At 46.8% G+C, this 72,089-nt stretch overlaps 1 long non-coding RNA gene across 1 annotated transcript; it reads left to right on the top strand.

Annotated features, from left to right (window-relative positions):
- The first annotated feature begins 28,631 nt into the window (after positions 1–28,631).
- LOC140714903 (uncharacterized) lies at positions 28,632–71,318 on the top strand. Its single transcript, XR_012096028.1, has 3 exons — positions 28,632–28,789; positions 40,216–40,308; positions 70,994–71,318. It is a non-coding gene; the product is annotated as an uncharacterized lncRNA (long non-coding RNA).
- The last annotated feature ends 771 nt before the right edge of the window (positions 71,319–72,089 follow it).

Below are 72,089 nucleotides of genomic sequence, written 5' to 3'. Positions count from 1 at the left end.
GTGTGTGTGTGTGTGTGTGTGTGTGTGTGTGTGTGTGTGTGTGTGTGTGTGTGTGTGTGTGTGTGTGTGTGTATGCACGCACGCAGGGGTCGAATAGACAGACCACTCTGTGTAAAATATGTTTCAGTGTAGTCTGATGCCCCACCATTCTGTAAAATGTGTGTGTCCATGTATAAGTGACGACTGAATCAATGTAATTAGATACAGTTCTCAATGGGAATCTAATCGCCACCATTGTAAATGGAGCATAAAATGTTACACAATCATTGCAGGTTTATAAATTAAATGAATAATTTTGATTCCACCAAAACAGATAATTTAATTTTCTTCATTTGTAATGTTGTATCAAGTCATTTATTTGACACTTACAAGTTGTTGCTGTGTACATATTAGTTATGGTGGTTATCAGTGTGACTGTGCTGCCAAAGTACTCTATTGAAATTAAACTATTTCACCCTGTCTGGAGACATAAGGGACTTTATAATTATAAATATTTTCCAGGTTAAGAGGAATCAAACGTTAAAGTGGAGGTGTAATTTATTTACTAAGTACATATATGTTACCATATTCTGCTTTGGGATTCATTTTCTTGCAGGCATATATAGAAAAATAAAGAAATACAATTTAATTTCTGAAGAACTATACATGGAGAAAGACTGACAAACAACCAATGTGCAAAAGAAGACAAATTGTGTAAATAAATGAATAAATTATACCGAGAACAGGAGATGCGAAGCCTTGAAAGTGGGTCTGTTGGTTTTGGAGTAATTTCAGTGTTGAGGTGAGTGAAGTTGTCCACACTGCTCCAGGAGCCTGATGCTTGAAGGATAATAACTGTTCCTGAACCTGGGCATTCTTGTTTCCATACCAGGCTATGATGCAACCCGTCAGGATGTTCTCCACTGTGCACCTATAAAAGTTCATCAAAGTTTAGGGTGATATACCAAGCTTGTGAAAACTTTCAGAGAAAGCAGAGGCGCTTCTTTGTAATGGCAGTTACAGGTTGGACCCAGGACAGATCCTCTGAAATAGTAACACCACAGAATTTGAAGTTGCTGACTCTCTCCACCTCTGAGGACTTCACTCATGGACCTCTGGTTAATAATCAGCTCTTTGGTTTTGCTGACATTGACTGAGAGGTTGTTATTAGGGCACCAATCAGCCAGATTTGTTTTTAAATTTTCCAACTTGAAATCAATGAAATACTTCAAAGGAAGACACGGGAATCCTGAATGTGAGTACGTCTTTGTTTTTAGTTGAAGTGAAGCATGCACATATTGGCTAGTGCCATGACATAACGCAATTCATGTGCTTTTACATATAATCATAACAAATCATATAAACAACAAAGAATGCTTAATCCAACAATATATTCACAAGATTACTGAAACATTACTGAAATATTTAATACGCAATACTTTCAGTCTTCCTCCTATGTGCTGATCTGTCACCACCTTTGATTCGGCCAACAACAGTAGTGTAGGCTGGTCAGTATTAATGGATGTGACTCTGATCTATCATCATCTATTTAACTTCAGTTCAGCCAGAGATATTTATCACAAGTGACTAAAATATTCAAGGGGTCAGTGAACACATTGATCGCTCTCTCACCTGCTTCTCCTCAGAATGAAGGAGGATCCAAGTAAATAACAACCAATTTCTTCACTTGTCATTTTCCCTACGTATTATTTCTGCGGTGTAGCTGCTTTTCAAAAGAATCTGCCAAAAGCCTCAGAGGTGGGCAATGCTTGCAAGAGTCTAATCCATCATTCAGTCCTCAGCTTTGTGAGTGGGTGTGTGGGAGTGCTTAAAGTTCAGAGTAAATTTATTATCAAAGCATGTTTACGTCACCATACCCTGCCCTGAGATTCATTTTCTTGCAGGCATTTGCAGTAGAACAAAGAAGTACAATAGAATCGGTGAAAAACTACACACAGTCAAACCAGACAAGCAACCAGTGTGCAAAGGCAAAATGTGCAAATACATAAAAATCAAATAATAAATAAATAGACAAATAAACAAGCAGACATAAATAAATAATACTGAGAACATGAGTAATAGAGTCACTGAAAGTGAGTCTATAGGTTGTGGGCAATGTGATCAGCATTGCGGTGAGTGAAGTTATCCAAGCTGGTTCAGGAGCCTGATGGTTGAGGGGTGATAACTGTTCGTGAACCTGGTGATGTGGGACCTGATGGTTGAGGGGTGATAACTGTTCCTGAACCTGGTGGTGTGGGACCTGATAGTTGAGGGGTGATAACTGTTCCTGAACCTGGTGGTGTGGGACCTGATGGTTGAGGGGTGATAACTGCTCCTGAACCTGGTGGTGTGGGACCTGATGGTTGAGGAGTGATAACTGTTCCTGAACCTGGTGGTGTGGGACCTGATGGTTGAGGGGTGATAACTGTTCCTGAACCTGGTGGTGTGGGACCTGATGATTGAGGGGTAATACCTGTTCCTGAACCTGGTGGTGTGGGACCTGATGGTTGAGGGGTGATAACTGCTCCTGAACCTGGTGGTGTGGGACCTGATGATTGAGGGGTAATACCTGTTCCTGAACCTGGTGGTGTGGGACCTGATGGTTGAGGGGTGATAACTGTTCCTGAAGCTGGTGGTGTGGGACCTGATGGTTGAGGGTGATAACTGTTCGTGAACCTGGTGGTGTGGGACCTGATGGTTGAGGGGTGATAACTGTTCCTGAACCTGGTGGTGTGGGACCTGATGGTTGAGGGGTAATAACTGTTCCTGAACCTGGTGGTGTGGGACCTGATGGTTGAGGGGTGATAACTGCTCCTGAACCTGGTGGTGTGGGACCTGATGATTGAGGGGTAATACCTGTTCCTGAACCTGGTGGTGTGGGACCTGATGGTTGAGGGGTGATAACTGTTCCTGAACCTGGTGGTGTGGGACCTGATGGTTGAGGGGTGATAACTGTTCCTGAACCTGGTGGTGTGGGACCTGATGATTGAGGGGTAATACCTGTTCCTGAACCTGGTGGTGTGGGACCTGATGGTTGAGGGGTGATAACTGTTCCTGAACCTGGTGGTGTGGGACCTGATGATTGAGGGGTGATAACTGCTCCTGAACCTGGTGGTGTGGGACCTGATGATTGAGGGGTAATACCTGTTCCTGAACCTGGTGGTGTGGGACCTGATGGTTGAGGGGTGATAACTGTTCCTGAACCTGGTGGTGTGGGACCTGATGATTGAGAGGTGATAACTGCTCCTGAACCTGGTGGTGTGGGACCTGATGGTTGAGGGGTGATAACTGTTCCTGAACCTGGTGGTGTGGGACCTGATGGTTGAGGGGTGATAACTGTTCCTGAACCTGGTGGTGTGGGACCTGATGGTTGAGGGGTGATAACTGTTCCTGAACCTGGTGGTGTGGGACCTGATGGTTGAGGGGTAATACCTGTTCCTGAACCTGGTGGTGTGGGACCTGATGGTTGAGGGGTGATACCTGTTCCTGAACCTGGTGGTGTGGGACCTGATGGTTGAGGGGTAATAACTGTTCCTGAACCTGGTGGTGTGGGACCTGATGGTTGAGGGGTGATAACTGTTCCTGAACCTGGTGGTGTGGGACCTGATGATTGAGAGGTGATAACTGTTCCTGAACCTGGTGATGTGGGGCCTGATGGTTGAGGGGTGATAACTGCTCCTGAACCTGGTGGTGTGGGACCTGATGGTTGAGGGGTGATACCTGTTCCTGAACCTGGTGGTGTGGGACCTGATGATTGAGAGGTGATAACTGTTCCTGAACCTGGTGATGTGGGGCCTGATGGTTGAGGGGTGATAACTGTTCCTGAACCTGGTGGTGTGGGACCTGATGGTTGAGGGGTGATAACTGTTCCTGAACCTGGTGGTGTGGGACCTGATGGTTGAGGGGTGATAACTGTTCCTGAACCTGGTGGTGTGGGACCTGATGGTTGAGGGGTGATAACTGTTCCTGAACCTGGTGGTGTGGGACCTGATGATTGAGAGGTGATAACTGTTCCTGAACCTGGTGATGTGGGGCCTGATGGTTGAGGGGTGATAACGGTTCCTGAACCTGGTGGTGTGGGACCTGATGGTTGAGGGGTGATAACTGTTCCTGAACCTGGTGATGTGGGTCCTGATGGTTGAGGGGTGATAACTGTTCCTGAACCTGGTGGTGTTGGACCTGAGGCTCCTGTACCTGCTTCCCATTGGCAGCAGTGAGAAGAGAGCATGGTCTGGGGGCTGAGGGACCCTGATGATGGATGCAGCTTTCGTGTGTGTGTGTGTGGAGGCTGGAGGATATGGCTGTAAATATTCAAACCTTGGCTTTAAAATATTAAACACAATCAAGTTAACGCCATGATGGGCTGAGCACAATTTTAAGATTAACTTTATTGTGACAGGTATAGCGAAACATCGAAACACAGTAAAATGTGTTGTTGGTCTCAACAGCCAACACAGACCGAGGATTGTGCTTCTGGTGCCAATGGGAATTGTGAGGTTTGGGAATTCTGATCATCCAATGACAAGGTGGGTGGGAGAGTAACTGGCCCACAGATAACTTTTTATTTATAATTCATTTTCTCAGATTCCATTTGAAGCTGTATTTTAAGGATATTTCAAACCGAGGCCCACTCTCCACACAGTCAGATCCCTGAACAACTTTCTGTGGAGGTTTCTACGCCGGCTGCTTCTCTCTCAAAGTATAACGTTCTGACAGAAGCATCCACGTGTGGATAATACAGACAACAGTCTTTTGTGTTTCGACAGGTGAATTTAAAATCCATCTCACTGACAGACTGGGACTCTGCTTTTGCTAAAGCGAAAGGTCACGCTGTAAAGAAGTTAGCAAACTGAAAAAGACAAATAAGAGAAAGTCTGCAGATGCTGGAAATCCGAGCAACACACACAAAATGCTGGAGGAACTCATCAGGCCAGGCAGCATCTATGGAAAAATGTACAGTTGATGTTTCTACTGTGGGGGGAAACTGGAGGGCCTGCAGGAAACGCACTTGGTCACAGGGGAACATACAAACTCCTTACAGACAGACAGCAGTGGAAATGAACCCGGCCCGCTGGTACTGTTAACCATTACGTTACCCTGACACTGGGGGGTTTGTCAAGGGTTGCTGTAGCAGCACATCCTGAGGGCTGGAGGGGCCTGCTTCACACCACATCGATAAATAAAATTTAAAGAAATAAAAAAAGAGGTCAAAGTTATGATACTGAAACTAATTATGAGAGTTGGTTCCATGTGATTATTCAGTGGGTGATATAATTAATGTGCTTGAAATCAGTGATGAATTCCACAGGATGGGTGGAGGAAAAGTGTTTCTCGTGCTGAAGACACAATCTCATACAAAAGAGATTCTGCAGATGCAACGAACACAAAGTACATTTATTACCAAAGTATGTATTCTATATACAACCTTGAGATTTGCCTTCTTGCAGGCAGCCACAAAACGAAGAAACACAATAGAACACATTAAAAAGAAGACATTCAAACACCCAGTGTGCAGGGAAAATAAACACATCATGCAAACAATAAAAGTAAGCAAATAACATTCAGAACTGAAGTTCATGAAAGCCGGTCATTATTGCAGCCAGTCCAGGAGCCCGCCAGTTGCAGGCCACAGCCTCGGTTCAGCGCAGAGATGGGTAGATCTCACCAAGCAGTGAGCTGAACCAGTCTGTCCCTCACCTCTGGTCCCAACACTTTGACCTTTTCAATCTGCCCCGCACTTAAATCGTCCGGACTCCATGTTGTTCCTTGCTTTTGGACCCAGGCCCTGTCGCTTCAATTCACACACAAAATGCTGGAGGAACTCTGCAGGTCAGGCAGCATCTACGGAATAGAATAAAAAGCCGACATTTTGACCTGAAAGAAAGGAGAGAGAAACCAGAATAAGGTGGAGGGAGGGTAAGCAGTACAAGCTGGCAAGTGCACCTCATATTGTGTGTGAGCAGCCTCCAACCTGACGAATGAACATCGATTTTTCTAGCTTCTATAAGTTCTTCCCCTTCCCCCTTCTCTCTTTGTCCATTCCCCATTCTGGTTCCTCTCTCAACCCTTCCCTTCTCCTCAGCTGCCCATCACCTTCCCCAATTTCCCCTCGTTCCACAATCCACTCTCCTCTCCTGTCAGATTCCTTCTTCTTCAGATAGATAGATAGACAGATAGATACTTTATTCATCCCCATGGGGAAATTCAACTTTTTTTTCCAATGTCCCATACACTTGTTGTAGCAAAACTAATTACATACAATACTTAACTCAGTAAAAAATATGATATGCATCTAAATCACTATCTCAAAAAGCATTAATAATAGCTTTTAAAAAGTTCTTAAGTCCTGGCGGTTGAATTGTAAAGCCTAATGGCATTGGGGAGTATTGATCTCTTCATCCTGTCTGAGGAGCATTGCATCGATAGTAACCTGTCGCTGAAACTGCTTCTCTGTCTCTGGATGGTGCTATGTAGAGGATGTTCAGAGTTTTCCATAATTGACCGTAGCCTACTCAGCACCCTTCGCTCAGCTACCGATGTTAAACTCTCCAGTACTTTGCCCACGACAGAGCCCGCCTTCCTTACCAGCTTATTAAGACGTGAGGCGTCCCTCTTCTTAATGCTTCCTCCCCAACACGCCACCACAAAGAAGAGGGCGCTCTCCACAACTGACCTATAGAACATCTTCAGCATCTCACTACAGACATTGAATGACGCCAACCTTCTAAGGAAGTACAGTCGACTCTGTGCCTTCCTGCACAAGGCATCTGTGTTGGCAGTCCAGTCTAGCTTCTCGTCTAACTGTACTCCCAGATACTTGTAGGTCTTAACCTGCTCCACACATTCTCCATTAATGAGAATCAGTCCTTTATCTCTTCCACTCATCACCTCCCATCTTCATCCACCTCCCACCCACCACCTCCCCCTCACCTGATTTCACCCATCACCTTCCAGTTTGTACTCCCTCCCCTCCAACACCTTCCTGTCCTGGTTTCTCCTCCTCCCCCCCCTTTCCAGTCCTGATGAAGGGTCTCAACCCGAAAGTCCTCTCCACAGATGCTACCTGACCTGCTGAGTTCCTCCAGCATTTTGTGTGTGTGTTGCTCTGGATTAAAATTAGAATCAAGTGTTCAGGAATTACATGTGCTCCTACAAATTGGCAAGTAACATTGGAAAAAGATGACAAAATTGCTTCCTCTAACAAAATTTTAAACAATGCCTACCTAAGAACGAAGAACAGCTGCAGCCATTTGCTCACGCTAAACTGGACTGTAAACAGTTTTGAATTGGTTTGCCCTCCCCCTCGAACAGACGGTCAGGCAATTTTGAATAGATTTGCCCTCCCCCTCGAACAGACGGTCAGGCAATTTAATAAAGAGTTTATAATAATCATAGATATTCAGCCAAAACTCTGCACGCTGAACCCATAACTGAGCCAAAACACGTTAAATGCGGGTACAATACTCCCCAACAATAAATTCAATAAAAATTCACCACAGAACAGATCTTGACAATGGAAAAATCAATCTTTCTCTGGCAGGGACATTGCCAGTTCTAGAAGGACTTACAGTTCTGTCAGAGGAAAGTGCACGCGCAAACACACAGGCACGCACGCACACGCACACATACACACGTGCACACACACACGCATACACACGCGCACACATACACACATGCACACATACACACACATGCACACACGTGCGCACACATACACACGCACGCAGACACACACACCTGCAGATGATATACAAAATGACTCAGTTTTTAATCCCTGGTGTTTAGTGTTTCTGATACTAAAAGTGACTCAAGTCTCCTGAGCAAGAACAGTCAGAAACTGATCTGCTGAGGCTGCTCACTGTTTTAAAGACAAAACTCTGCTGGTCAGGTCAGCGAAGCCAATCTCCAAACTGCTTTAGAAACATTCCAGAGCTGTTATCTGTACTGATAGGGAAAATGTTCTTGAGGCAGGGGTTGGGTGTCACTTAGGCATATACCATATGACAGACTTCTCAAGTGTGGAAAATGCCTCAATAGTTCTTTCTTTGGTGGGGGGGGGGGAATATTTTAGTGTGGTGTTTAGTACAATGCTTAACAGTACCAGCAACCCGGGTTCAATTCCCGCCGCTGCCTGTAAAGAATTCGTACGTTCTTCCCGTGACGACATAGGTTTGATCTGGGGGCTCCGGTTTCCTCCCACAGTCCAAAGACATACCGGTTGGCAGATTAATCGGTCATTGTATATTGTCCCATGATTAGGCTAGGGTTGCATCGGGGACTGCTGGCTCGCACAGCTCAAAGGGCCAGATAAGCCTATTCTCCACTGTATCTCAATAAATAAATTGAAAAATAATAATTTTTGTTGTCATGGATATTTTCCCCCATGGCACAATACTTTTTGTGTGCATGACTGTAGGAAGACATAGGAAAAGGGCAGATGGGAAGCTGAAGGGTGAAGAAAAACTGAGAAAGGGGTCTCAGCCCAAAACACTGACTGTTCATTGCCCTCCATTGAGTTCCTCCAGCACTCTGTGTGAGTTGCTCTGGAGTTCTGCAGAATCTCTTGTACTTAACAGCAATCTAATCCTTTAGTGACCTGGTTAACATATGGGGAACATTTGATGGCTCACGCTGAAGTTCAGAAGAATGGGGGGTGGGGGGGATTCTCACTGAAACGTATTGAATATTGAAAGGCCAAGATGGAGTGGACGTGGTCTGCAATCAAAGCAACAGGAGTTAAAGAACAGTATGTTATCCACACAAGGAGTGTAAGCTTTGAAGTCTGAGCCAGTGTTTAATTGCCCATCTCTAGTTGCCCTTTAGAAGGGCTGCCAGGGTCCTCGAGGAATTGGTATCTCCAAAGTACTGAGAGAGAGGGAGTTCCAGGTTTTCAACACAGCCACAGCAAAAGAACAACTATGCAACTGGTGTGTCCTCTGCTCCTGTAGCCCATCCATTTCAAGGTGTGATGCGCTTTGTGTGCATAGATGCTCTTTGCGCACCACCGTTGTAACGTGTGGTTATTTGAGTTACTGTCACCTTCCTGTCAGCCTGAACCAGTCTGGCCATTCTCCTCCAGCCTCTCTCATTAACGAGGTGTTTTCACCCTTGAAACTGCCACTCACTGGATTTTTTTTTTGTTTTCACACCATGTTGAAACTACTGTGCATGAAAATCCCAGGAGATCGGCAATTTCAACCCATCTTGCTTGTCACCAACAATTATTCCATAGTCAAAGTCACATAGATCACATATCCTCCCCATTCTGATGTTTGGTCTGAACAACTGAACCTCTTGACCATGTCTTTATGCGTTGAGTCACCGCTATGTGATTGGCTGACTAGATATTTGCATGAATGAAAACAGGACAGCTTTCCCTAATGAAGTGTATTTCTACAGTCAGGATGGAGTGGGCTTGGACGGGATCTTCCAGGTGTTCTTGCTCATCTAACTGGGAGAAGTTGTAGGTTGCAAGGGTGCCGACTAACAAGTTGGTGAGTTGCTGCGGTGCATGCTATAGATGGCGCAAACTGCTGTTCCGTGCATCAGTGGCTGTGCATGGCATACCTATCAGGTGGGCTGCTCGATCAAGGGCAGTATGGTATTGAGACTTGAGTTTTGGTGAAGTTGCAGTAGTCCAGGTAAGTTCAAACCATCAGACATAGAAGCAGAGGTAGGCTATTCAGCTCATCCAGTCTGCTCTGCCGTTCAATCATGGCTGATTTATTTTCCCTCTTGACCACATTTTCCTGCTTTCTCCTCGTAACCTTTGACTTGCTCATTAATCAAGAACCAATCAACCTCCACTTTAAATATACCCGTTGACTTAGCCTCCACAGCCATCTGTGGCAATACATTCCACAGATTCAGCACTCTCTGGCTGAAAAAAGCCCTCCTCATTCTTTTCTGAGGTTGAGACCTTGGTCCTAGACCCTCCCACTGTTTGAAACCTCCACTACAAGTGTATTCTATCATTCCAGAAATGAACGGGTTAACCTATGAGGAGTGTTTGGTATCTTTGGGCCTGTACTCACTGGAATTTAGAATGCAGATCACATTGAAACCTACTGAATGTTGAAAGGACTAGTTAGGGTGGATGTGGAAAAAATGTTTCCTATACCTACAGTGGACTATCCAGAACTTCTGAGCACACCCTGAAAATCGAGGGGTGACCTTTTAGAACAGAGGTAAGGAGGATTTTTTTTTTAGCCAGAGAGTAGTGAGTCTGTGGAACACTCTGTGGTGGAGACAAAGTCTGTGGGTGTACTTATATCGGAAGTTCGTCGTTTCCTGATCAATCAGGGCATCAAAGGATATGGCGAGAAGGCAGGTGTATGGGGTTGAGTGGGATCCGGGATCAGCCATGATGGAATGGCAGAGTAGATTTGATGGGCTGAATGGCCTAATTCTGCTCCTATGTCTTATGGCCTTATAGAACCCCCTCATTCTCCAAAACATTAACACTTTTAAACGTTTAATAGTTCAAAGTAAATTACTATCAAAGTACGTATTATGTCACCATATACCACCCTAAGATTCATTTTCTTGCGGGCATTCACAGTAAATACAAGAAACAAAATCGAATCAATGAAAGACCAACTTAACAGAACAGACACACAACCAGTGGGCAAAATACAACAAACTGTGCAAATACAAAAAGAAGAAAAAAAATAAATAATAATAGCAATAATAAATAAAGAAGCAATAAATATCAAGACCATGAGATAAAGAGTCCTTGAGAGTGAGTCCATCAGTTGTGGGAACAGTTCAGTGATGGGGTGAATGAAGTTGAATGTTGATAAATGTGAGGACATCCACTTTGGAAGGGAAAGTGAAAGAAGAGATCATTATTTAAAAAAATTGCAGCATGCTGCTGTGCAGAGGGACTTGGGAGTGCTTATGCATGAATCCCAAAAGGTTGGTTTGCAGGTGCAGTAGACTAACAAGAAGGAAAATACGATGTTGGCATTCATTGCTGGAGGGATTGAATTTGAGCAGGGAGGTTATGCTGCAACTGTACAGGGTGCTGTTGAGGCTGCAGCTGGAGTACTGCGTGCAGTTCTGGTCTCCTTACTTGAGGAAGGATATACTGGCTTTGGAGACGGTGCAGAGGAGGTTCACCAGGTTGATTCCAGAGATGAAGGGGCTAGATTATGAGGAGAGATTGAGTCGTCAGGGACTGTACTCACTGGAATTCAGAAGAATGAGAGGAGATCTTATAGAAACATATAAAATTACAGAAGGGATAGATAAGATAGAGGCAGGAAAATTGCTTCCACTGGTAGGTTAGAACTAGGAGACATAGCCTCAAGATTCAGGGAGTAGATTTAGGACGGAGATGAGGAGGAACTGCTTTTCCCAGAGGGTGGTGAATCTGTGGAATTCTCTGCCCAAAGAAGCAGTGGAGGCTAGCTCAGTAAATATATTTAAGACAAGGTTGGACACATTTTTGCATAGTAGGGGAATTAAGGGTTATGGGGAAAAGGAAGGTAGGTGGAGATGAGTCCATGGCCAGATCAGCAATGATCTTATTGAATGGCAGAGTAGGCTCAATGTTCCTATTGCTTATGTTCCTATTCCTACTCCTGCTCCTATTGCTTATATTCTCATGTTATGTTCTAATCCCTTCCGGTTCAAGAGTCTCATAGTTTAGGGGCAATAATTGTTCCTGAAACTGGTGGTGTGAGTCCTGAGGCTCCTGAATGTTCTTCCTGATGGCAGCAGTGAGGAGCGAGCAAGAGATGTGTAACAAAAACAACATTCAACAATTATAAATGTAAAGAATCAGATAAAAATAAAGTTAATGGTTAAAGTACAGTTATGGAATAAAGTGTGCATCAATACATAAAGATGTATTTACAATGTTGTAAACAGTGGTTTACAGTGTTTATCATACAGTGCTAGGGGTGGGGTGGTTTTAATAAACCTGTACCACTTTCAGAAGGCAGATTTTGAGTGTGTGTGTCTTTAGACCACTGTACCTCCTCCATGATGGTAGTAACAAGAATTTATTTATTTAGAGCAGGGACTCCCAATCTTTTTAAAGCCATGGACCCCAACCTTTAATTGAGGGGTCCGTGAACCCCAGATTGGGAGCCCATGGTGTAGAGATACAGTATGGAACCGGCCCTTCCAGACCAACAAGCTGCCCCACCCAGCAGCCCACCTAGTAACCCCAGCCTAATCACAGGATCATTTACAATGACCTACTGGCTGGCACGTCCTCAGGCAGTGGCAGGAAGCTGGAGCACCCAGAGGAAACCCACTCACTCACAAGAAGAGCATACAGACTTCCTCACAGAGGGTGCCGGCATTGAACTCTGAACCTTGATGCTCTGCGCTGTAAAGCGTCACGCTGACCGCCACGCTACCATGGTGCCCCGGATGGCGAAGGCCCTTCATGATGGATGCCATCACGTAAGGAAAGGACCAAACATCTGCTGAGCATCGCTCTAAACAGTGTGAATGTGGAACTGGACAAGTGCCAAGCAGCACGGCGTCCTGGAAACGACCCGCTGCTAAGATATTAAGACAACAGGCAAGGACAGAAGGACAACAGCATGGCAACAGATCTACTGGTCTTACAGCAGATCAGAGAATAGCAACAGGCCACTTCATGCATGGCACGCAGCTGCTGTTCTCAAAGAGGTGTGCAGACTGCCTGGCTTGTTCATCTATAAACATGTCTCGTTAATGCCCCGGCTCTCACGTGAGGTGTGAAGAAGCCAACTGCTTTGAATAACATCATTTCCTTGTGTATGAATGTGCAGCCAAGACGAGCCAGTTTTGTGGCAGCAATTCGATGACTGAACACATAGAAAAAAAAGCATCTTTTCTCTAGACAGCTTGCTTTATGAAATTACAATGTAAACTGCCTACAGCAATGTAGAATTCATGAGTAACCTTGGCAAAAGCAGCCACTACCAGAGGGAGAGAATAAAAGTGTAAGCAAGCTTAAACTCAGTGGAATACAGAAGCAACAAGCAGCTTTGAATAATATATCACTGCAGGTACTGTATATGTTTGTCTGTCTCTCCAATTCACCCAGAAAGAACTTCTTTTGCACTGACCAGTGGCCTATATCACCTACTTCTTCATCAATTAGATCACTGTACGGTACCCAGCAAAACACTTTCAATAGGCAGGTACGTTTAATGTCAGAGAAATGTATACAACAGACATTTCTTTTTCTTCGCAAGCATCCATGAAAACAGAGGAGTGTCCCAAAGAATGAATGACAGTGGAGTTTTGGAACCCCAAAGCACCCCCCCCCAGCTCCTCCCTCCCACACACAAGCAACAGCAAGGCAGCAACCCCCCTCCTCCACCACCAAAAAAGCATCAGTGCCCTCCACAGGGCGCTCAAATATGCAGCAAGGATCAATAAAGACACAGACGCAGTACCCCAAAAACTACTCGTTCACCGGGTACCACTGTCTACATCCCCTCCTTGCCCTGCACCGACCATCCACACCTCCATATATATCATTCACCTCCCTTGGCCCCCACCTCCCACCAGTTATCGTGGACTCACCTTCACTGCTGAGCAGGCTTGAAAGGCTCTGGGGGAAACTCAGACACCGCAAAGCATTGGGGCTGAATGGTGGGAACCCCACGATCCTGAAGGAGTGTGCTGAGCAGCTGTGTGGAGTTCTCCAGTGTCTTTTCAATCTTAGTCCCAGCCTGGAAAGGGTCCTTACTGTGTGGAAAACTTCATGTTTCGTTCCAGTACCCAGGAAGGGCCAACCAAAAGTCTTGAATGACTACTGAACAGTAGCCCTGACCTCACACATCATGAAGTTGCTAGAGAGACTGGACCTAGCTCACCTCTAACCCCTGATCAGATCAGTCCTTGATCCCTGCAGTTTGCCTACAGGAACACATTGGAGTCAATGATGTTGTCACCTACCTCCTGAACAGAACCTGTGCCCATTTACAGCACAGGGAAGCACTGTGAAGATCATGCTTTTTGATTTTTCAAGAGCCTTCAATACCATACAGCCCTCATTACTGGGGGAAATCCTCTGAAGGGTCCTGCCGAAGAGTTTCAGCCCAAAATGTCCACTGCATTTTCTTCCTTAGATGCTGCCTGGCCTGCTGAGGTCCTCCAGTATTTTGTGTGTGTTGCTCAGTTTCCAGCATCTGAAGATTTTCTCTTGTTTGAAAGCTCCGTTCAATGCAGGTTAGCATTTCAGAATCAGAATCAGGTTTATTATCACCGAGATGTGACATGAAATTTGTTAACTTAGCAGCAGCCGTTCAATGCAATACGTAATATAGAAAAACAAGAAAAAATAATAAAATAATAATAAATAAATTGCAGTGTACATATATTGAATAGATTAAAAGTCATGCAAACAACAGAAATAATATATATTAAAAAAGTGAGGTAGTGTTCAATGTCCATTTGGGAATCGGATGGCAGAGGGGAAGAAGCTGTTCCTGAATTGCTGAGCGTGTGCATTCAGGTTTCTGTACCTCCTACCTGATGGTAACAGTGAGAAAAGGGCATGACCTGGGTGCTGGAGAACCTTAATGATGGGTGCTGCCTTTCTGAAACACTGCTCCTTGAAGATGTCCTGGGTACTTTGTAGCCTAGTATCCAAGATGGAGCTGACTAAATTTACAACCTTCTGCAGCTTCTTTTGGTCCTGTGCAGTAGCCCCTCCATACCAGACAATGATGTAGTCTGTCAGAATGCTCTCCATGGTACATCTATAGAAGTTTTTGAGGCTATTTGTTGACATACCAACTTCAATACTTCCACTGTATCCTGGTTAATAGACTACCTGACTGGCAGACCAGAGTTTGTGTGGCTTCAGAGCTTGCGTCAGACATGGCTATAGGCAGCACTGGGGCCCCACATGGGACTGTATTGGCTCCCTTCCTGTTTACCCTGTACACCTCGGACTTTAGATACAACACTGAGTCATGTCATCTGCAGAAATTCTCTGACGACTCAGCAATAGTTGGGTGTGTAAAGGGAGGACATGAGGATGATAAAAGAGCCCTGGTGGAGGACTTTGTCGAATAGTGCAAGCTGAATCATCTGCAGCTCAACATCGATAAGAGAAAGGAGATGGTGGTGGACTTTAGGATGACTAAGCCTGCACTGCTCCCTGTTACTATTGATGGTGAGGACGTGGATGTGGTGAGGACCTACAAGTACCTGGGGTGCACCTGGAGCACCAACACAGAGGCTGGGTACAAGACGGGCCAGAGTCGTCTCTACTTCCTGAGCAGACTGGGGTCCTTTGGAGTATGCAGGCCTGTCCTTCACGTTTCCATCGGTCTGTTGTTGCCAGTACAATCTTCTATGCGGTGGTGTACTGGGCAGTGGCATCAACACGGGTGATGCCAACAGGCTCAATAAACTGATTAGGAAGTCTGACTCTGTTATAGGAGTCAAACTGGACACACTGGAGGCTGTGGTAGAACAAAGGACCCTATGGAAAGTCCTGGCAGTTGTGGATAATATTTCTCACCTTCTGCATGCCACCTTGGCTGAAAAAAGGAGCACTTTTAGTAACAGTCTAAGATAACTGTGCTGCTCCTCATATAGCGATATGAAGCAATTCTTATCTTTGGCCATTGGGCTTTTTAGTGAGTCAACCTTTAATGGTGACCCCCTCCTGTTAGACTGTTTGTGGCAACTTATTTTTATTCTTTCTACTTCTCGTCTAATATTTAAATATTTGTATATCTGTGCACTTGTAATGCTACTGTGACCTGTGATTTCCTTGGGGATCAATAAAGTATCTAACTATCTAACTAGTGTCAGTCACGTGCACTTGTGTGGCTGTTACACACTACACCGTGCTAAGAGTGATCAGTTTCTAAATAGTCAGTTGCGTGTGTTTGTGTTCAAAAAGCAGTGATTTTTGTCAGTGACAGCTGGTGAGAAATAAGCAGGAAGTTAATTTGGAACTGTTTTGCTCACTGTGGCTTCAAGCATTCAGGCTTGGAGATGCCTGAAACGACTGGAAGTGAAGTTAGTTTGGATTCATCAGCTGTGTGGAGAGGGGGAAGCTGCTACATGGATAACAGTTTGCTCTCCGTATTGTACTGCCCTGGCTTGTGTGTCACATAGATGGTTGGGACACAGCATCCTCCACCATTATGACAGGGCCTCATAAATGTCACTGTGAATAGAAGAAAGAGGCTTGAGCATGGTGTCAGAGTTACTCTGTGAGGCTGGCGATAAAGTTCAAGGTAACATTTATTATCAGAGTACATACATGTCACCACACACCGCCCTGAGATTCTTTCTCTGCAGGTTCTTGCTGTACAGAGATCAGGTTTATTGTCACTGTCTTACACCATGAGAAATGAGTTTCTGACAGCAGGGCAGCACAAACTCACTTACTATAAAATTAAAAAAATAAAGAGATCAGCAATAGAAAGGAAAGTTGACATTGTGCTCATAGCTTCATAGAGCATTAGGAAATCTGATGGCAGAGGGCAGGAAGCTGTTTTTGAATTGATGAGTGTGGGTCTTCAGGCTCCTGAACCTCCTCCCAGATGGTGCCCATGTTGGAACTGGCTGAGCCTACAGATGGGGAAGCTGCAGAGGGAGGTACAGGGGCCCAGGTTTTGGTGATTAATACTGAGTGAGCTATACGTTGAGCAGGCAGGCTGATGTATGCTTTGCTGTTTTCTATCGCTCCAAAGCAGAGTGGAGAGCCTGCAAGATTGTGTCCAGTGTAGACCTGTTGCAGTGGTAAGCAAATTACAGTGGGTCCAGGATACCGGTTCCACTCAACTTCAGGTGCAGCCTCTCCCTCTTCTACAGATCACCCCTGCCCCAGAAGAGGTTCCGTTTCAGTGATCCAATAACCTGAAACCCTGTCCCCTGCTCCAGTTCCTCAGCCACTCATTCATCTGTCCCTGCCCTGACTAGCACATGGTACTGGAAGTAATCCAAAGATTACAACCTTGCAGGTCCTGCTCTTCTTTTGTTTCCTCACCTCACAATGCAAAAAAGATGGCACTCAATTTGCATACTACATCTGTCGGGAAAAGTGGATGACATTTTGATCGAGGGACACTGAGGAAACGTTCTCAGGTCACAATCATTATATTGACACAGGATTGTTTTCCTTTGCTGAAGAAGATGGAGAGGGTGCTCGTTTAACACCTCATCCGACAGAACATCTGCTATTCTCTAAAATACAACTTCCTATGTAAAATAACCTATAACCATTCAACAGAATAAATGTAGCAGCCTCATTAATTCTGAGTTGATTCAATCAAAAGAATAGAACTTCATTGTCATTGCTCATAACAGCGAGATTGCAAGTTAATCCAATCCCTACAAAACAAGGGTTTGCAATGCCTGCAGCAGGGCTTAATTTTTTAAAAAATCTCATGTTTACATGTAACAAGTGACTTTGATAGTCGATACCACTTAAAGGCCATTGGGAAGCCGGGATGCAGCATTATTGAGCTGCACAACAGCCCTCGAGAAGAGACTGTTTCTCCATCTTACCAAGGTCTCTTGGTTTCAGGCAGCATGGTGGTGCAGTGCTTGCCGTAATGCCTTACAGCGCCAATGATTGTGACTGGGGTTCATTTCCTGCTGCTGTCTGTAAGGAGTTTGTTTGATCTCCCTGTCACTGTGTGGGTTTCCTCCAGGTGCTCCGGTTTCCTCCCACATTCAGGGTTAGTGAGTTGTGGGCTTTCTATGTTGGTGCCGGAAGCATGGCAAGATTTGTGGGCTGCCCCCAGCACATCCTCAAACAAATTTATTGGCACAACCATCATGTTTCCCTGCATGCTTTGAAATTTAGATGTACATCTGATTAATAAAGCTAATCTTTATCTTTGATTTTGAGTCAATCAAAAGACACGTGCTTACCCTGGAGAGTTAACTCAGGCTAAACAAGGACATTCCTCAGGTCTTGGGACAAAAGTGGGGGATGTGGGAATTTGCCAAAAGAACTGCCTTCTTTGACAAGGTCACAGACCACTGAAGATTGACAAAGATTTGCTTCCAACCAGGAATCTGATCCCAGAATGGGGTGGATTGCCAATTCTGATCATTAAAATTTCAGTGACTTTGCATACGAGTTGTGGGCTCTGTGTACAATGGTAACTGAAGTGTTTGACAGTTTTAACCACTTTACCCACAGGCCAATAGTCACTTTGCTGCCACTCCATTCTGGTTGCAGAAAAAGCTCAGAGATATTATTGCTGTGCTGCTCCGTATCCACAGGAAGCTGGCACAAAGTTGACACATTAATGAAAACTTATACAGCTACACCATTCTTCTGCAGCAGCGTGCCCAGCTTGCTCCTCATTCCCATTAGTGATTCTGCAGACGCTGAAAATCTTCAGCAACTCACACAAAATGCTGGAGGAACTTGGCAGGTCGGGCAGCGTCTACAGAGGGGAATAAACAGTCGACGTTTCGGGCTTAGGCTCTACACCTGGAATGGGAGGATTAGCTTTTTTAGAGATTAGCTTTATCTGTGACATGCACATCGAAACATCCAGTGAATTGTGTCGATTGCATCAACGACAACACAGTCCGAGGACTGCGTGGGGGAGCGGAAACCCGCAAGTGTTGCCACGTTGCTAACTCTAACCCGTACATTTTGGAATGTGGGAAACCGAAGCAGCACAAGGGAGCCAATGTGGTCACGGAGAGAACATACAAACTCCTTACAAACAGCAGCAAAAATTGAACCCCAATCTTAAAGCTGGAGCTGTTCACTAACTACCGTGCCAGAAAGAGATTCTAGCTTCTGCCCCTTCCTTTCCTGGTGAAGAGTCTTGTCCCAAAAAGTCAACTGGTTATTCCCCTCCATAATTGCTGCCTGACCTGCTGAGTTCTTTGAGTCCATTAGTTTTCCCAAATACAAAATGATTATAGAAATAAAACATCAAAGTTATGCTGTTATGGTTTGCTCTGTAACTATGACATACCAAGTGGAAAGAAATGCAGTTTGTCAACCTCATTTGTAGAAATTGCATAACATTTAAAAATAGATGATGTACTGGTGCAGTACAGGGAACAGGGTCGGTTTTGATGTGATAACCCAGGAGGGGTGAGAAGTTCATGTGTAAGTGCTCAATTTCCACCAGACTCTGCAGAATCATGTGTGTCATTTCAATATTAGCAGGAAAGACATGAACTTAGCTGCACAATCCCCCACCACAACAGGACCTCTTCCAACACCGGATATTCACAAGGTTTGAGACATTTGTCCCAATCAGAATTTTCAGCTTGGAGGCAGAACCAGTGAGTCAGAGATAGATGTAGGTACAGAGGCTCTCAAAAAGATGAACAGCAGGATGGAAACTGAGATGCCCAGGGAATCACAAGAGCAATTGGCCTAGACCATTGAAGAGAACAGCACAGTACAGACCCTTGGGCCCCCAACGTTGTGCCGATGCTTTAACCTACTCAATATAACCCATCCCTTTTACACAGTCCTGCATTTTTACTATCGTCCACATGCCTAACTAAGAGTCTCTTAAATGTCCCTAATGTATCTGCCTCTACCAACATCCTTGGTGGCATGTTCCACATACCCACCACTCTCTGTGTCAGAAACCTAACCCTACATCACCTCTATGTGTTCCACCAATCACCTTAAAATCATGACCCCTCACTTCAGCCATTTTCGCCCTGAGAAAAGTCTCCGGTTGTCCACTCGATTTATGCCTTTTATCATCTTGTACACCTCTCATCCCCCTTCGGTCCAGCAAGAAAAGCACTCATTCACTCAACTTCAATCAAGGCATGCTCTCCAATCCAGGCAGCATCCTGGTGAATCTCCTCTGCACCCTCTCTAATCTGGAAGCATCCTGGTGAATCTCCTCTGCACCCTCTCCAATCCAGGCAGCATCCTGGTCAATCTCCTCTGCACTCTCTCTAATCCAGACAGCATCCTGGTGAATCTCCTCTGCACCCTCTCTAATCCAGACAGCATCCTGGTGAATCTCCTCTGCAACCTCTCTAATCCAGACAGCATCCTGGTGAATCTCCTCTGCACCCTCTCTAATCCAGGCAGCATCCTGGTGAATCTCCTCTGCACCCTCTCTAATCCAGCCAACATCCTGGTGAATCTCCTCTGCACCCTCTCTAATCCAGGCAGCATCCTGGTCAATCTCCTCTGCACTCTCTCTAATTCAGACAGCATCCTGGTGAATCTCCTCTGCACCCTCTCTAATCCAGACAGCATCCTGGTGAATCTCCTCTGCACCCCCTCTATAATCCAGACAGCATCCTGGTGAATCTCCTCTGCACCCTCTCTAATCCAGACAGCATCCTGGTGAATCTCCTCTGCCCCCTCTCTAATCCAGACAGCATCCTGGTGAATCTCCTCTGCCCCCTCTATAATCCAGACAGCATCCTGGCGAATCTCCTCTGCAGCCTCTCTAATCCAGACAACATCCTGGTGAATCTCCTCTGCACCCTCACTAATCCAGGCAGCATCCTGGTGAATCTCCTCTGCACCCTCTATAATCCAGACAGCATCCTGGTCAATCTCCTCTGCACCCTCTCTAATCCAGACAGCATCCTGGTGAATCTCCTCTGCCCCCTCTCTAATCCAGACAGCATCCTGGTCAATCTCCTCTGCCCCCTCTCTAATCCAGACAGCATCCTGGTGAATCTCCTCTGCCCCCTCTCTAATCCAGACAGCATCCTGGTCAATCTCCTCTGCACCCTGTCTAATCCAGACAGCATCCTGGTCAATCTCCTCTGCACCCTGTCTAATCCAGACAGCATCCTGGTCAATCTCCTCTGCACTCTCTCTAATCCAGACAGCATCCTGGTCAATCTCCTCTGCACCCTGTCTAATCCAGACAGCATCCTGGTGAATCTCCTCTGCCCCCTCTCTAAAGCTTGCACATCTTTCCTATAATGAGGCGACCACAACTGAACACAATGCTCCAAGTGTGGTCTAACCTGGGTTTTATAGAGCTGCAACATTACCTCGTGGCTCTTGAACTCATATTGAATGCCTCAGCATTAAGATCCAGGTGCCCCTTTGACAGCAGAGACATCTGAACGATCGGTGATATTTCAATGGCTGGCTTCAATGACAAATGCCTGGAGCATAGCTCAGGTAGAAGTGGGTCCTTATCTCATTCTTGAGTAGACCTTCAAGCTACCACTAAGAGCTTGTAGTGAAAGTCCCAGCAGTTTCTTCTGCGTGTGTGTGCACATTTCAGTTCTGCAGTGACAGCTGTCATAGGCTGACAACTCCGCTCTGCTCAGTGAGCTTTGTGCATTGGCAGGGCATGTGAATGGATGGCCACCAATTAATTTCCCATCAAGTCCCTACACACACATGCAAATATCATTTGTACCTTTCAAATTTTCCCTTCAGTTTTATCATGTAGCACTTAAAAATCACAGGTCACATGACTGAACATCTGGAGTAAAGATGGAGAGGACCTCTCTCTCTCTAATTCTATCTCTCTCAGTCTCTGAGACTCTGATTCTCTCTCTCTCTCTGATAGTTTTTCTCCCTTGTTGTCATTCTCACTCTCTCGCACTGATAGTTTTTCTCTCCTTTTGTCATTCTCCCGCTCCCTCTCTCTTTGATTCTTTCTCTCGGTCTCTCTCTGAGACTCTGATTCTCACTCTCTCTGTCTCTCTCTACGAGTCTTTCGGACTCTCTCCTTTTCACTCTAAGACTCTGATTCTCATTGTAATTCTTCTCTCTCTGACACTCTCTCTTGCTCTCAACCCTTCCCTCTTTCCCTCTCCCACATAGCACCTTAAGCCCACCAGTCTTTGAATGCCCATACATTGAGCATTAAATCAGCAGTTATAACACTGTGTTGTCCAATGTTCATTGTTTCCAGTATTCTTTCTGCAGAACAGAACTGTGATTTATGCACCAGATGTAGTAAAGATCAAACTGAAAGCAAATTTCTTATCATCCACAGTGGATGTATGTGCTAAGGTAATCATTGAAACAAGGCACCAGGTTTTTCCTGAAGCCTGCTCGAAGCAGGTGGGTACCTCACACTGCCACAGCAACAAGTGGAAGATGTCCATTAAACACTCCTGAAAGGCTGATGGATTTTTGGAAAACCTTTCCATAAACACCAGGAAATTCAGAGCACCATTTTTATCGGCTTAACAAAAATCTTTGGTTCGAAAAGGGTGTTCATTGGTTCAGAAAATCTGAAAAGACACAAAGGAAACAGGCAAATATAACACAACAGACATTTTCTCACAGAATGGAAAATATTGAACAATTCAGTGTGATAATGACTGGTTCGGTGTTTTCCGGTCACCGTACCGACGGCCGGTTCGGTGTTTTCCCATCACTGTACCGACGGGCGGTTCAGTGTTCTACGTTCTATGTGATAACAGCCAGTTTGGTGGTCCACAGGCTGTACATTTACGGTGTTTTGGTGATTTCCATTCTGTGTGATAACAGTCGGTTTGGTGTTCTACGTTCTGTGTGCTAACAGCTGGTTCTGTGATTTCCATTCTGTGTGATAATGGTCAATCCGATGATTTCAGTCTTCTAATGTCTCTCTCAGTAGTTGCAGGCCACAGCTGTAGTCTCAATTCAGTGCTGAGGTAACTTGATCAAGTCACACTAATAAGTCAAAAAAAAAATGTAACATGCTGAAATGAACTGCAGAGTCCGTAAATGTGAGTCCACTGGCATGGAGTCAGCTCAGCGCTGAGGCAAGTGGTCCAGGAGCTCGATGGCTTCAGGCCACAGTCACGGAACTAGTTCAGCACTGAGCCGAGTGAAACTGGTCCAGGAGCCCGATGGTTACAGACCACTGCCTGGGAGCAATTTCAGCACTGAGCCAAGTGAAACTGGTCCAGGAGCCCGATGGTTACAGACCACTGCCTGGGAGCAATTTCAGCACTGAGCCGAGTGAAGTCAGAATAGAACTTAGGAAGTGCATTTAACACTAAATCCTCTCTGTGAGAGAGGGGGCAGTGCCATGGTAGCATGCAGCTAAAAATGATTTTTAACTTTAAGCATGCAGCCTTACCCTGGGTACAAACCGTACATATACCTCCTCTTGATATTAATTATGTCAACAAAAGAATCTGGGATCTTATTGAAATTTAACTTGGAGACCAAATCAGATCAATACACAAAGTCAGGCGAGCACCTGCAGCCTCTAATTCATCCTGTACCAGATTAAAGTAAGTTCTCGTTTTCTTCTGCTTAAATATTAATAAAAATAATTAAGACTGAAATCCCTTTGCACTGAAACATTGATAATCAATTGGAAAACAAATCTGCCGCCTGAAGGTGTAAGTGATAGAAACACAACTGAATTACACTGAGAATAGAGGTTGGATATTTATCCCTCCGAGCAAGTTCACTATGACCCAACTTCATATTCCTTAATACCTTTCGTTAACAAACGTCTCAATTTCAAATTGATAATTTACAACCGAGCAAGTATTGATTGCTATTCAGAACATAGAACAGTAGAGCGCCCTATCAATCTGCACGTCAACTTTGGAGGATCGAAGGGCTTTCACACTTTTCTGGATCGAACTCCATCTGCCACTTCTCAGCCCAGCTCCGCATCCTGTCTCTGTCCCGTAGTAACTTATAATGACCTTTGGCACTATCCACCAACCTACTGCAGTCTGCAAATTTACTAATCTAGCCTTCCACTTCCTCCTGCAAGTGATTTATAAAAGTCACAAAGAGCAGGAGACCCAGAACAGATCCCTGTGGAGCACTACTGGTCACTCCATCTACTATCACCCTCTGCCTTCTGTGAGCAATCCAATTCTGAATCCACGCAGCCAACTTCCCCTGAATGAGCCATGAGGAACTTTGCTGAACACCTTAGTAATTTCCATAAACTGTACATCTGTTGCTCTACCTTAATCAATATGCTTGTCACTTCCTTGAAAAAGTCTTTCGGGCTCATTAGGCACAACATGCCCCTCACAAGTCATGCAACGAATCCTCTCCAAAAGTTTGCCCACTACTGATTTAAAACTTACTGGTCTTTAATTCTCAGGATTATCCCTAATACATTTCTTGAACAAATAAATCTGTGGAACTTGTTCTGTGGTGGTAAATTTGTGGAATTTGTTGCCATGAGTGGCTGTGAAGGCTGAGTCATTGGGTGTATTTAAGGCAGAGATAGATAGGTTCTTGATTAGCCAGGGCACCAAAGGGTATGGGGAGAAGGCAAAGGAGTGGGAATGACTGGAAGAATTGGATCAGCCCATGATTCAATGGTGGAGCAGATTCGATGGGCCAAATGGCCCACTTCTGCTCCTATATCTTATGGTCTTAAAAGAATAACATTTCCCACTCTCCAATACTCCTGTGACTGGTGAGGACACAATAATCATTGCCAACACCACAGCAGTCTCTTTCCTCACCTTCCATAGTAACCTGGAGTATATTCTGTCGGGCCCTGGAGACTTATCCCTTCATATTAGACTCACATTCATCAAGGTGCTACACCTTGCCCAAGGGTGACCTCCAGGCTAGTGGAGAGAAGGAGCACTTTACACCTCCTTTGGTAGAGACGTATTTCCACCCCACCACCTATAAATTACCATCCCCCAATTAAATACTTCCCCATACCATCTGCTCCTATACGCTGTCCAAGGCCATAGTAAAGATCAGGGAATCTGGCCACTATCTCCGAAATGCTCATCCACTGAGAGATCTGACACCTGACCCGTTCATCGCTCAGTTCCAGATCCAGCATGGCCTCAGCTGGCCTGCCCACATATTGTGTCAGGAATCCGTCCCAAATTCTGCCCCACTTAAACCTCGTACCAATCAATGTTAGAGAACTTATGACAACAGCCCTGTTACTTGTGCACCGTTCTGAAATCTGGAGTGTAGGAACAGAGCAAAAGGTGGTGTTAGAAAGAAAAGCACACAGAAAGCATTAGAAAGACTAGCTTTGTCAGATGTACTTAGAAACAAAGTGAAACGTGATGTTTGCGTCAATTCAAATCAACGAGGATCATGCTGAGGCAGCCTGAAGGCATCACTGCACTCCCAGCACAAACAAACCATGCCCACAACTTACTAACCGTAACACATACATCTCTGGAATGTGGGCGGAAACTAGAGCACACAGAGGAAACCCACAGTCAAAGGGAGAACGTACAAGCTCCTGAGTTATTGGGGAAGGTTGAATAGCTTAGGATTTTATTCCTTGGAGCATAAGAAAATGAGAGGAGATTTGATAGGGGTATACAAAATCATGAGGGGTAAATCATGGTAGGGTAAATGCAAGCAGTATTTTCCCACTGAGGTTGGGTGGGACTAGAGCCCGAGGTCATGGCTTAAGGGTGAAAGGTGAAATGTTTAAGGGGAACATGAGGGGTAACTTCTTCACTCAGAGGGTGGTGAGAGCATGGAATGAGCTGCCAGCACAAACAGTGGATGAGAGTTTGATTGCAACGCTTTAAATAAGTTTAGATAGGTACATGGATGGAAGGGGTATGAAGGATTGTGGTCCTGGTGCTGATCATAAAGACTAGGCAGGTTAATGGTTTGGCACAGACTAGATGGGCCAAAGGGCCTGTTTCTAAGCTGTAGTGTTCTATGTCTTTATAACCACTACACTACCATGCCACCCTAGTATCTGTCATCTGCATTGTCAGACATACTTTGATTTGCCCAGTCCATTTGAAAATTTAAGTTCACTACGGTTACAGCATCAGTTCCATTATATCAGTGTTTCCCAGCCTTTTTTAGCCCAACACCACCCCCCCCCCCCACCCTTTATACTTTCCAACGCCCCTCTTAGGCACAATATACTTTCTGATGCCCCCATAGTGTAAAAACATATCTACCATATGCTAACATGAGAAAAAATGATCGTGCTTTAAATTTTTATTTGTTTTTGAACCTAGCTTACACAGTACCTGTGAGCTGTACAGCAGCTTCAATGGGATCCTTTGAGCCTGATGGTTTCAGCAAGAGTCGAAATATCTGGTTCAAGTTATGACAGCAAAATGCTTAAGTCCCCTCGCGTAACAATGTCCAAGCGGTTTCTGTTTTGTGAGGATGTGGTTCATTGCACTGGAGGCTCTTTCAACAAGGAGGATGGAAACGCAATGAAGAACTGTTTGGCTCTTCTCTGAAGACCAGGAAACTTCATATGACAGTATAGACACCTACCACAAAAACTGACATTTTTGAAGAGCATTTTTTCTTCTTAATTATTCTACATTTCAATAATTTCTTCTTGCAATCTCTCTTCCTGTTCTTCCACTTTGCAAGGAAATAGATTAATTACCCAGTCTGGAATTTCCAGATAGTTCAAATCCTTGAATTGATTCTGAAAGTCCTTCTTCAGTGACTGCAGGTGTGAGCAGTACTCTTGCAAATCACTGTCTGTGAGAGAAAGTGTCATACTTTCCATGCAGGGAAATCAGGAGTACATTCTTTTCCCAATGTTTTGCCTATATATTCTGCAATTTTCCAACAAAAGTGGGCACTACAATTTCTACCGGGATTAAATTGAAATTCTGGCCCTGCAGTTTCATATTTAGAATGTTACTTTTGTCATACAGATCGGCTAGGTATACCATACCACATCTCTACGTAGAAGCTCAGTCTGGTTTCCCAAGCGCTTGTTGACTTTGAGTAAAAATTCAACTACAAAAGATCAAAGAAACGTTTTAAGCAGCAGCCTTTTGACAACCAACGCACTTCAGTGTGAAGAAGTAAGCATTCAAACCCTTCATCGTTATCTTGGCACAACTGACAAAATATCTATTTAATGGATGAGCTTTAATTTTGTTGATATCAGATATTACAAAAGTCATGCTTGAGAAAAGTCTCTGGCTGAGGTTTTTGGCTGTGAGATGTTGATGATGAATTACACAAAGGATTGCAAACAGACTTGGAATTTCTTCTTTCATAAGTGCCATTGAACCAGCATGGTGACCTGTCAAATACGGTGCTCCATCAGTTGCACAAGAAATCATCTTCCTAATCGGAATACTTTTACCCTCAATCTGTATTTTGAGCTTGCTGTAGATTGACTCTCCATTGATATTTGTTTTTAACTTTTCACAAAACTTCATAAACTTTTCTATTTTTGATAAACTGTACATATGCCATTAGCAATGCCTCATTCTCTCGCACAGTTGACTCATCCAGTTGTATCCTAAATTCTATTTTTTTGTAGCTCTGTGCATATTGCTACTCGATGTCTCACTTATTTCATCAATACGATGAGCTACAGAGTTATTAGTCAGAGGAATTGATTTTAAAATACTGGTATCCATTTTAAGAACAATGGTGAGCACTTGTGATACAGCAGGCATTATTAATCTTTCACCAATTGTATGAGGGGTTCCACATTTTGCTATCATTTTGGAAAGGTTATAAGGAATAAGACCACTATCAAGGTCATTTTTAGCTTTCTTGGCAAATGACTCTGGTGTGCAACACTTTTCAAATGCTTCTTTCATCTTCTAGAATTGAGTAATACCATAAGTAGCCTTTTCAGGGTGTCTTTTACAGAAGTGTTCCTGCAATCTTGATGATTTCATGGCTTCATTAGGCAGTACGGTATTACAAATAAGACACATGGGATGTCGCTGATCTGACTGGAACAAAATAAAGCCATACTCCAGGTATGTAACATTGTATTGACACACTTCCTGTAGCTTCTGTTTCTTAGCAGGATTAGAATCCAAGGCTTCACTGCCTTCAGACTCATAGAGATCGTGTTGCATGCATTTATCCATTATTAACGGGGCTAAATTAAAATTATAAATTAACACAAACCTGAACACCTATCGGATGTTGACAACGGCAGCGAGTTGACATGGTTGGTCAGTTTACATGCCTCAAGCTAAGGGGCTGCCTATCGCACCCCCCCCCCCCCACCAAGAAAGTTGAACAGCCCCGACGACTTCCATTTCCCCTAAGCACCTACATTGAAAATCACTGTGTTACATACATCTCTGATTTAATTATTTACACCACTCCTGACATCACTACTGCAACTCAGAGGCCCACAAAGGTTTGAAAAAGCAAAGAGCTACAGATACTGGAATCTGAAACGAAACAAGATGCTTTCTGGAGCATTATGGAGAGAGAAACAGAGCTGAAGAGGAGCGGCCAGAAGATGCAGTGTAACCTGATACAACCATGTTTAACACACATTTAGACAGACATTTCAAGAGGCAAAGGTGATGGGTCCTAAAGTGGGAAATTGGGTCAGCATGCACAGGGATGGGCCGAAAGGCCTGTTTAACCACATGGCCAGGTTTTCCACTAATAAATCCTCTGTTCCCCAAACTGATTCACATTCCCCACCGACCTGCTAAACCAGGATCCCCAGTCACTGCCCCTGTCTCTCACGGGCACCCAGCAGCTTTAAAGTCCATTCACTTTAGTTACCACCGAGGGGTGAGTTTTAATCGCGTGGCTGCGGTCAGCTGTCCCGAACTTTAGGCAGAAACACAGCGGTGACCTTCTGCCTCCAACTCCCCTCTCAGCCCAGCCAAAACCCCCTCCCTCTCTCCCTCTTCCCAGGGCTCCCTCACTCTAGCCCATGGCACTCCCCGTCCACGGGCCAGCCCGAGGGTTGGATGGGGCGGAGAGGGCCGACCAGGTTGCCTTGGCAACGGGTGCGCCCCTCCCTGCCGTCCCCGCTGGCCAGTGCACCCGACGTTCTGGTCCCGGAGTTGTCGGACCAGCACAGAGAGATCCGGAGCCGGCCCACCCCGGCTGCAAACAGAGCAACCCTCTCAGCGACCCGCAAGCCCCACGCATTCCTGAACGGGGCAGGAATCTCTCCATTCACCTCAGCGCCCTCGGAGGAAACCCTGGAGCAGTTAATATCTGGGGGGAAGCCCTGTGAGTACAGACACTGAGGTGGAACTTGTTGAAAGCAAGGCAGGAGGATGTACTAACACGACAGAGCTGCGCAGTACAGGCACTTCGGCCCGCAATGTTGTGCCAACCCTTTAAACCAGTCTAAGATCAATCTAATCCTCCTTCCCTCATAACCCTCCAGTCTTCTATCATCCACGGGCCTATCTAAGAGTCTCTTAAATATCCCTAATGTATCTGCCTCTACTACCAACCCTGGCAGGGTGTTCCACACACCCACCACTCTGTATGTAAAAACCTACCTCTGACATTCCCCCCCCCCCCCCCATACTTTCCTCCACTTTCAGACCCTCCATTGTTTGGGGTCGACCATGGATGTTGGGTCCCAGCTGTCTGTGATACACAAGCCAGGGCTGTACAATATGGAGAGCAGGCTGTAGCCCATGAATCAGGCTCCCCCCTCCACACAGCTGACAAATCCAAAGGAACAGCAGAGACCGATACAGTTTGGCACCAGTGGCGTTGAGCTCAATGAATGACTCCTCAGGGACTCCAGCTCCGGATTTTTCCCTCGGGGTACACTCCTGAAGCCTTCCCCATAAGTGGGTATAGCCACAAGGAAGCAAAGGTTTGAGATTAGAGGTTTCCCTCTCCTGGTTGAGCTGCCAACCATCTGAAGCGACTGGGTTTAAGGTGCCAGTAACCTGCCTTTGCCCCTTCTCCTGTCAGTAGAAATGGTTCCACAGAGCTTAGTAGCTGAGCCACACGTGAAGGCCAGGAGCTGGACCTGATTGTCAGAGACTCTTTGAGATGCACTCCACTGGGAGCATTTAACAGGTAGTGGTAACTTATCCTCACCACCTCCCTCAACCATCCTTCGCACCTCTGCTACAACAACCCTAAGGAACCAATAGATCTGCTTCCTCCAATAGACAAAATTATTGGCCATTGCCACGCTAGGGAAAAAGAGCACAGACTGCCCACTCTGTCTCTGCCTCTTATTGTCTTGTAATATCTATTAAGTCACCTCTCATCTTCTTTCACTCCAAAGAGAAAAGTCCTAGCTTACTCAACCTATACTCATAAGACATGCTCTCTGATCCAGGTAGCATCCAGCTAAATCATCTCTGCACCTTCTCTAAGATTTCCACATCCTTCCTATAACTAGAACTGAACACAATACTCCAAGTGGGGTTTTAGTAGGGTTTTATTGAACAGCAACGTTACCTCATGGCTCCTGAGCTCAATCCCCTGACTCATGAAGGCCAAGACACCATGGGCATTCTTAACCACCCTATCAAATTGCATAGCTGCTTGAGAAATCTATGAACATGGACCCAAATGCCCCTCTGTTTTGCCATGTTGCCAATAATCCTGCCATTAACCCTGTATTCTGCCATTACGTTTCACCTTTGAAAGTGAATCACTTCACACATCTCTGAATTGAACTCTGTCTGCCCCTGCTCAGTCCAGCTCTGTATCCTTTCAATGTCTCTTTATAAATCTCAACAACTGTCCATGCTATCCACAACACCATCAATCTGTGAATATAAGGCATAACCATCAACACTGTCCACAACACCACCATCTGTGAACTTCGGGTTCCCCTCCTTCCGCTTCTTCATTCAAGTCATTTATAAAAATACAAAGAGCAGGGGTCCCTGCAGAATACAATTAGGCTCGTAAGGCATAACCATCAACACTGTGTGTCATCACCTGAACTAGATACAGGAACTGGCTGAGTAATTGCTACGAAAGTTGTCAGCTTGTTGAAAGGCAAAACAAGCTCTTGAGTGGCATTTCTCCTTGAATTATTATGATGGAAGAATCTGGGACCCAACGCAACAGAAATTGTGGTCTTCATGAAAACATATTAACAGGCTACAAGGTCACACCAGCTACTGGTGAATGTTCCCATATGGTTTTAGGGAAGAAGCCTTATGTCTGTGAGCCTACGTCCACTGGAAACTGAAGGCCAAAGACAGCCCAGTAACGTAATGTCTGTAAGGAGTTTGTACGTTCTCCCTGTGAGCCCATGGGTTTCGTCCCACATTCCAAAGGCGTATGGGTTAGTAGATCAATTGGTCATATGGATGTAATTGGACGGCATGGGTTCATTGTGCTGGAAGGGCCCATTACTCTGCTGTATTTCTAAACAAAATATTTTTTTAAATGGCCTGCCTCAGGGTTAGAGGTCTGTGTATGTGCATGGGTGGTTGTGAGGGCTCCTTTTGCTGTTGTTGTTTAGTTGCTTGGTGTGTTCCGTGTTGCTCTGCCGAGCATTGTGGGATGCAATGTTGGCAGTGGAATGTGTGGTGACATTTGCGGGCTGCCCCCAGCACAAGCGACACATTTCACTGTGTGGTTCCATGTAGACGTGGCAAATAAATCTGAGTCTGAATCCCTGCAGAGGACAAGACGGACAGGACCCTGCTCCCTGGTTTGATTCCACTGTGTGTTACTCAGGTGCCTTCTGTGAAATCCTCCAGACAACTCGTATCAGACAGACATACCAAGACTGAATGAAAACTGAAGTCCTGATGCCCATTCCATTCCTTTGGAACATAGCGATTCCTTTACTACCCATGATAAATAAACTTGAATGTTGAAGTATGAGTCAGAATCAGATTCAATATCATCAGCAAATGGCATGAAACTTATTGTTATGCGGCAGCAGTTCATTGCAATACATAAGAATAAAATCTAAGCTACAATATATATATATATATTTAAATTTATTTTTTATCAGTAGTGCAGAAAGAGAGGGGAAAATTACTGAGGTAGTGTTCATGGATTCATTGTCCATTCAGAAATCTGATGGCAGAGAGGACGAAGCTCTCCATGAAACATTGAGTGTGTGCCTTCAGGCTCCTGTACCTCCTCCCTGATGGAATCAATGAGAAGAGGGCATGTGCTGGGTGATGGGGGTCCTTAACAATGGATACAGTCTTTTTGAGGTATCGCTATTTGAAGATGTTCTCAGTGCTGGCGAGGCTGGTGCCCATGACGGAGCTGGCTGAGTTTACAACTTGTTGCAGCTTTTTCCGATCCTGCACAGTGGCCCCTCCATACCAGACGGTGATGCAGCCCGTTGGAATGCTCTCTGTGGAACATCTGTAGAAATTTGTGAGCGTCATTACTGACACATTAATTCTCCTGATGAAATATAGCTGCAGTCATGCCTGCTTTGTAATTAGATCAATATGTTGTGCCCAGGAGAGATCCTCGGAGATGGTGACACCCAGGAACTGCTGAAGTGATGCAACATGGTTTGCCAGAAATCCAGTTGTTGTGTTCCTATTCTAAGATTTAGTCCCTGGTGGAAAGGTTGAAGGACTGTATCAGAAGGATTCAGCAATTGAACACTCCTTTGCCAATGACCACCTTTCTCAGTCATTGGGGCAGTTGGGAGTGAGACCCAGAGGACCCATGCCCAAAAGGCACAAGAGCCCTGTTGGATGCCTAACAAACGCACAGCCAGAGCTGCCATACTTGCTTGTGAGTCTTGTGTTTAACTGCTGGAGGTTCTGATTTAGAGACTGGGATGCTAACTGAGCCAAACTCTCGCACCAGCACACTTCTGAGAGCGGTAGGGCATTGTAATTCACGTCAGGCTTACTCTGACAACAATACCAGGTGTTTCACAACTGATTGCCAGATGGACTTGTACTCAGATCCCTGAAGAGAAACTCACACCCACATGTTCCTGCCTCAGAAGTGTTCAGGCAGCCAGCAGAACCAACCTCTCTTGAGTCCCCATTGGATTCAAAGATGCTTCAAAGATGGAGCAAGATCCAGCCAGAACAGAAGCAGCAAATAAATCAGAGAATTGAATTAAAGATTAGTTTCGTTTGTCACGTGTACGGTGAAATGTGTCGTTTGCATCAATGACTAACACAGCCCAAAGATGAGCAGTGGGGCAGCCTGTATGCTTCCGATACCAACAGAGCAAGCCCCCATTCACTAACCCTAACCTGCAGGTCTCTGGACTATGGGAGGAAACCAGAGCACCCGGAGGAAACCCAACACAGTCACGGGGAGAACATACAAACTCCTTGCCAGCAGTGGCGGAAACGGAACCCAGATTAGAGATCACTTGGCTCTGTAGTGGAGTTACACTACCGTGGCAGCCAGTACTATTGATGGTGAGTTAGCAGCCTCACTCACACCACCATAAGTGGCAGGTTTGCCCCAACCCGAGACTGGGCTGTATAAACGTGGTACAAATTCTCTCCGCTTTGGTAAAGCAGGCAGCATAATCAGTGACCTCACCCACCCCGGACATTCTCTCTCGTCCCCTCTCCCATCGGGCAGAAGATACAAAAGCCTGAAAGCACGTCCCACCAGGCTCAAGGACATTCTAACCCTCTGTTATACGTAAATTTGATGGCTTCCTAGTATGATAAGGTGGATTATTGACCAAGAAATGTGAAAAAGCTTCTCTTACACACTGTTCCTGCTGATCAGATCATTACACAGAGCATTGAGGTAGAACAAGGTAAAACACTAACAATGCGGAATAAAGTGTCACAGTTACACAGAAAGTCCGGTGCAGGCGGGTGATAAGGCGCAAGATTATACAAGGTAGAGTCCATCAAGATTGGGACGAAGGGCCTGTTATAGAGTCACTGAGCCCCTCAGCACAGGAACAGGCCCTTTGGCCCATCTAGTCCATGCCAAACTATTATCCTGCTTACACAAAGTACACTGCAGATGCTGTGGTCAACTCAACACGTACAAACAGGCTGGATGAACTCAGCAGGTGGGCAGCATCCGTTGAAATTAGCCTGCTTAGTTCTGTTGACTTGCACCTAGGTCATTGTCCTCCATAGCCCTCCCATCCAAACTTCTCTTAAAAAGAGGAACAAGTATTCTAAAGGCAAGATGACCCAACCATGGCTAACAAGAGAAGTCAAAGCCAACATAAAAGCCAAAGAGAGGACATAAAATAGAGCAAAAATTAGTGGGAACTTAGAGGATTGGGAAACTTTTAACAAACCAACAGAAGGCAACCAAAAAAGTCATTAAGAAAGTTAAGAGTTAAATTGAATTGAATTGACTTGATTTCTTACATCCTTCACATACATTAGGAGTAAAAATCTTTGTTACATCTCCATCTAAATCTGCAATGTGTATTCATAGTAATTTATAATAAATAGAACAGTCAGTGTAACATAGAGTACACTCAAACCAGAGTTAGTTCATCAGTCTGATGGCCTGGTGGAAGAAGCTGTCCCGGAGCCTGTTGGTCCTGGCTTTTATGCTGCGGTACCGTTTCCCGGATGGTAGCAGCTGGAATAGATTGTGGTTGGGGTGACTCGGGTCCCCAGTGATCCTACAGGCCATTTTTACACACTTTTCTTTGTAAATGTCCTGAATCATGGGAAGTTCACAACTACAGATGCGCTGGGCTGTCCGCACCACTCTCTGCAGAATCCTCAATTAAAGGATTTCCCATACCAGGCAGTGATGCAGCCAGTCAGATGCTCTCAATTGTGCCCCTGTAGAAAGTTCTTAGAATTTGGGGGCCCATACCAAACTTCCTCAACCGTCTGAGGTGAAAGAGGTGCTGTTGTGCCTTTTTCACCGCACAGCTGGTGTGTACAGACCACGTGAGATCCTCAGTGATGTGTACGCCAAGGAACTTGAAGCTGTTCACCCTCTCAACCTCAGATCCATTGATGTCAATAGGGGTTAGCCCATCTCCGTCCTTCCTGTATTCCACAACCAGCTACTTTGTTTTTGCGACATTGAGGGAGAGGTTGTTTTCTTGACACCACTGTGTAAGAGAGATGCCTTCTTCCTTGTAAGCTTGCTAATAATAATTAAAGAGGATACTAAAAGTTTCTTCAGATACATAAAGAGAGGCGAGGGTGGATATTGAACCACTGGAAAATTATGCTGGAGAGGTAGTAATGGGGGGGGGGGGACAAGGAAATGGCAGGTGAACTGAGTGAGTACAGTATTTTGAATCAGTCTTCACTGTGGAAGACGCCGCCAGTATGGTGGAAGTTCCAGGTGAAGCGTGTGAGGTTCCCATGATAGAGAAGGTTCTTGGGCAACTGAAAGGTCTGAAGGTAGATAAATCACCTGGACCTGTAGCTTACACCCCAGGGTTCTGGAAGAGGTGTTGAAGAGAATATGGAGGCATTAGCAATGATCTTTCAAGAATGGCTCTGGAAGAATGAAAAATTGCAAATGTCACTTCACTCTACAAAAAGGGAGAGAGGCAGAAGGAAGGAAACTATAGCCCAGTTAGTCTGACCTCAGTGGTTGGGAAGATGTTGGAGTTGATTATTAAGGATGAGGTCTCAGGGTACTTGGAGGCACATGATAAAATAGGCCACTGTCAGCATGGTTTCCTCATGGGAAAACCTTGCCTGATTAATCTGTTGGAATTCTTTGAAGAAATAGCAAACGGGATAAACAAAGGAGAATCAGTTGATGTTGTGTATTTGGATTTTCAGAAGGCCTTTCACAAGGTGCCACACATGAGGCTGCTTAACAATCTATGAGCCCATGGTATTTCAGGAAAGATTATAGAATGGATAAAGCATTTGGCTGATTGGCAAGAGGCAAAGAGTGAGAATAAAGGGAACCTTTCCTGTTTGGCTCCCAGTGACTAGTGGTGTTCCACAGGGGTCTGTATTGGGATCAATTCCTTTTATGTTATGTGTCAATGATTTGGATGATGGAATTGATGGCTTTGTTGTCGACAATATGAAGATAGGTGGGGGGGGCAGGTAGTTCTGAGGAAGTAGAGAGACTACAGAAGGATTTAGACAGATTAGGAAAATGGGCAAAGAAGTGGCAAATGGAATACAGTGTCAGGAAGTATATGGTCATGCAATTTTGTAGAAAGAAATGAAAGGGTTAACTATTTTCTAAATGGAGAGAAAGTACAAAAAACTGTCGCTGAAAGGAATTTGAATGTCCTTGTGCAGGATTCCCTAAAGGTTAATTTGCAGGTTGAGTCTGGTGAGGAGGGCAAATGCAATGTTGGCATTCATTTCAAAAGAACTAGAATATAGAAGCGAGAATGTAATGTTGAAACCTTATAGAACACTGGTGAGGCCTCGCTCAGAGTATTGTGAGCAGGTTTGGGCCCTTTATCTTAGAAAGGATGTGCTGAAACTGGAGAGTGTTCAAAGGAGGTTCACAAAAATGATTCCAGGATTGAATGGCTTGTCATATGAAGAGCATCTGGTGGCTCTGGGCCTGTATTCCCTAGAATACACAAAGAATGATGGGTGACCTAATTGAAACCTACTGAATGGTGAAAGCCTTGATAGAGTAGATTTGGATAAGATGTTTCCTATGGTGGGAGAGTCTAAGGCCAGAGGGCACAGCCTCAGAATAGAGGGGCATCCTTCTAGAGTGAAGATGAGGAGGAATTTCTTTAGCTAGAGATTGGTGAATCTAAAGAATTCTTTGCCACAGGCGGCAGTGGAGGCCAAGTCTTTACCCATATTTAAGGCAGAGGTTGACAGGTTCTTGATTGGTCAGGGCATGAAGAGATGTGGAGAGAAGGCAGGAGACTAGGGCTGAGAGAAAATTTGGATCAACCACAATGAAATAGAGCAGACTTGATGGGCCAAATGGCCTAGTTCTGCTCCTATATCTGATGGTGTTAAATGCTGAAATCGAACCTGCATCTACCACTTGTGCTGGTAGTTTGTTCCACAGTCTGTCTGCCCTCTGGGTGAAGAAGTTCCTCCTCAGGTTTGCTTACCTTTTTTAGGGCTTAAACTTTTCACCTCAGTGCCCTACCATTCACCGTGTAAGTTCTACCCTGGCTGGTCCTCCCAAAGTGCAACACCTCACACTTGTCTGCACTAAATTCCATCTGCCATTTTCAGCCTATTTCTCCAGCTGGTCCAGATTCCACAGCAAGCCATTTTAGCCTTCTTCACTGTCCACTACACCCCCAATTTTTGTGTCATCCCCAAATCTACTGACTTAGTTTACTACATCATCATCGGATCATTGATGACAAACAACAAAGAACCCATCACGATACCTGCAGCACACCACCCAGTCAGAGAGGTAACCATCTGCTGCCACTCTCTGTTCCTATGCTGTACTGTCTCCAAAGTAAACTTATTATCAAAGTACATTTACGTCACCACATGCAACTCAACAAATCTATAGAGTAGTAACAAAAGCAGGATCAGTGAAAGATCAACCAGAGTGCAGAAGACAACAAACTGCGCAAATGCAAATATAAAAAGCAATAAATAGCGAGAACATGAGGTAACAAGATAAAGAGTCCTTAAAGTGAGATTGTTGGTTATGGGAACATCTCTGAGATGGGGTAAGTCAGCATGGCTATCCCTGTTTGTTCAAAAGTCCCATAGCTGTGGGGTAGTAACTGTTCCTGAACCTGGTGGTGTGAGTCCTGAGGCTCTTACGCTCATTGTAGTAACAATTTCAGGTGGTTAAAATGTATTTGCACCGGTCATCCTAAGCACCAATTAACTAGTACTGTGCTCTTCAGTTGTAAAAGAGTTAGGTTTCTACAAAGGGTGCAACCACTGGCAGTTATGATTTCTTGCTCTAAGATGTGGAACTGGTGAGCAAGCCGAGCTCGCCTGATGTGCACAGAGCGGCCGGCAAATTGCTATTTCCTTTCACAGCGGAGAACAGAATCTGCGTGACACTTTATCTCAACAGTGTTAAAAGCTAGTGACACACTGTTATCATATTCCCACAAATTTACCAGTGCTGTTGGCATCGGAACAATTCAGGAGCAATGCGTACAAAGCATGAGACTGGCAGTAATTGGAAAGCTGTTGTAAAACACCTGCAGCAAGATTCAGTTTTAAGAAAGAACTTCCATTTAACCACAGGAAATTCTGTGGATGTTGGAAACCTTGAGGAACACACACGAAATACTGGAGGAACTCAGGAGGTCAGGCAGTGTCTATGGTCAGAGTAACACACACAAAATGCTGGAGGAACTCAGCGGGTCAGACAGTGTCTATGGTCAGAGTAACACACAAAATGCTGGAGGAACTCAGCAGGTCAGACAGTGTCTATGGTCAGAGTAACACACACAAAATGCTGGAGGAACTCAGCAGGTCAGACAGTGTCTATGGTCAGAGTAACACACACAAAATGCTGGAGGAACTCAGCAGGCCAGACAGTGTCTATGGTCAGAGTAACACACACAAAATACTGGAGGAACTCAGCAGGTCAGACAGTGTCTATGGTCAGAGTAACACACACAAAATGCTGGAGGAACTCAGCAGGTCAGACAGTGTCTATGGTCAGAGTAACACACACAAAATGCTGGAGGAACTCAGCAGGTCAGACAGCGTCTATGGTCAGAGTAACACACACAAAATGCTGGAGGAACTCAGCAGGCCAGGCAGTGTCTATGGTCAGAGTAACACACACAAAATGCTGGAGGAACTCAGCAGGTCAGACAGTGTCTATGGTCAGAGTAACACACACAAAATACTGGAGGAACTCAGCAGGTCAGACAGTGTCTATGGTCAGAGTAACACACACAAAATGCTGGAGGAACTCAGCAGGTCAGACAGTGTCTATGGTCAGAGTAACACACACAAAATGCTGGAGGAACTCAGCAGGTCAGACAGTGTCTATGGTCAGAGTAACACACACAAAATACTGGAGGAACTCAGCAGGTCAGACAGTGTCTATGGACAGAGTAACACACACAAAATGCTGGAGGAACTCAGCAGGTCAGGCAGTGTCTATGGTCAGAGTAACACACACAAAATGCTGGAGGAACTCGGCAGGTCAGGCAGCATCTCTGGAGAGGAGTAAACAGCCAATGAGGGGAGATGATGTGAGAAGCTGGGAGGGGACAGGTGAGACCTGGTGAGGGGGAGGTGGGATTGGGTGGTGGAGGGGGATGAAGTAAGAAGCTGGAAGACGATAGGTAAAAGAGGTAAAGGGCTGAAAAAGAAGGAATCTGATTGGAGAGAAGAGTGGACCTTGGGAGAAATGGAAGGAGGAGGGGACTCAGAGGGAGGTAATGGGCAGGTAAGGAGAAGAGTAAGGGTGACAGGGGAACCAGAATGGCAAGTGGAAAAAGAGAAGGGAGTGGGAAAAAATTACTGTCACCTGCGCCTTTCATATCAACAAATCCTTCGCGGAGTTTAATTTACAATCTTCATAATAGACAATAGGTGCTGTTAATTTTTAATCCCCATCCCTAATTACTCTTGAGAAAAAGGTTAAAAAATCATATGGTTCACCACTTTTTAAAGCTGCACCCAACGAGGACGCCGGCAACAGGGCATCTGATGGTGTCTGTGGCGGATGAATCCAAAAGGGTCGATGGTATAGCCACCTTGTGGCGTGCGGAGGAACCAGAGTGCTGGTCAACGGATGGCATCACTAGACCAGTTAGTTGTCACTGCGGGGCAGCTTCCTTATCCGCTAAGTCTGTTACACTCCTGTGTACCACTTAGCATCAGATTTGGAAGCCCAGAGAGACTGTATGGTGGGGGCACGACACCGTCTGTCATATTACTATGGAAGGGTGTTGGAGTAAACTGTCAGCACAGTCAACATCGAAATCGATGGACAGCCGAAGGAGAAGAAGAAGCTGCTATCGTACTCCTAGTGAATTTATTCCCACAATCCTGATGCTGGGCTTTGATGTGAAACATTCCTCCCACAGATACTGCTCGACCCATTGAGTTCTTCCAGCAGTTTGGTCTTGGTTGCAGCCTTTGTGTCGGGCACAGTACTCCCTGTTGGACAGGGAGTTCCAGGATTTAGGATTAGAATCAGATCTTCAGGTCAGGGAATGTAGAGGAGGCTTGACCCAAAAGCAGAACAGTGGAAATGATTTAGCAGTGAACACTAACTTTAATTCTCCAAGAGGACCACGACCTCGGTGAGGTTTGGAGGCTTACGTGCCTCAATGACCTGGAGAGTTATGTTGGCTGGAGTCAGGGCTTTATGCTTTGGCTCTTGGTGGGGTCACTCATGCCGAACAGGTCAAAGGGTAGAGGCCTGACTAAGAGTGGTCCACTGGGCGTCCAGGTTCAGGGGTTCAGCTCAGGGCTTTCAATCCTGACTGGTCAAACAAAATTGTTACGGAAACAGGAACGTCTGAGTGGCCAAGGACAGACGGAGATAGGGGCCTTTATTGCTGCCCTAAGCACCAGCAAAGGTGTAACGGACAGTAAGCATGTAAGATAACTTTAATAAGCTGCAAAATAAGAACCCACAAGAGGCCACCAAACAAGAGAGACCTGGTACTAAATAGCACGGGGAAGGTAGTCACTGAAGGCTGGCTGGTTTGGATGAGAGCTGGGTTTAAATAGGCTGCAGGTGATGAGCTGGAAACGAGTGGCAGGAATAGGTGACTCCTGTTAACTGGGTGGAGACCGAGAGGAGCCTGCTTGTACAGGCCTGGCACTTCCATGACATTACAACATCACTATTTGTCTTGTCTCTTCTCTGAGCAGGGTCAGTACTGAAGGTCGAGTCCTGAAGAACAAACTCCCTCGCTCGGCATAGCCAGAAGACTGACGTCTGGGAGTCCAGGCCAGTGATTGGAGGTAGGAGGTTTGATGTCTATCTGAGAGTCCAGGGCCAAGGACTGGAGATCGGAGGCTCAGAGGCCTGTCTGGGTGTGTGAGTGAGTGGGTGTCTGGGTAGGAAAGCAGCTTGTTTTACTGTTGTTGCTGCAGGCGTTTGTGTAGTTTCACTGAACATTGTGGGCGTAATATGTTGGCACTGGAATGTGAGACATTTACATTTGCAGGCTGCCCCCAGGCTCTCCTTGGGTATGTTGGTTGCTAATGCAAACAACTGTTTGTATGTGATGGATAAAGCTGAATCTGAATTGAATCCGGTTCAGAATCTGAATCTGGCCTCCTTCCCCAATTGGGATATTGCTGCTGAGGTTACGGCCATGTTCACCTCATCACGGGGACTGTGTGGTTCAGCCGTCATCAAGTTGCCTTTTCCATCAACCCCAAGCCAACTATTACCCCAGGTGTCCATACCATTTTCAGGCAAACGTCTGACATACCGGTTCCATCCGTCTCCGAGCTGACCACTGACCCGTCTCCTGGCAAACGTCTGACATACCGGTTCCACCCGTCTCCAAGCTGACCACTGACCCGTCTCCAAGCTGACCACTGACCCGTCTCCTGGCAAACGTCTGACATACCGGTTCCACCCGTCTCCAAGCTGACCACTAGCCCGTCTCCTGGCAAACGTCTGACATACCGGTTCCACCCGTCTCCGAGCTGACCACTGACCCGTCTCCTGGCAAACGTCTGACATACCGGTTCCACCCGTCTCCAAGCTGACCACTAGCCCGTCTCCTGGCAAACGTCTGACATACCGGTTCCACCCGTCTCCGAGCTGACCACTGACCCGTCTCCTGGCAAACGTCTGACATACCGGTTCCACCCGTCTCCTGGCAAACGTCTGACATACCGGTTCCACCCGTCTCCGAGCTGACCACTGACCCGTCTCCTGGCAAACGTCTGACATACCGGTTCCATCCGTCTCCGAGCTGACCACTAGCCCGTCTCCTGGCAAACGTCTGACATACCGGTTCCACCCGTCTCCGAGCTGACCACTGACCCGTCTCCTGGCAAACGTCTGACATACCGGTTCCACCCGTCTCCTGGCAAACGTCTGACATACCGGTTCCACCCGTCTCCGAGCTGACCACTGACCCGTCTCCTGGCAAACGTCTGACATACCGGTTCCATCCGTCTCCGAGCTGACCACTGGCCCGTCTCCTGGCAAACGTCTGACATACCGGTTCCACCCGTCTCCTGGCAAACGTCTGACATACCGGTTCCACCCGTCTCCGAGCTGACCACTGTATGACTGTTCCTGCCTTCTCCGGACATTCCCATCATCTCTCTGTACCTGGAAAAAAATGGAAAATGCTGTCAGACCTCGGAAAATTTCTGACAGCTGCGATGTTGAGAAACAGGCCTGTACACAGAGTGAGGGAAAACTGGAACCCTTCTCACTGAGTCATTGAATCAAGAGGCACTATGGCCCAGAAGGAGACATTTCAGCCCATCTAGTTCATGCCAAACTGTTATGCTGTATAGTCCCATCCACCTGACCCGGACCAGACCCTCAATACCCTCCCATCCATGTACCGATCCAAATGCTCTTAAATGTTGCAATCAAACCCACATCCACCACCTCCGATGGCATCTTGTTCCACACTCTCACCACCCTCTGAGTGAAGAAGTGTCCCCTCTGTTTTCCCTTAAATATTTCACCTTTTGCCCTCAACCCAGGACCTCTAGTTCTAGTCCCACCCAACCTCAGTGGGGAAATCCTGATGCATTTACCCTAACGTGCACAGTGCCACAGTAGTGTACCAGCCAGCGTGATGTTTTCACAGTGGGGCCATCAGAGTTCAGCCCGGTGTCCTCTGTAAGGAGTTTGTTCGTGCTGCATGGGTTTCCTCCTGGTGCTCTGGTTTCCTCCCACAATCCAAAGACGTTCCAATTGGTATGTTAATTGGTTGTTGTAAATTGTCCCATAATTAAGCTAGGATTAAATTGGGGGTTGTCTGGGATTGATGGGCAGAAGGGCATATTCCACACTGTACCTCAATAAAATAGAAATTCCAGACATTCTTCATGAGTGGAATAAATGCTGACTTAGTCATTCATTTTAATTTAAGACTAGGAGATTTTCAGGAACCAGGACTGATAGGGACTTCAGATGGAACACATCAACTGTAGCCCCATTTGAACAATGGAATGGCCCTGATTCTTTGATCATCTCAGGTGCTTATTCTCTTCAGAACTTTGTGCTCCAGGTTCCCCACGGTGGTGGGGGGAGGGGGAGTCAGGAGTTTCTCTAAAAAAGGAGGGCATCTTCCAATCCCTGGCGCAGTGCAGTGTTCCGCTAACTGCTGCATTAGCATGCGCCCACAGAATGAAGCTCCTTCTTCCCTCTCCATCACTCACGCACTGATAAATCACGTCACCTGCACAGTGGCAGACAGATTTCTTTCTAACCGACAGTGGGACGGAATTCCTTCCTTCCTTCCCTGAGGATCTCCCAGCCTGCCTGTAATTGCCAGTGTCGTGAGAGCGCACTGTCTGGGAGGTGAGGAATTCATGCTGTGTTGGGGATTTATAAATTGCACTATCAAAGTCTGCAGGTATTAATTCCAGGGCCACAATATCTTATCATTTCTGCAATGTGCATTAATTCACTTGCTCTACAGGTTGTCAGTCTCAATGACAGTTCCTCGTCACTCATTGCCATCTCCCTCATTCCTTTCCCAGCTTCTAGGCCACAATACCCTCAGGATGCTCTAAGCGTTAGTTCCGTCTCACCGCTGAACATCCAAGTTCAAAGTAATTTTATTAACAAAGTAGGCATATGTCACCGTAGACAAAAAGACCATAGAAGCAAAATAGGCCATTTGGCCCATCGAGTCTGCTCGCCATTCAATCATGGCTGATACTTTTCTCCCCTCCTCAGCCCCAACGCCCGCCTTCTCCCTGTAAACTTTGATGCCATGTCCAATCAAGAACCTATCAAGCTCTGCCTTAAATACACCCAATGACCTGGCCTCCACAGCTGCATGTGTTAATAATTCCAAAAATTCACCACCCTCTGGTTAAAGGAATTCCTCCATATTTCTGTTTTAAATTTAATACCCCTCTATCCTAAGGCTGACCCCCCAGTGAGGGTCAGTGTGTGTGGGACCGTCCCCAGTGAGGGTCGGTGTGTGTGTGGGACCGTCCCCCAGTGAGGGTCAGTGTGTGTGGGACTGTCCCCCGGTGAGGGTCAGTGTGTGTGGGACCGTCCCCAGTGAGGGTCGGTGTGTGTGTGTGGGACCGTCCCCAGTGAGGGTTAGTGTGTGTGGGGGACCGTCCCCAGTGAGGGTCAGTGTGTGTGTGTGGGACTGTCCCCCAGTGAGGGTTAGTGTGTGTGTGTGGGACCATCCCCCGGTGAGGGTCAGTGTGTGTGTGGGACCGTCCCCCAGTGAGGGTTAGTGTGTGTGTGGGACCGTCCCCAGTGAGGGTCAGTGTGTGTGGGAGACTGTCCCCCAGTGAGGGTCAGTGTGTGTGGGACCGTCCCCAGTGAGGGTCGGTGTGTGTGTGGGACCGTCCCCCAGTGAGAGTTAGTGTGTGTGTGGGACGGTGACCCAGTGATGGTCAGTGTGTGTGTGGGACTGTCCCCCAGTGAGGGTCAGTGTGTGTGTGTGTGTGTGTGGGACTGTCCCCCAGTGAGGGTCAGTGTGTGTGTGTGTGTGTGTGGGACTGTCCCCCAGTGAGGGTCAGTGTGTGTGGGACCATCCCCAGTGAGGGGCAGTGTGTGTGCCTGTGTGTGTATGTGTGTGTGTGCCTGTGTGTGTATGTGTACGTGTGTGTGTACCTGTGTATGTATGTGTGTGTGTGTGTGTATGTGCGTGTGTCTGTGTGTGTATGTATGTGTGTATGTGTGTGTGTCTGTGTATATGTATGTGTGTATGTATGTGTGTGTGTGTGTGTGTCTGTCTGGGTATGTATGTGTGTGTGTATGTGTGTGTGTATGTGTGTCTGTGTATATGTATGTGTGTGTGTATGTGTCTGTGTTTATGTATGTATGTGTGTGTATGTGTGTCTGTGTATATGTGTGTGTGTGTCTGTCTGGGTATGTATGTATGTGTGTGTATGTGTGTGTGTGTGTGTCTGTGTGGGTATGTATGTATGTGTGTCTGTGTATATGTATGTATGTGTGTCTGTGTATATGTGTGTGTATGTGTCTGTGTTTATGTATGTATGTGTGTGTATGTATGTGTGTATATGTGTGTGTATGTGTGTCTGTGTATATGTGTGTGTATGTGTCTGTGTTTATGTATGTATGTGTGTGTATGTATGTGTGTATATGTGTGTGTGTGTGTGTCTGTGTGGGTATGTATGTATGTATGTGTGTGTATGTGTGTCTGTGTATATGTGTGTGTGTGTGTGTCTGTGTGTCTGTGTATATGTATGTATGTGTGTGTATGTGTGTCTGTGTATATGTGTGTGTGTGTGTCTGTGTGGGTATCTCTGGGTAGAGCAATGCCCCGCTGAGTTGAGTTTCTGGCATCTTTGATTTATAAAGTCATCCTGCACCGATTTCCGAAAGTTTTTTTCTGTTCTTTATGGAAATCCAGTTCTAAGCAAAAATGTCTGATGCTGAATAATTGTGAGCAGCTGAGAACTCAGTGCAACGCAATTTAAAGCCAAGCCGCACCTTCCTGTCCGTTTAAAGGGACTACACTGCATCCGTCAGAGTTGAAGGGGCAGCGAGCCGAGGAGCTGGCCGCTCGCCGGATGCTACTTTCTCTCAGAGAGAGTTCATTATTTTATTTCAGAGACAGTCCAGAATAGGTCCTTCCAGCCCTTCGTGCCTCACTTCCCCAGCAACCCTCAACAAGCCCAATTTATCCCTAACCTAACCACGGGACAATTTACAACAACCACTTAACCTACCCAGACGTCTTTGGACCATGGAAGGAAAGCGGAGCCTTCGGAGGAAAGCCTCGCGTTCACGGAGGGGACATCTGGTGACACTTTACGGAATAGCACCAGAACTGTGCTTTGAACTCCGGATCAGCCCAGCTGTGTTAGCATCGCAGTAACCGCGAAACTACCAGGGTTTACCTTCCTGTACTCCGGCCCCAACCCACCATTTTAATCAGAATCAGAATCTGGTTTGTTGTCACTGACGTATGTCTTGATATTTGTTTTGTGGCAGCTGTACAGTGAAATACATTAAAATAACTATCAATTACAATAAGAATAGATAAGAAATACATAGACAGATAGATGGAGCCACAAGAGAGTGTTAATGCTGGAAGTGTGGTGACACTCGCGGGCTGTCCCCAGCACATCCTCGGACTGCGTTAGTTGTATGACACATTTCACTGTGTGTTTCAAGCTATTGCTGTACATGTGACTAATGAAGCTTTACCTGTAACAGTGACATCCTGCTCACTAGGGAGAAGGTGCACCAGAAGGTCCTGTTTCTGTGGTAGTACTGAGGAGAATTGGGGGAGCAATACCCATTGACGAAAGAAAACATCCCAGCAACATTTCACCAGATCGATTACTATGCCTGCCCCTACACCTAAGAACATAAGAAATAGGAGCAGGAGTCGGCCTCCTGGCCTGTCGAGCCTGCTCCGCCATTCAATAAGATCATGGCTGATCTGGCCATGGACTCATCTCCACCTACCTGCCCTTCCCCCATAACCCTTAATTCCCCTGCTAGGCAAAAAGCACCCCTTCTCACAGGGCCCTAAACAGTCCATCACGGTCTTTACACGTGGCTCTCGGGGTCAGCGCCTGTATCCGGTTCTCTCACAGATAGGGGGATCACTTCGTTGAGCACCTTCGCTCTGTTCGGTGCAAAATGCAGGATCTTACAGTAGCCACTTCCTATTCCCATTGCCACATACCTGTCCATGACCTCCACTACCGCCAGGATGAGGCCAAATTCAGGTTGGAGGAGTCATCTCCTCATATTCTGTCTGGGAAGCCTCCAACCTGACAACACGGACTTCCAGTAATTTCCCTTCTCGTATCCTGCCCATCACCTCCCTCCCTTCCTCCCACGGTCCACTCTCCACTCCTATCAGATTCCTTCTCCTTCACCCCTTTAACTCTTGTACCTATCACCTCCCAGCTTCGTACTTCATTCCACATCCCCACCCACCTTCCCTCTCCCCTGGTCTGTCTTTTGTAATTTTTGCCTGATGCAGGAAGGGAGAAGAGAGTATGTTCAGAGTTGTGGGGTGGCGGGGGGGAGCTGATTTCGGGACACTTTACTGCAGCAGAGAGACGTGGTGTGGGTGTGATTGGGTGAGAGAGAGGGAATGGGCTGCTTTTGCTGTTGGTGTTCTGTGCTTGCTGCTTGTCTTGTTCTGCTGAACATTGTGGACATGTTATGTTGGCGCTGGAAAGTGTGGGCTTTACGGGCATCCAGCACATCCCTAGGTTCTGTTGTTGTTAACACAAATGAGGCGTTGCACTGTATGCTTCGGTATACATGTGATAAATAAATAAACCTGTTCCCATGGAGACGGAAGGGGAGGGGGCCATGGAGAGGGAATCGGAGGGGCCCATGGAGAGGGAATTGAAGGGGCCATGGGGAGGGAATTGGAGGAGACCCATGGAGAAAGGAATTGGAGGGGCCCATGGAGAGGGAAGTGGAGGGGCCCATGGAGAGGGAAATGGAGGGAGTTTGCAAATGATAAGTTGTCAGTTGGCCAAAACATTTGTTTCTGAGTGAAATCCTCTGGTAGATCGGTGTAAATTCGTGAGTCAGGTTGGCTAATATATGGACTTAAACGAAAACACATTCATAATTTTCCGCCGCTGCGGTCATTAATTTGTCAGTTATTTGCTTTATGCACGGAGCTGGTGTGAAAAACGACACTTCAAATCAAAGTGGAGTGGGAATGAACAAGGTAATTCTTCAACCAGCGGGCAAGGTTACCCACTCCAGCACCACGGGGGCTGTCACTCTGTGCCTCGGTCGCGTTAATCAATACATACATTTTTCTAAGAGAACAATCTCCAACATAAACAGCCTAATAAATTTTAAATTGTAATGTGCGATAGGCTGGATATCAGAGCCAATTCGACTATTTGCAATGAAAGTGTTCGAGCTCAATAACTTCCCAATTTATCAAAAGGAATTAACCACATTGCTATTCTACATGGCAAGTGTATATATAAATACACATGTATAGTATATAGATATCTATATATATATACACGTATGTGTGTGTGTACACAGGGACAGTGTGTACATTTTTCTCTATATTAGTGCTGTCTTTATGTAGAAGTGTTCTGAAGGCTGGCCAATAATTTGCTAGGATGGTAAATGATATCAGAATCTTGCTGAACTGCAGTCCTTAACGTTGCTTTCTTTGCGCTTGTTCGTGGATGATCTAATCTGATTGTCAAAGAAATGAAGAATATTCACAAGGAATTTAAACCGAAATCGTTCTGTCAAGATCGCAGTCAGCTCTCTGATCACCCGAAGGAAGTCGAGTTCCATTCAGCCTTTTACCAAAGACACTAGCAAATTTCTGCAGATGTACCGTGGAGACCAGTGTAACCGGCTGCATCACCATCTGGTATTGGGGGGGGGGGGGGTGAGGGAAGGGGGCCACTGAACAGGATTGAAATAAGCTGCAGAAAGTTGTGAACTTAGCCATCTCCATTATGGGCACTAACCTTCCCAGAATCCAGGATAACTTCAGAAGGGAACACCCCATCCATCATTAATGACCCTCACGTGCCCCCTTCTCATTGGTACCATCAGGAAGGAGGCAAAGAAGCCTAAAGATACACACTCAATGGTTCAGAAACAGCTTCTCCTCTGCATCCAATTTCTGAATGGACATTGAACCCATGAACACTACCTCACCTCTTTTTTTACACAATTTATTTAATTTAGTTTTTTCAGTATATAAATTTACAGTTTTATTATTATGTATTACAATGTGCTGCTGCCGCAAAACAGCAAATTTCATGACATATGCCAGTGATATTAAACCTGATTCTGACCGTTTCATATCAGCCAATGTTACGATACAACAGTAACTTAGGCACTGCAAGCTTAATGATTAGCACAGTCGCTTTACAGTGCTGGCAATTTCCGGTCGCCATCTTTAAGGAGTTTGTGCTGTACGTTCTCCCAGTGACCATGTAGGTTTCCTCTGGGTGCTCTGGTTTCCTCTTATGTTCCAAAGAAGTACAGTTGGGGTTAGGGTTAGTGAGTTGTGGGCATGCTACGTTGGCACCAGAAGCTTAGAGACACTTGTGGGCTGCCCTCAGCACAATCCTGACTGACTTGATTTGAATTAAATATTTTGATGTTTCAATGTACACATGACAAATTATGTTAATATTCATTTCTATCTTTATGAATAGCAACGCGATCTTCACCAGATGCTGCATCTTGATCTTGGTGTATTGTAGAACCATAAGATACAGGAACACAAATAGGCCATTCAGCCCATCAGGTCTGCTCTGCCATTCCATCATGTCTGATTTATCATCTCTCTCAACCTCATTCTCCTGCCTTCTCCCCATGACCATTCACACCCTGACTAATCAGGAACCTATCAACCTCTGCTTTCAATAAACCCAATGACTTGTCCTCCATGGCCATCTGTGGCAATGAATTGCACAGATTCACCATCCTCAGGCTGAAGAAATTCCTCCTCATTTCTGTTCTAAAGGGAAGTCCTCCTATCCTCAGGCCATGCCCTCTGGTCCTAGACTCCCCCGCTGTAGGAAACATCCTGTCCACATCCACTCTATCTTCGCCTTTCAATATTCGGAAGGTATTAAGGAATGTAACAATAAATTATATAAGAGGTTGCTCTAAACCACTGTCTCCATTATCTCTTGATTTAGTTTACACAATTCTTACTTGGTGCTGTTCTTCACTCAAATCACCTCAAGCACTTACTTCAAGGCCTCCTGTTCCCTTTCAGTCTGACCTGTGCTTTTCACACCAGGTAGACACTGTAATAAAAATTGATGCAGCCTCTTCCTATGCTGAAATATCTTCCTGGGATGCATTAATATACACTCCAGCCTCATCAATCATGGCGCTGAGTCAAAGTGCTCTCCGCACTGTGTTTGCCAACACACAAATGGTCGGACATTATTAAATAAATCTCCTTACCGAGAGGAAGGACCTCGGATATTTGTTAAATATTTATCATGAGGACATCACTGATATTAAATTTCCCATGCAGCTTCTTTGGCTGTTTCGAACATGGTTTCTCCACGTCTAACTCGAGTTAATCCACGTTGTTTGGCCCTCTCAAAACATCACGGCAGATCATGCCCATGCTAAGAGCAACCTAGCTACATAGCTGAGAAGGAGGGAGAGGGAGAGAAAGTGAGAGGGGAGATAGAGAGAAAGGGGGGAGAGGGGGAAAGGAAGAGAGAGTGAGGGGGAGAGAGAGAGAGTGGGGGGAGAGAGAGAGTGAGGGGTAGATAGAGAGGGAGAGGGGAGATGGAGAGAGAGTGAGAGGAGAGATAGAAAGAGGGGGAGAAAGAGAAGGGGAGAGGGAGAGAGAGAGGGGGAGAGAGTGAAAGGGAGGGACAGGAAAGAGAGAGAGAGGGAGGGAGATAGAGACAGAAAGACAAAGAGTAAGGTAGAGAGAGCAACAGGGAAAGAGAAAATGCAAGTGTGTATCTGTGTGTGTGTGAGTGTGTATGTTCATTTATGTGTGTGTGAGTGTGCGTGTGTGTGAGTGAGTGAGTGTATGTTTCTGTGTGTGTTTGATTGAGTGTATGTGTGTGTATATGTTTGAGTAAGTGAGTGTGTGCGTGTATGTGTTTGAGTAAGCATGTGTGTTTGAGTGTATGTGAGTGTGTGTGTTTGAATGTATGTGTGAGTAAGTGTGTGTGAGTGAGTGTGGGTGTTTGAGTGAGTGTGGGTGTTTGAGTGAGTGTGTGTGAGTAAGTGTGGGTGTGTGAGTAAGTGTGTGTGTGAGTGAGTGTGGGTGTTTGAGTGAGTGTGTGTGAGTGAGTGTGGGTGTTTGAGTGAGTGTGTGTGAGTAAATGTGTGTGTGAGTGAGTGGGTGTTTGAGTGAGTGTGTGTGTGAGTAAGTGTGGGTGTTTGAGTGAGTGTGTGTGTGAGTGAGTGTGGGTGTTTGAGTGAGTGTGTGTGTGAGTAAGTGTGGGTGTTTGAGTGAGTGTGTGTGTGAGTGAGTGTGGGTGTTTGAGTGAGTGTGTGTGAGTAAATGTGTGTGTGAGTGAGTGGGTGTTTGAGTGAGTGTGTGTGTGAGTGAGTGTGGGTGTTTGAGTGAGTGTGTGTGTGAGTGAGTGTGGGTGTTTGAGTGAGTGTGTGTGAGTAAATGTGTGTGTGAGTGAGTGGGTGTTTGAGTGAGTGTGTGTGTGAGTGAGTGTGGGTGTTTGAGTGAGTGTGTGTGAGTAAATGTGTGTGTGAGTGAGTGGGTGTTTGAGTGAGTGTGTGTGTGAGTGAGTGTGGGTGTTTGAGTGAGTGTGTGTGAGTAAGTGTGTGTGTGAGTGAGTGTGGGTGTTTGAGTGAGTGTGTGTGAGTGAGTGTGGGTGTTTGAGTGAGTGTGTGTGAGTAAATGTGTGTGTGAGTGAGTGGGTGTTTGAGTGAGTGTGTGTGTGAGTGAGTGTGGGTGTTTGAGTGAGTGTGTGTGAGTAAGTGTGTGTGTGAGTGAGTGTGGGTGTTTGAGTGAGTGTGTGTGTGTTTGTAGGTTCACACTGGGAGCACTGAATACAGTAGATGACATCGTGAAAGATGCAGAGGTGAGTTTGTGGAAAGATTTAAAGGACAGGTGAAGTAGAGATAACGCTGGTGGACAAGTATTCACCGTCGGAGTGAGGCCCGGAATTGAAGGTGCCAGGGTTGGGCTGGTTTACAACTGAGGTAACTCTGCACTGGACTGGAACTAAAGTTTCAAGGTTTCTGCAACGTGACCAATGTTTTCAGACACCAGCACAGTCTCCATGGAGACAACCTGTCTGTACAATTGCTATCTGGTACAGGCTTCATCACCAATCACTATAGAAACAGCACCTGGGAGATATGGGACCACCCTCACTGCCCGTGACCAGGGTGCCCATGGCGGCTCACCACCATAACATTTTCTGATTTCCACATCCTGATTCAGATGTCAGACTGATGACGTGTACGTGGAAGCATACCGGGAAATGTGTCGATCGTGAGTTTTAGTCACAGCACAGAGAGAAGGTGCAGAGATATCAGTGTTCAGGTACTGTCCTCTCAACCCACCCTGACCCCGTCACCGTCACACTGACCCCCACCGTCACACTGACCCCGTCACCGTCATCCTGACCCCTACCATCACACTGACCCCCACCGCCACCCTGACACCTACCATCACACTGACCCCTACCATCACACTGACCCCCACCCCTACACTGACCCCTACCCCTACACTGACCCCTACCGCCACCCTGACCCCCACCGCCACCCTGACCCCCTCCACCACCCTGACCCCATCACCATCACACTGACCCCCACCGTCACCCTGACCCCCACCGCCACCCTGACCCCATCACCGTCACACTGACCCCCACCGCCACTCTGATCCCTACCGTCACACTGACCCCTACCCCTACACTGACCCCTACCGTCACACTGACCCCTACTGTCACACTGACCTCTACCATCACACTGACCCCTACTGCCACTCTGACCCCTACCGTCACACTGACCCCCACCGGCACCCTGACCCCGTCACCGTCACACTGACCCCCACCGCCACTCTGACCCCTACCGTCACACTGACCCCTTCCACCACCCTGACCCCATCACCGTCACACTGACCCCCACTGCCACCCTGACCCCTCCCGTCACTCTGACCCCTACCATCACACTGACCCCTACCACCACCCTGACCCCTACCACCACCCTGACCCCCACCGTCACCCTGACCCCGTCACCGTCACACTGACCCCCACCACCACCCTGACCCCCACCATCACCCTGACCCCTACCGGCACCCTGACCCCTACCGTCACACTGACCCCCACCGCCACCCTGACCCCCTCCACCACCCTGACCCCATCACCATCACACTGACCCCCACCGTCACCCTGACCCCCACCGCCACCCTGACCCCTACCCCTACACTGACCCCTACCATCACACTGACCCCTACTGTCACACTGACCCCCACCGCCACCCTGACCCCCACCGCCACCCTGACCCCCACCATCACCCTGACCCCTACCGGCACACTGACCCCTACCGTCACACTGACCCCCACCGCCACCCTGACCCCCTCCACCACCCTGACCCCATCACCATCACACTGACCCCCACCGTCACCCTGACCCCCACCGCCACCCTGACCCCTACCCCTACACTGACCCCTACCATCACACTGACCCCTACTGTCACACTGACCCCTACTGTCACACTGACCCCCACCGCCACCCTGACCCCCACCGTCACACTGACCCCTACCGTCACACTGACCCCCACCGCCACCCTGACCCCCACCGTCACACTGACCCCCACCATCACACTGACCCCCACCGGCAACCTGACCCCCTCCACCACCCTGACCCCATCACCATCACACTGACCCCCACCGTCACCCTGACCCCCTCCACCACTCTGACCCCATCACCGTCACACTGACCCCCACCGCCACTCTGACCCCATCACCGTCACACTGACCCCCACCGCCACTCTGATCCCTACCGTCACACTGACCCCTACCCCTACACTGACCCCTACCGTCACACTGACCCCTACCCCTACACTGACCCCTACCGTAACACTGACCCCTACCATCACACTGACCCCTACCATCACACTGACCCCTACCACCACCCTGACCCCCACCGCCACCCTGACCCCTTCCACCACCCTGACCCCATCACCGTCACACTGACCCCCACCGCCACCCTGACCCCTACCGTCACACTGACCCCTACCGTCACACTGACCCCTACCATCACACTGACCCCTACCCCTACACTGACCCCTACCGTCACACTGACCCCTACCATCACACTGACCCCTACCACCACCCTGACCCCATCACCGTCACACTGACCCCCACCGCCACCCTGACCCCTACCGTCACACTGACCCCCACCGGCACCCTGACCCCTACCATCACACTGACCCCTACTGTCACACTGACCCCTACCGTCACACTGACCCCTACCACCACCCTGACCCCCACCGCCACCCTGACCCCTTCCACCACCCTGACCCCATCACCGTCACACTGACCCCCACCGCCACTCTGATCCCTACCGTCACACTGACCCCTACCCCTACACTGACCCTTACCATCACACTGACCCCTACCGTCACACTGACCCCCACCGCCACCCTGACCCCCACCGCCACCCTGACCCCTACCGTCACACTGACCCCTACCGGCACCCTGACCCCTACCGCCACCCTGACCCCCACCGTCACACTGACCCCCACCGCCACCCTGACCCCTACCGTCACACTGACCCCGTCACACTGACCCCCACCACCACCCTGACCCCTACCGCCACCCTGACCCCTACCGTCACACTGACCCCTACCGGCACCCTGACCCCTACCGGCACCCTGACCCCTACCGCCACACTGACCCCTACCATCACACTGACCCCTACCGTCACACTGACCCCTACCATCACACTGACCCCTACCCCTACACTGACCCCTACCGTCACACTGACCCCTACCATCACACTGACCCCTACCATCACACTGACCCCTACCACCACCCTGACCCCATCACCGTCACACTGACCCCCACCGCCACCCTGACCCCTACCGTCACACTGACCCCCACCGGCACCCTGACCCCTACCATCACACTGACCCCTACTGTCACACTGACCCCTACCATCACACTGACCCCTACTGTCACACTGACCCCTACCGTCACACTGACCCCTACCCCTACACTGACCCTTACCATCACACTGACCCCTACCGCCACCCTGACCCCTACCGCCACCCTGACCCCCACCGCCACCCTGACCCCTACCGTCACACTGACCCCGTCACTGTCACACTGACCCCCACCACCACCCTGACCCCCACCGGCACCCTGACCCCTACCGCCACCCTGACCCCTACCATCACACTGACCCCTACCCCTACACTGACCCCTACCATCACACTGACCCCTACCCCTATACTGACCCCCACCGCTACACTGACCCCCACCGTCACACTGACCCCCACCGTCACACTGACCCCTACCATCACACTGACCTCTACCCCTACACTGACCCCTACCATCACACTGACCCCTACCGCCACCCTGACCCCCACCGCCACCCTGACCCCTACCGTCACACTGACCCCATCACTGTCACCCTGACCCCCACCGTCACACTGACCCCCACCGGCACACTGACCCCTACTGCCACCCTGATCCCTACCATCACACTGACCCCATCACTGTCACCCTGACCCCTACCGTCACACTGACCCCTACCGCCACCCTGACCCCTACCGTCACCCTGACCCCTACCCCTACACTGACCCCATCACTGTCACCCTGACCCCACCGCCACCCTAACGGCCTTAATACACCATGGTTCCTATACCCTACCATCCTTGCCCTGTCTCATTGGAACATACCTATGCAGAACTCCACACAAATATCCTCTGAACATTTGCCACATTTCTTCCAAACATTTCCCTGAGAACATATGTTCCTAATTTATGCTTCCAAGTTCTTTCCTGATAGTATCAGATTTCCCTTTACTCCAATTAAACACTTTCCTAACTTGTCTGTTCCTAATCCTCTCCAATGCTATGGTAAAGGAGATAAAATTGTAATCACCATATAGAACATATATGTCAAACTCAAGGCCCGCGGGCCAAATCCAGCCCGCGGTGGAATTATCTTTGGCCCGCGAGATAATATCTAATTACTATTAAAGCTGGCCCCAGTAATCGAAGCGCCTATGGCGTATGATATGACAAATGCTGAGTTTATTCAGGTACCAGGTTTTCAGGGTTTTTAGTGTTTATTCAGCAGTCTTGCTTGGCAGTCTTCTTCAAAAGAAACGGAATTTGTAAACTGAAACACTTTGTAGTTATAGCAGAGACTGAGACACATGAGAGCAGGCTGAAAAAACGGAAGCAACGAAAGCTGCGTTCGCACGCGTCCGACTGATCCGGCCTGCATGAAGCTGCGTTTTTCTCAATCCGGCCCGTGACCTAAAATGAGTTTGACACCCCTGATATAGAATATAAAAGCAAGGAGAGAAAGTTGAGGCTTTACAAGACACCAGTCAGGCTGCACTTGGAGTATTGTCAACAGTTTTGGGCCCCATATCTCAGAAAGAATGGGTTGACCTCAAGATTCGAGGGAGTAGATTTAGGACGGAGATGAGGAGGAACTGCTTTTCCCAGAGAGTGGTGAATCTCTGCCCAATGAAGCAGTGGAGGTTAGCTCAGTAAATATATTTAAGACAAGGTTGGACAGATTATTGTAAGGAATTAAAGGTTATGAGGGGAGAAGGCAGGTAGGTGGAGATGAGTCCATGGTCAGATCAGCCATGATCTTATTGAATGGCAGAGTAGGCTCGATGGGCCAGATGGCCGACTCCTGCTCCTATTGCTTATGTTCTCATGTTCTTTTGTCATTGGAGAGAGTTCAGAGGGGTTCACGAGGATGATTCCAGGAATGAAGGGGTTAACATAAATACTCACTGGAGTTTAGAAGAATGCCCAGGAATCTCATTGAAACCTACCAAATATTGAAAGGATTAGAAAAGGTGGATGTGGAAAGGATGTTTCCCAAGGTGGGGTTATCCAAAACTAAAGGATACAGACTCAAAATTGAGGGACAACCTTTTAGGATAGAGGTAAGGAGGAATGTTTCTAACCAGAGAGTAGTGAGTCTGTGGAATGCTCTGTCACAGACTGCAGTGGAGGCCAAGTCCGTGGGTATACTTAAGGCGGAAGTTGATCGGTTCCTGATTGGCCAGGGCATCAAAGGATGTGGCGAGAAGGCAGGTGTATGGGGTTGAGTGGGATCTGGGATCAGCCAAGGTGGAATGGTGGAGCAGATGCGATGGGCTGAATGACCTCATTCTGCTCCTGTGTCTATGGTCTTGGAACTAAACCTTCATCCCACACATACATTCCACACCTCAGCAACTCACCCCTCACACCCTCAACTACACCTCCCACAACATTCCAAACTTCCTCGTATCACACCTCAGCAACTCATCCCTCACACCCTCAACTACACCTCCTACAATGTTCCAAACTTCCTCGTATCACACCTCAGCAACTCATCCCTCACACCCTCAACTACACCTCCCACAATGTTCCAACCTTCCTCGTATCACACCTCAGCAACTCATCCCTCACACCCTCAACTACACCTCCTACAATGTTCCAAACTTCCTCGTATCACACCTCAGCAACTCATCCCTCACACCCTCAACTACACCTCCTACAATGTTGCAAACTTCCTCGTATCACACCTCAGCAACTCATCCCTCACGCCCTCAACTACACCTCCTACAATGTTCCAAACTTCCTCGTATCACACCTCAGCAACTCATCCTTCACACTTAAACCTTCCACCCCCAGCTACACCTCCCACAATGTTCCAATCTTTCTCGTATCACACCTCCCCTGTAACACACCTCCCTGTGTATCACACCTAACTCTGTATCACACTTCTCTCTGTAACACAACTCCCTCATTGACACAGTCCCTCTGTAACACTCCTCCTTTCTGAATAATTTTCCTCACTGTAGTTGAATCAATTCTCCCTTCAATCACGTGTAAACTGCTTCCTTCACTTCTGCAGGCATTATACTCCAATTCCATACACACGTGATGTAAAGCCATTTTTCCTGAAGTCACTATTAATTCCCTGCATCTTTATTTTATGCCTATGTCATTTAGTGCTGGACGCTTCCACTGGAGGGAACAGTCTCCCACATCGACAATCCTCAGTATCTTCTTGCCTTCTATCAAATCTCCACTCGGCCTTTCTTTCTCAAAGTAAACAGTTCCAGCCTCTCTGATCGATTCTGCCGTGTTCCTGGAACCAACCTTGTTCATCTCTTCTAGAGTCATGCACATCCTTCCTATAATGAGCCAGCCAGAATATCTGAATATTTTAATTCTTTTATTTTACATTCTATGTCTTTTTTGAGGACTGTGCATATTTATAGACCACTTTTTGAACCTTCTCCCTCTTCTCTGCCACCCCTTCTAAAGCCTGGTGCTGTCCCACATGGGCCAGACCCAGTGTTGTGCAGAACTCTGGATATAAACACCCTTCACTCCTACACAGCCCAAGTTCCCCCTTTTGTTTCCATCTACGTGCCTCAGAGTCTTTCCGATATCCCTAATGCCTTAGCTTCCATCACCACCCCTGATATGGTGTCCACACACCCACCATGCTGTGTGTAAAAAAAACCTACCTCTGACATCTTGCCTGTACCAACCTCCAACCACCTTCAAACTATGGGCACTTCCACTCTGGGGGAGAGGCACTAACTCTCCACTCGATCACTTGTCATCGTCTGTCAAGTCACCTCTCATCCTCCTTCATTCTAAATAGAAACACTTCCCTCACTCAGCCTTCCCTATCAATGTATCTCTTCCCTTGCGTTCTATGTGCAGTGTCTCTCATCCATCTGCCTCTCTAAGAGTCTCTTCCCTGTCCCTGTGTCCCTGCCTCTCCGAGACCCCCGGCAGGACATTGCACACTCCCACTACAACATTGTGTTGGGTGCCAGAACAGCTCAGGAGGGAGCAGTATATCCCAGCAGGTGGCAGCCACGAACGTTTGAACGAGGTGGGATGGATGGTTTTGGAGATGGGACAGTGACGGACCACCTGAGGAGCTCCATCTCTCCTGCTGTGCAGCCTTCATTAGGTTCAGCGTACTTCTTGTTCGAGTCATTCAGTGGAGCCGTGTTTCGGCCTTGTGTCTTTTGCCTTTCCCACGCAGCTTCCATCTGACTGTTATCAACGTTAATTTTTCCTGTCACTTTCCACCAATCGGCAAACATGGACAGCGTGGTCGCATCGCGGTTAGCACGACACTGCACAGCGCGCGCGACCGGGTACCATTTCTGATGCTGTCTGGAAGGAGTTTATACATTCTCCCCGTGACAGAATGGGTTTCCTCCCACAGTCCAAAGATGTACTAGTAAGTCAGTAAATTGAGAGCATGCTATGTTAGCGATACTTGTGGGCTGCCCCCAGCACATCCATAGACTGTGTTTGGTGTCGATGCAAATGATAGGTTTCTCTGTATATTTCGATGTACATCTAACAAATAAAGCCCGTCCTTACATTTAACCTCCAAACACCGTCTGTGTCAGACCTCGCTCACCACTCCAAATTCTGTCAGCAGTTAGTTGTAGCATCTTTAAATGAAGCACCAGAGAGCCAGGAATCAGTGAAAGGCAATAACTCAACCAGTAACCTCTTCCCACTCACACACAAGATAGAACTCCATAGATCACCTTCAGAACCGTCTGCCGTTCCTCGGAAAGGCTGCTGGGATTCAGCAGAATGAAAAGGGATTCCTGCACAAGGCTGGGTTCTCTCAATGCACACACGGAATGCTGGAGGAACTCAGCAGGTCAGGTAACATCTATGAAGGGGAAAGAGCAGTCGATGTTACAAGTCAGGACACTTCATCGAGGGAAGTGAAGTGTTGTGATAGGCGTGACAATCAGAGCCTCAATAAAACAAAATAATCTTGTAAGTTGTTCTTAAACACAAGATCCTGCAATTGCTGGAATCCAGAGCTATGGCGCAAAGAAACAGACGACATTTCAGGTCAAGACCCTGCTTCAGGACTCATTTAATCCCCTCCATTGATGCTGCCCGACCTGCTGAGTTCTTCCAGCACCCTGTGTGTTGCCCTGGATTTCCAGCATCTGCAGAATCCTTTGTGTTCACCTCCCAGAGATACAGAACTCACAGTAAGTACGAGATTTACAAAGGTAATTCTCTCAGAGCTACCTGTCAGGAGTTCAATGGTGAGTCTGGTGTGGTCATGGACCACATCAGGTAAGGACAGGACATTCCCTTCCCTGAGGCACAGCAGAGGACCAGGTATGTTTTTATGGCCACCTAACGGCTTCGAAGGTGGTAATTTATAAAACCAGCATTTTACATCTGGTGTAAGTGAATTTAAATTTGGCCAGCAGCCATGACAGGATTTGAACTGGTGTCCCTGGAATGCCAGTTATGTAGCCTCTGTGCTGCTGTGACCTTCAGCTGGCGATGTTGAAGATACTGGTGAGCAAATGAGAATGACCTCAGTCCCTCACTGCCTTGGTGAACTAGTCGGGTATTAAGGGGGGAAAGTCCTGTCAGAAACCACTTCTTTTTAAAGTTTGCTAGCATACGTCTGTTAAGCAATTCTGTGCAGTCTAACTGCACTACCACTACCTTGGTAAAGCAGCTAACATAATTAAAGACCCTAGACATTCTGTCTTCTCCCCTCTCCCATCGGTCAGAAGATACAAAAGCCTGGAAGCACTGACCTCCAGGCTCAAGAGTAACTTTATCCCATAATCAACAGCGTCCAATCCAGGCAACGTTCAAATGGACTTCCTCAGCAATCTCCAGTGCATCCACATCTTAGTGCCGCATTCCCTGGAGGTTAAAAATGCTGGGCAGCACGGTAGCATTGTAGTGGGCATAACACTACAGGTGCCCCCCCCCCCCGCTTCACAAAGGTAGAGCACTCCTATGAAACCTTTCTTAAGCCAAAATGGCATATTAATTTATATGTGAAAAATTTTCATAAAAGCGAAAATCCTCTTTGTAATGCGAAAACAGGTTACCAATGTGCAAACACGAGGAAATCTGCAGATGCTGGAAATTCAAACAACACACACAAAATGCTGGTGGAACACAGCAAGCCAGGCAGCATCTATAGGGAGAAGCACTGTCGACGTTTCAGGCCGAGACCCTTTGTCAGGTTACTAATGTAGGTCTTTTGTAAAAGCGAACATTCGTAAAGCGGGGGACACCTGTATTACAGCACCAGTGGCCTGGGTTCAATTCCCACCGCTGTCTGTAAGGAGTTTGTACATTCTCCCCCGTGGCCGCATGGGTTTCCTCCGCGCTCCGGTTTTCTCCCACATTCCAAAGTTAGTAGGTTAATTGGTCACATGGGAGCAACTGGGCAGTGCGTGCTGGTTGGGCCTGTTACCATACTGTGTCTCCAAATATATAAACCTGTGTCCTGCGGAAGGGTCTCGGCCCAGAACGTCTTTTCCATAGGTGCTGAGTTCCTCCAGCATTTTGTGTGTGTTACTCTGACCATAGACACTGTCTGACCTGCTGAATTCCTCCAGCATTTTGTGTGTGTTACTCTGACCATAGACACTGTCTGACCTGCTGAGTTCCTCCAGCATTTTGTGTGTGTTAGTCTGACCATAGACACTGTCTGACCTGCTGAGTTCCTCCAGCATTTTGTGTGTGTTACTCTGACCATAGACACTGTCTGACCTGCTGAGTTCCTCCAGCATTTTGTGTGTGTTACTCTGACCATAGACGCTGCCTGGCCTGCTGAGTTCCTCCAGCATTTTGTGTGTGTTACTCTGACCATAGACGCTGCCTGGCCTGCTGAGTTCCTCCAGCATTTTGTGTGTGTTACTCTGACCATAGACGCTGCCTGGCCTGCTGAGTTCCTCCAGCATTTTGTGTGTGTTACTCTGACCATAGACACTGTCTGACGTGCTGAGTTCCTCCAGCATTTTGTGTGTGTTACTCTGTCCATAGACACTGTCTGACCTGCTGAGTTCCTCCAGCATTTTGTGTGTGTTACTCTGACCATAGACACTGTCTGACCTGCTGAGTTCCTCCAGCATTTTGTGTGTGTTACTCTGACCATAGACACTGCCTGGCCTGCTGAGTTCCTCCAGCATTTTGTGTGTGTTACTCTGTCCATAGACACTGCCTGGCCTGCTGAGTTCCTCCAGCGTTTTGTGTGTGTTTCTCTGACCATAGACACTGCCTGACCTGCTGAGTTCCTCCAGCGTTTTGTGTGTGTTACTCTGTCCATAGACACTGTCTGACCTGCTGAGTTCCTCCAGTATTTTGTGTGTGTTACTCTGTCCATAGACACTGTCTGACCTGCTGAGTTCCTCCAGCATTTTGTGTGTGTTACTCTGACCATAGACACTGTCTGACCTGCTGAGTTCCTCCAGCATTTTGTGTGTGTTACTCTGACCATAGACACTGTCTGACCTGCTGAGTTCCTCCAGCATTTTGTGTGTGTTACTCTGACCATAGACACTGCTTGACCTGCTGAGTTCCTCCAGCATTTTGTGTGTGTTGCTCGGATTTCCAGCATCTGCAGATTTCCCCTTGTTTGTGAAATAAATAAACTGGCAAGTTGGGGCAGTGGTAAGGAAGGGAGGTACAATGCCAGCTTTCATTTTGAGGGGAGTGGAATACAAACACAACGATGGAATGCTGAAGCTCTTTCAGGCGTTGATCAGATCATTTGGGTCCCCTATCTAAGGAAGGGTGTGGCGGTGTTGGAAACGGTCCAGATGAGGTTTGCTAGAATGATCCAGGGGACAAAATGATTTACGTCTGAGAGGCATTTGGTGTCTCTAGCCGTGTACTTGCTGGAGTTCAGACAGTAATAAGTGGGGATCCCATTGAATATTGAAAGGCCTGGATAGAGTCGATGTGGATGGGATGCTTCCGATAGTTAGGACCAGAGAGCACAGCCTCAGAATAGAGGGACGTCCATTTAGAACAAAGCTGAAGAGGAATTTCTTTACCCAGAGGGTGGTGAATCTGTGGAATTCATGGCCACAGACAGCTGTGAAGGCCAGAGTATTTGGGTATATTTAAAGCAACGGTTGATCACTTTGTAAATAGTTAGGGTGTCAAAGGTTATAGAGAGAAGACAGGAGTATTGGGTTGAATTAGAAAATAAATTTGTAACTTTTATTTATATTTATTTAGTGATACAGGCCCTACTGGCCCACAACACCCAATTTGACCCATGTGACCAATTAACCTACTAACCCATTATGCCTTACGGTCTTATGGAAAATCAAAACAGTCACATTGCAAAGGCTGTACAGGGCATTGGTGAGACTGTAGTTAGAACCATAGAACACTATGGCACAGTACAGGCCCTTCAGCCCTCCATGTTGTGTTGACCCATATAATTCTTAAGAAAAAGTACTAAACCCACACTACCCCATAACCTTCCATTTTTCTTTCATCCATGTGCCTGTCCTAGAGGCTCTTAAATACCCCTAACGTTTTAGCCTCCACCACCATCCCTGGCAAGTCATTCCAGGCACTCACAACCCTCTGTGTAAAAAACTTACCCCTGATGTCTCCCCTAAACTTCCCTCCCTTAATTTTGTACACATGCCCTCTGGTGTTTGCTATTGGTGCCCTAGGAAACAGGTACTGACTATCCACCCTATCTATGCCTCTCATAATCTTGTAGACCTCTATCAAGTCCCCCCTCATTCTTCTACGCTCCAAAGAGAAAAGTCCCAGCTCTGCTAACCTTGCTTAATATGACTTGTTCTCCAAACCAGGCAACATCTTGGTAAATCTCCTCTGCACCCTCTCCATAGCTTCCACATCTTCCTATAATGAGGTGACCAGAATTGAACACAATACTCACCAGATTCTCACAGGTCTCACCAGAGATTTGTAGAGTTGCAACATGACCTCTCTACTCTTGAACTCAATCCCCCTGTTAATGAAGCCTAGCATTCCATAGGCCTTCTTAACTACCCTATCAACCTGTGCAGCGACCTTGAGGGATGTATGGATTTGAACCCCAAGGTCCCTTTGTTCATCCACACTCTTAAGTAACTGACCATTAATCCTGTACTCAGTTTTCTGGTTTGTCCTTCCAAAATGCATCACCTCACACTTGTCCGGATTGAACTCCATCTGCCATTTTTCTTCCCAACTCTGCAGCCTGCCTATATCCTCTTGTAACCTTCGACCACCTACAGCTCCATTCACAACTCCTCAAATCTTCGTGTCATCCGCAAACTTACTCACCCATCCTTCCACCTCTACATCCAGGTCATTTATAAAAATCACAAATAGCAGGGGTCCCAGGACAGATCCCTGCACCACTCCACTAGTCACCGACCTCCAGGCAGAATACTTTCCTTCCACAACTACCCTCTGCTATCTTCCTTTAGGCCAATTTTTTATCCAAACAGCCAAGGTTCCACTTATCCCATGCCTCGTGACTTTCTGGATGAGTCTCTCATGAGGGACCTTGTCAAATGCTTTGCTAAAGTCCATGTAGACCACATCCACTGCCCTACCCTCATCAATTTCTTTTGTTACCTCTTCAAAAAACTCAATCAGGCTCGTGAGGCACGATCTTCCAAACAAAGCCATGTTGACTATCCATGAGTAGACTGTACTTCTCCAAATGCTCATAGATCCTATCCTTAAGAATCCTTTCCAGTAGTTTGCATACCACTGACGTAAGACTCACCAGTCTATAGTTCCCAGGTTTCTCCCTATTACTTTTTTTAAACAAGGGAACTACATTTGCCATTCTCCAGTCCTCCGGCACTTCCCCTGCAGCCAAAGAGGATTCAAAGATCATGGCTAATGCTCCTGCGATCTCTTCTCTCAGTTCCCACAACAACCTGGGGTGTATCATATCAGGCCCTGGGGATTTATCAATCTTAATGTTTTTAAGAAGATCCAGCACTACTTCTTCCTTAATCTCCACACTGTCCAGCACACAGGCCTGCTCTACTTCGACCTCATCCCGATCAAGATCCTTTTCATTTGTGAATACTGAAGCAAAGTATTCATTTAGGACTTCCTAAATGAATACTTGTATTGTTTTTAGTTTGGGTATGAATACTTGTGGTTGTGGTATTGTTTTTAGTTTGGGTCGCTCTACCATAATAATTTGGGTGGTAGGGTGGAGATACGTCTCTACTAAAGGAGGTGTGCGGGTTCCCTCTCCTCTGCTAGCCTGCAAGTCACCCCTGGGTAAAGTGTAACACTTGCTTAGCCCCCACCTCCTGGATTAGGGTCACGTGAAGCCACCGGAGCGGGTGGTGGATGGTCGTATAAGTGGCTGATACATGTCACAAGTCCTGATTATGCGACCACTGACTCTGAAGAGTATTGATAATGGCTGGGCTCACCCGTCTTGTAAAGACACTGTCCAGAAGAAGGCAATGGCAAACCACTTCTGTAGAAAAGTTTGCCAAGAATGATCATAGTCATCGATAGAGAAAAGAACAGATTAAACTAATCCAGATGTGAAGGCCAGGAGCGGGACTCGGTTGTCAGAGGCATTTTGAGGTGTTCGCCATTGGGAGCATTTAATAGGTAGTGGGAGATTATCCCCAGCTATGACAACTTGAGGAACCAAAAACTATAAATTACAGTAAGTATATATAAATTAAGAAAATTTAATTAAATAAGTAGTGCAAAGAAAGAGGGAAAACTACTGAGGTAGTGTTCACAGGGTCATTGTCTGTTCAGAAATCAGATGGCAGAGGGGAAGAAGCTGCTGTGGGAACGTTGAGTGTGGGCCTTCAGGCTCCTGTACCTCCTCCCTGATGGTAGCAATAAGAGAGTGTGTCCTCGGTGATGCCTTTTTGCTGAGTGGCTGGTGTCTGTGATGGAGCTGGAGCTGGATAAGTTTATAATCTTCCCCCTCCCTTTCCAGCCCTGATGAAGGGTCTCGTCCTGGAATATTAACTGTGTGTTCATTCCCATAGATGCGGCCTCCTCTAGCTTTCTGTGTGTGCTGCTCTGGACTGCCAGCATCTGCAGAACCCCCTGTGTGTGTGTTTATCTAATACAGGAGAACAGCGGATTCTGGGAGAAAGGGAGGGAGGAGGGACACCAGAGGGAGATGATGGGCAGGTGAGGAGAAGAGGAGTGCTGAAAGAAGGCAGCCAGCATGAGGACTGGAAGAAGAGTGAAGGGGGAGGAGAGGAGAGATAACTGGAAGCTAGGGAAATTGATGTAACTGCCATCAGTTTGGAGGCTACCCAGACAGAGTAGTTGTCACTGAAGAAGGAATCTGATAGGAGAGAACAGTGGAGCACGTGGGAAAGGGAAGGAGATGATGGACAGGTGAGGAGAAGAGAAGGACTGAGAGGGGAGCCAGCATGGGGAATTCTCACATCTTCACTGAATTTGTGGCACCTTTTACTCCTTAAAGTTCCTTTCACAGTGTGTCTGCCTCCTGAGGCTGGTTTCTCTGAAGGACTCACCGAGATTGTCAGGGTTCCCCCAGAGGCTCAATCAGTTTAATTTCAGGTTCTCGGGGGCTCTCTGTGCACTCGGTGGCATTCATATTATACAAATTACAGACACAGCAGAGAGAGTTCAGGTTTGCGGTTTACTTGGGGAGCAGTTGACATCCATTAGCAGCTCCAGCATCTGTCTCTGGAGCTGTCAGTAGGACCCGGAGTAAATGACAGGCTCCATTTCACTGCCAAAGCATTCTGAACACACATTGTTTGCCCAGGGAACTCCTTTCTCTCTGAACGAGATATGAAGCAATAACCCATTGTTCACCAGGAGAAACAGGCGTCAGAAAGGCACAAGGAAACCTGCTACATATTCAGACGACATCCAAACCTCAGGGACAGCTCACAAGGCCATTCAGCCCATCGAATCATTCCTTCACCCAATCGTCTGTACACACACAAAATGCTAGAGAAACTCAGCATATCAATGGAAATGAATAAACAGTCAATGTTTTGGGACAAGACCCTTCATCAGGACTGGAAAGGAAGGGGGAAAATGCCAGAATAAAAAGGCTGGGGGGAGGGGGGAGATAGTTAGGTGAAGCCAGGTGGGTGGGAAAGGTAAATGTTGGGAGAAGAAGGTATCTGATAGGAGAGGAGTGTGGACCACAGGAGAAAGGGAAGGAGGGGGGACCCAGGGGGAAGTGATAGGCAGGTGAGGAGAGATAAGAGGCCAGAGTCAGGAATAAAAGAAGAGGAGGGGGGGAGGGAATTTTTCTTTTATCAGAAGGAGAAATCGATATTCAGGTTGGAGGCCACCCAGACAGAATATAAGGTGTTGCTCCTCCACTCTGAGTTCAGCCTCATCTTGACACAAGAGGAACGACATGTTGGAATGGGAATGGGAATCAGAATTAAAGTACTTGGCCATGAGGAAGTTCCACTTGTGGATGAGCTGAGGCGCTCAATGAAACTCCCCAATTTACAACGGTACTCATCGATGAGGAGGAGGCCACATCGGATACATTAGAGGACCCTGGCAGATTTGCAGGTGACATGTTGCCTAAAAGCTATCGTGGTCCAGCCCCATTCTCCATAACTATTAATCAACAACCTATTAATCTCTGCCTTGAATACACCCAATGACCTGGCCTCCACAACTGTTTGTGGCAATGAATTCCACAGATACACCTCCCGCTGTCTGAAGAAATACCTCATCTCTATTCTGAGGCTGTGCTTTCAGATCCTACGCCCTCCCACTCTTGGAAACACCCTCTCTGTGTCCACTCTGTCCAAGACTTTCAGTATCCGATTGGTTTCAATGAGATCCCTACTTATCCTTCTGAACTCCAGCGAGTACAGGCCCGGTGAAATCAAACACTCCTCATTTGTTACCCCTTTCAATTCCAGGATCACTCCTAGACTATAAGACATAGGAGTAGAATTATACCACTCAGCCCATCAGTCTGTTCCACCATTCCATCATGACTGATTTATTATCTCTCCCTACCCTATTCTCCTGCCTTCTCCTCATAACAGTTGACTCCTTTGCTATCAACCTCCACTTGAAATACACTCAACGACCTGTCCTCTGCAGCCGTCTGTGATAATGAATTCCACAGATTCACTACTCTCTGGCTGAAGACATTCTTCCTCAGCTCTGTTCTTGTGAACCTCCTTTGGACACCCTCCAGGGCCAGAATATCTTTCCTTTGAAATGGGGCCCAAAACTGCTCTCAATTCTCACAGACACTCCCACAATCTAGAGTTTTTTGGAATCAGAATCAGGTTTACTGTCACTGGGATATGTCATGGATGTGCACTCTGCAGCAGTACAATGCAATACATGATAATACAGGAAAAAAGTAAATCAATTACAGCATGTGTATGTTAAACAGTTCAACTAAAAATAGTGCAAAACAGAAATAATAATAAAGTAATGAGGTAGTGTCCAAGGGTTTAATGTTCATTCAGAAATTGGATGGCAGTGGGGAAGTGATGAGTTGCTGAGTGTGTGCCTTCAGGCTTCTGTACCTCCTTCCTGATGGTACAGTGGTACAGTGAGAAGAAGGCATGCCCAGGGTGATGAGGGTACTTAGTACTGGATGTCACTTTTCTGAGGCACTGCTCCTTGAAGGTGTCCTGGATACTACAGAGACTAGCTGACTAATTTTACAAGTTTCTGCAGCTTCTTTCGATCCTGTGCAGTCCCCAACTCTCCCGTACCAGTCAGTGATGCAGCCTGTCAGAATGCTCTCCACGGTGCATCTGTAGAAGTTTTCTAGTGTTTTAGAAACATAGAAAATAGGTGCAGGAGTAGGCCATTTCAGCCCTTCGAGCCTGCACCGCCATTCAGTATGATCATGGCTGATCATCCAACTCAGAACCCTGTACCTGCTTTCTCTCCATACCCCCGATCCCTTTAGCCACAAGGGCCATATCTAATTTCCTCTTAAATATAGCCAATGAACCGGCCTCAACTGTTTCCTGTGGCAGAGAATTCCACAGATTCACCACTCTCTGTGTGAAGAAGTTTTTCCTCATCTCGGTCCTAAAAGGCTTGCCCTTTATCCTTAAACTGTGACCCCTCATTCTGGACTTCCCCAACATCGGAAACAATCTTCCTGCATCTAGCCTGCCCAATCCCTTTAGAATTTTATACATTTCAATAAGATCCCCCCTCAATCTTCTAAATTCCAGTGAGTATAAGCCTAGTCGATCCAGTCTTTCTTCATATGAAAGTCCTGCCATCCCAGGAATCAATCTGGTGAACCTTCTCTGTACTCCCTCTATGGCAAGAATGTCTTTCCTCAGATTAGGGGACCAAAACTGCACACAATGTTCTAGGTGCGGTCTCACCAAGGCCTTGTACAACTGCAGTAGAACTTCCCTGCTCCTGTACTCAAATCCTTTTGCTATGAATGCCAACATACCATTTGCCTTTTTCACCGCCTGCTGTACCTGCATGCCCACCTTCAATGACTGGTGTACAATGACACCCAGGTCTCGTTGCATCTCCCCTTTTCCTAATCGGCCACCGTTCAGATAATAATCTGTTTTCCTGTTCTTGCAACCAAAGTGGATAACCTCACATTTATCCACATTAAATTGCATCTGCCATGAATTTGCCCACTCACCTAACCTATCCAAGTCACCCTGCATCCTCTTAGCATCCTCCTCACAGCTAACACCGCCGCCCAGCTTCGTGTCATCTGCAAACTTGGAGATGCTGCATTTAATTCCCTCGTCTAAATCATTAATATATATCGTAAACAACTGGGGTCCCAGCACTGAGCCTTGCGGTACCCCACTAGTCACTGCCTGCCATTCTGAAAATGTCCCGTTTACTCCCACTCTTTGCTTCCTGTCTGCCAACCAATTCTCTGTCCACATCAATACCATACCCCCAATATCGTGTGCTTTAAGTTTGCACACTAATCTCCTGTGTGGGACCTTGTCAAAAGCTTTTTGAAAATCTAAATATACCACATCCACTGGCTGTCCCCTATCCACTCTACTAGTTACATTTTCAAAAAATTCTATAAGATTCGTCAGACATGATTTTCCTTTCACAAATCCATGCTGACTTTGTTCGATGATTTCACCTCTTTCCAAATGTGCTGTTATCACATCTTTGATAACCGACTCTAGCATTTTCCCCACCACCAATGTCAGACTAGGTGACAAACCAAATCTCCTCAGACTCCTAATGAAATATATTTGAATTTATTTAAATCTTACACAAAGTGAAGATCTTGCGTTATGACTCCATCGCAATGTACAGGCATGTGAATTTAAAAGTCTAATGGATTGTAGAAAGAATCTGTCCTGTAGCCTGTTGGTCCTGGCTTTAACGCTGGTAGCTTTTGCCAGACGGAAGCAGCTGGAACAGTTTGTGGTTGGGGTGATTGAAGTCCCCGATGACCTTCCAGGCCTTCTTTACGCACCTGCTGCTGTAAGTGTCCTCAATGGAGGGAAGTTCGCATCCACAGATGCGCTGAGCTGTCCATATCACTCTCTGCAGTTCCTGTACCAGGCGGTGATACAGTCAGTCAAGATGCTCTCAGTGATGCCCCTACAGAAGGTCTTGAGGATTTGGGGGCTCATGCTGAACTTCTTCAGTCACCCGAGGTGGAAGGGCGCTGTTGTACAAGTCACTGTCTTGCCTTCTTTATAACTGCGTTGATATGTTGGAACCTGGTTAGATCCCCTGGGGTCTTGACACCCAGGAACTAGAAATTGCTCAGTCTCTCCACCTGTGATGCCTCTATGAGGATTGGCTTGTGTTACCTCATCTTACTCTTCCTGAAGTCCACAATCACATCTTTTGCCTTGCCAACATTGAATTCAAGGTTGTTGTTGCAAAACCATTCAACTAGCTGGATTATCTCCATCTGAGTCTACCAACAATGTTTGAATCATCAGCAAACTTATAGATGGCATTTCAGCTATACCTAGCCACACAGTCATGGGTATAGAGAGAGTAGAGCCACGGGCTGAGCACGCGGCCCTGGGGTTCTCAGGTGTTGATATTACCGCCAGTCTGCACAGGTTGTAATAATTCTTTTCAAAGCTTCAGCTGAGAGAAAACACAGCAGTGGTTCCTACAAACAGAATCAGAATTAGATTTACTATCACTGACATATGACATGAATTTTGTTGTTTTATGGCAGCAGGTCTGCAAAGACATAAAAAAAATCTATAAATTACAAAAATAAAAGCAATAACGAGACTGTTGATGGGTTGAATGTCCATTCAGAAATCCGATGGTGGAGCAGAAGAAGCTGTTCATGAATCATTGAGTGTGGGCCTTCAGACTCCAGTGCCTTCTCCTGATGGTAGTATTGAGAAGATAGTGAGGGTCCTTAGTGATGGATGTTCCCTTCTTCAGGAACCACCTCTTGAAGATGCCCTCAATGGTGGGGTGGGTTGTACCCGAAAGCTGGCTGAGTCTATGACCCTCTGCGGGCAGGCAGTGATGCAACCAGTCAGAGTGGCTGTGTCACGGTGTGCACTGGTGATGTCGGAACCCAAGTGAAAAGAGAGACTCCAATGTAGAGGCAGCGACAGGAGTTTATACATCCTAATTCCAAAAGAACATCTGTGGCTCAGACTAACAACACCGTGATATGTAACTTTCTCAAAACTAGGACCCTGTGATTAGTGCTAATCAGGCATCCACTTAAATAATACAAGTAACACGGAATCCCCGAACCAATCAAAATAAACTTAACAAGCTTAAACAGAAAGCACTGGGAGACTGGCTCACAAAGAGTGGGTCGCTGGAGAAAAGCACAAGTGATTAACTTCTCTAGTTAAACAACAATTAGCCAATTCAGGTGCTCTATAAAGCTCAGAGACCATCGCTGTCTGGCGCCCCCCACAGGCCCAAAGAACTCATTACAGTCAGGACAAATCCACAAGCTTTCCACTCAATTCCTCCTTTTGCTCTCACATCTTCTTTCTCTTATTTCCTCCCTCTCTCATGCATTCTCTTTCTCACTCTTTTTCTGTCTCTCATGCGCAGTGTGCAAGGGCGCGGCCGAGAAGACTAGCGTGCCTTCAGGGTTCCAGGATTTCGTGGCTCTGGAGGTCGGTGCTGCTACAGGACACTGGTGTGTTGTGGGAGACGGACGATCGAAAGCAGTGAGATGGCTGCTGGCTGTCTGCCCAGAGACCCGAGTTCTTTGGGTACAGAGCTCGAAAAAAGCGATGCAATGGACTTTTAACATCGTAAATCAGTGGGTTGTTTTGTTATGTCTCCCCTCTCGCTGGGAAACAGGGACACCTCTTTTTCCCTTCTGAGGGAGAGAGAGCCTGTGGTATGTCGAATACCGGGTGAACGAGTGGTCTTTGTGGTACTGCAAGTCTGTGTCTTTATTGACGCTTTGCTGCACGTTTGACTGCTCGGTTTGGGTGGCCGATGCTTTTTTACTGGTGGGGGGGCTGGTTGCTTTGCTGGTACTTATACGTGGGAGGGGGGAGCTGGGGGAGGGGCTTTGGGCTTCTAACATTTAACTGTCATTCATTCTTTGGGGCACTCCTCTATTTTTGTGGATGCTTGCGAAGGAAGAGAATTTCGGAATGTATATTGTATACATTTTTCTGACATTAAATGTACCTATTGAAACAATATCAGCTTTCTCCACCCCTCCTCCCACACTTCCTGCCTTAACCTTCCGTTATCAGAATGCCCAGTACAAATATTACTTAATTCCCTTTCTTTCCCTTCTCTTTATTCTCTGGTATGGGGGTGACATGGGAGTATCGCGGTTAGCATAACACTATTACAGTGCCAGTGACCCAGGTTTGCTTCCCACTGTCTATAGGGAGGTTGTATGTTCACCCTGCGAATGCGTGGGTTTCCTCCAGGTTCTCCGGTTTCCTCCCACAGTCCAAAGTATGTATGCAGAGTAAGCTGTAGGCATGCTGTGTTAGCACCAGAAACATGCCACAGTCTGTTCCTACTCTACACAAGTGTTTTATAGATTAAAATTGATTAAAGAGCTTAAGGTAAAAGATCCATTAAGGGCAGGTGATCTTAGTATGATCAAATTCAAATTTGAAATTTAAAAAGGAGAAGCTAAAGTAATTTGTATCAGTACTACAGTGGAGTAAAGGGA

The sequence above is a fragment of the Hemitrygon akajei genome, chromosome 22, assembly GCF_048418815.1.
Source record: "Hemitrygon akajei chromosome 22, sHemAka1.3, whole genome shotgun sequence".
Taxonomy (NCBI): domain Eukaryota; kingdom Metazoa; phylum Chordata; class Chondrichthyes; order Myliobatiformes; family Dasyatidae; genus Hemitrygon; species Hemitrygon akajei.
This window is presented reverse-complemented; position numbering and strand designations above follow the sequence as displayed.